At 41.7% G+C, this 72,089-nt stretch overlaps 3 protein-coding genes across 3 annotated transcripts; 2 read left to right on the top strand and 1 right to left on the bottom strand.

Moving 5' to 3' along the window:
• The first annotated feature begins 98 nt into the window (after positions 1-98).
• Positions 99-722, top strand: LOC147325830 (paraneoplastic antigen Ma1 homolog). Its single transcript, XM_086297760.1, has one exon. The coding sequence runs from the start codon at positions 99-101 to the stop codon at positions 720-722; it is 624 nt and encodes a 207-aa protein (XP_086153886.1).
• A 19,806-nt stretch (positions 723-20,528) lies between these two features.
• nnt (nicotinamide nucleotide transhydrogenase) lies at positions 20,529-56,755 on the bottom strand. The gene is made up of 22 exons (XM_086300554.1): positions 56,640-56,755; positions 54,483-54,702; positions 51,683-51,912; positions 50,571-50,788; positions 50,246-50,333; positions 50,006-50,094; positions 48,312-48,499; positions 47,810-47,943; positions 47,501-47,692; positions 46,355-46,508; positions 45,318-45,479; positions 41,193-41,303; positions 37,341-37,486; positions 36,871-37,066; positions 34,899-35,132; positions 32,758-32,918; positions 30,372-30,551; positions 29,977-30,136; positions 26,828-26,909; positions 25,088-25,206; positions 24,253-24,368; positions 20,529-22,869 (listed from the first exon to the last, which is right to left on the bottom strand). The coding sequence occupies exons 2-22, from the start codon at positions 54,634-54,636 to the stop codon at positions 22,726-22,728; spliced, it is 3,258 nt and encodes a 1,085-aa protein (XP_086156680.1). The 5' UTR covers positions 54,637-54,702; positions 56,640-56,755; the 3' UTR covers positions 20,529-22,725.
• A 3,480-nt stretch (positions 56,756-60,235) lies between these two features.
• On the top strand, positions 60,236-70,269 carry ccdc80l2 (coiled-coil domain containing 80 like 2). Its single transcript, XM_086300553.1, has 12 exons — positions 60,236-60,848; positions 60,920-61,008; positions 61,145-61,318; positions 61,474-61,625; positions 63,263-63,568; positions 63,753-63,993; positions 64,116-64,272; positions 66,938-67,074; positions 67,540-67,691; positions 68,141-68,244; positions 68,632-68,712; positions 69,740-70,269. Exons 1-12 carry the CDS (start codon positions 60,569-60,571, stop codon positions 70,072-70,074), a joined length of 2,208 nt encoding a protein of 735 aa, XP_086156679.1. The 5' UTR covers positions 60,236-60,568; the 3' UTR covers positions 70,075-70,269.
• The last annotated feature ends 1,820 nt before the right edge of the window (positions 70,270-72,089 follow it).

The following is a 72,089-nucleotide window of genomic DNA, read 5'->3' as shown; positions in this document are numbered from 1 at the left end:
CTACTGTCGGGTGCACAAAGACTAAGACTTATTTAGCTGACTTAAAACAAGTAGCAAAACTGTCTGGTCAGGATTTTGCTGAAGTTCTCCAAGAACTAATGACCCAAATAAATGGAGCTGTTTCAGAACTGCGCCCAGGAAAATCAGAAGGGCTCAAGCAGGAATGCACTGCCGCATCTGAACACAAAACGGCTGCCACTCTGGATCAACAAACCCACAACATGGCTATTCCTGTCACTTCTTCAGCTGCCCTACATCCTACAACAACAGAAGGACATTCTATCAGTATGTCTGCAGCTGAGTTGAATCCACCTGAATTACAGAAGTATGTTGTGGAGCATATAGTAAAGAGCAAAGATGTAAACACACGTTCATCCCATAGGCTGCGCATGTTTTCTGGGAGACTGCCACACCCACAGCATGAGGTGGACTATGATACATGGCGCTCTGGAGTGGATCTCATCTTAAAGGATCCAGCCATTTCAGAACTGCGAAGATCCAGACACATCCTTGATAGTCTTTTACCACCTGCAGCGGACATAATCAAGCACCTTAACCCCGACCTACCAGCAGAGACTTATATTCAACATCTTGATTCTGCTTATGGAATTGTACAGGACGGGGAAGAACTTTATGCGAAGTTCATGGACACACTGCAAGACTCGGGTGAGAAACCATCCGGCTACCTACAGCGACTTCAGGTGGCCCTGAGTTTGGGATAGTAACCTTATCTCTGAGCTCCAGCTGAAGCAGAGAAAATCCAACCCACCTTCTTTTGCAGAACTGTTACTCCTATTAAGAACTGAAGAAGACAGAGAAGCTAGCAAAACTCTGAGGATGAAGCAACATCTGGGAACACCAAGACACAGAGTTGCAGCTCAAGCTCAGTTCGCAGTAGAAGAAGAAAGGGGGGTCTGTGCTGCGTTGTCCACTCTCACCCAGCAGATGGCGGAGATACAAAAGCAACTTGCCGCCTTAACTGCTTCCCAGTCTCATCAGTCCTGTACTCCTGTTCCAAAGCAGCACCAGAAGCAAAGAGCGGATACACAGGGAACTATATCACCTAACCCCAAGCCTGGTTTCTGTTTCAGGTGTGGGGAAGATGGACACATTAGACCACAGTGTGAGAACAGACCCAATTCTGCATTGGTCAATGCAAAACGCAAACAGTTCAGTGAAAGGAAACCAAAATGGCAGAAGCGGAATTCATCAACTGGACATTTAAACTAGATACAGTTCCCGTAATGGGACGTACAGGAACTGTGCAGGACCCACATTGTCCCGCAAAGGAGGAAAGGAACAAGGAGGAAATTGTTCACTGTGTAGACCTACACACTTGTCCGAAGGCAACAACAATGTTACCTCATGGGTTAGTTGGGTCAAGATGCACAACAGAGGTGACCCTAGCAGGCCATCCACAGAAATGCCTGCTTGATACAGGATCACAGGTTACTACAATACCTGTATCCTTTTACAACAATCATCTTCATGAACAACAAATTCAACCACTCCATGATCTTCTCCAGGTGGAAGGTGCTGCGGGTCAAACCATTCCATATCTTGGATACATTGAGATTTCCGTCAAGTTCCCCAGAGATTTTGTTGGTGAAGAATATGAAGTAACAACATTGGCTCTAGTTGTTCCGGACGTACACCCTGACGTCCCCGCCACTGTGCTAATTGGGATGAACACCCTGGAACCCCTGTATGAACAGCATCTTAACCAGCATCCGAGCTATCAGCCTAGCACTCATGGGTACAGAGCGGTGTTGAAAACACTACAGCTGTCACACAAGCAGAAGGAGAATGGCAGCATTGGGAATGTGAGGCTACTAAGCAAAGCTCCAGTGCGTGTTCCGGCCGGCCGCACTATTGTCATCCAGGGCTCTGCCAAAGTTTCCACCCCATTGTTTAGCCAGAGTGTTCTCCTACAGCATCCTGCTTCCACCTTACCTGGGGGTTTGTGCGTCAGCAGTTGTCTCATCAACTTCCCAGTTCTTTCTCCATACAAGGTTCCTGTGGTTATTACGAATGAGTCGGAGCAAGATACCTTCATTCCACCTCACAGTGTCATTGCGGATTTGGAAACCTACCACTGCATCTTGTCTGAACATCGCGTGACCCATCTTCCAGTCAGGAACACTATCACCAGCCTGAATTTTGATTTTGGTGATTCCCCACTGTCACCTGAATGGAGGACGCGAGTCATAGGCAAGCTGAATGACATCTCGGAGGTCTTTTCGCATCATGACTTGGATTTTGGATGTACATCAGCTGTCAAACATCATATTCCACTCCATGACAATACACCGTTCAAGCAACGTGCCCGGCCAATCCATCCACAAGATTTCGAAGCTGTCCGCCGTCACCTGCGTGAGCTTCTGGAAGCCGGCATTATAAGGGAATCATCGTCTCCTTTTGCTTCGCCTATCGTGGTGGTCAGGAAGAAGAACGGTGAGGTCCGGCTTTGGATAGACTACCGGAAACTAAACCTTCAAACCATCAAGGATGCATACCCCTTACCTAATTTGGAGGAATCCTTTTCAGCACTCACTGGTTCTAAGTGGTTTTCAGTACTCGACCTGAAGTTACTACCAGATCCAGATGGAGGAGGAAGACAAGGCAAAGACTGCTTTTGTGACTCCTCTTGGGTTCTGGGAGTTTAACCAAATGCCTCAAGGTGTTACCAACGCCCCAAGCACCTTTCAGCGCTTGATGGAGCGATGCATGGGGGACCTTCACCTAAAGGAAGTGCTCGTTTTCCTGGATGACTTAATCATCTATTCGGACACTCTTGAGGAACACGAACGAAGGCTGCTGAGAGTCCTGAACCGGTTGAAGGAATATGGGCTGAAACTGGCACCGGAGAAATGTCGATTCTTCCAAAAGTCTGTAAAGTACTTGGGTCATTTTGTCTCTGAGGAAGGAGTTCAAACAGACCCCGAGCAGATAGAGACCATCAAGACATGGCCGGTTCCACAGACTTTGAAACAATTGAGGTCTTTTCTGGGTTTCGCTGGTTATTACCGCCGGTTTATAAAAGACTATTCCGTCATTGCCAAACCCCTCAATGACCTGACTCGTGGATATTCTCCATTTCAAAGATCAAAGACCCTGAAAGCTCGCAAGATACCCACCTACAGGCCAAACCAACTCTTCGGGGAGAGGTGGGATACCAACTGTCAAGTTGCATTTGAAACCCTGATTGAGAAGCTTACAACTGCCCCGGTTCTTGGGTTTGCAGACCTGTCTCGTTCATACATTCTGCACACCGATGCGAGTGTGACCGGACTTGGAGCTGTGTTGTATCAAGAGCAAGAGGAGAAACTCCGGGTCATAGCTTATGCTAGCCGCGGATTGTCGCAGAGTGAGAGCCGTTATGCAGCCCACAAGTTGGAATTCCTCGCCCTTAAGTGGAGTGTGACAGAGAAATTCCAAGATTACCTGTACGGGGCAGATTTTACAGTGGTGACGGACAGTAACCGGAGTGTGTCCGTGAAGGCATCGCGATGCGTCATGACGCACGCCACGCCGCGAGGCTGCACGTGCCTGTTGTGACCAATCCTATTCGCGAGGCACTATTATATGCCTTCCGGGTTGTCGCCTCGAAAAGGACGCGGGGGAGAGGCGTTAGCGGATGGAAGCAACAGTACTTTGATACCGCCGTGGGTAGATGCGTGGGGGCTCGTATGTGACATCGCACGTAGTGAATGTGCAGGCTAGTGGTGCCGTGGAGAGACCACAGCGACACCACTACTTTGGATGGCGAGCTAGGCCCAACGAGCCAGAACCCCAGCTACAACTTCCTGCGGTCTGGTAGGAGGCTGCTGCAGCCTACACTCTCCCCTCTTGGTTTTCAGTCCCCTAAATCTCACTTCCGAGATTTCAGTCTTGGAATCTTAGTGCTGATCATCATACTTCCAATTTCAACCTGTCTAGACTGTCATACGCGTTGGACTTATATCAATCATGAAATAAACTTTATGGACATTGTTTGCCAGAGGTTGGACGAGGTTGCTGCACCGCTGTGCAGCGGATATTTTACAAGCTTGAATTATGTTTTATCTTTTCCTGTCTGCAGATTTTGTAAATGTTGGTATTTGGTAATTGCACTTTATTTTCACTATAAATAATAACTGTAATCACAATATCTGTGGTTGTATGTTTATTGTACTTCACTCACCTCCTAGAGCCGAATCTGATATCTTCTGAATTAGCCCAACTACTCATAACCAACTTAAATTATTTTAGCTTATGTACTTGCTACACAAGCACTCAAAGGATGTTTTACTACTAGTATTAAGAGGCAAGCAACAGTTGATTATATATAATTTAAGTTATCTTACATTCACTAATTACAGTAGGCTAAATCATTCATGTCAACCCTGTGCTTAGTAACCTATGGATATGAAAAGCCCACAAGCACCACGAGTAACCTTTTAACCTTTAAACAACCTTCTCAGAAGAGTGGAAGCTGTTATAGCAGCAAAGGGTGTGCCGACATCATATTAAACCCTTTGCATGCATATGAACTCGAGTTCATATGTGCATGAGGGCAGATGAGCAAATACTTTTGGCAATATCGTGCATTTTAAAAGTTTAGTTGCTGGTTTCAGTACTTCCTATATTGTTCCCCTAGAGGCAGGCTGCTCATATGCTGCAATATCATTCAGCTGCCCAGCTTTCTTGTTTGATGGTCTTACCAACTCGATAATATAGAAATTGACCTCAAAAGGTGAGGTAACTGAACTGAAATGCAGTTCCGATGTCCACCATCTTTTGTCAGCAGTTCTGCCCTCAAGTGATAATACTGCAGTTTTCACCAGAAGTGCAGGAAAATCAGTGTCAATATGAAGCAATAATAGCTCAAAACTAGTCAGAATAAGGTTTTTGGCAGTTTCCCAAGCCACATACTCAACTCTGCTACTCAACCTACAAATGCATTTTCATTACAAATGTGGCAGCATGCAAGTGTAAAATTAGAAGGCTTATAGTATAAGAGTTTAAGATTACCAGGATTGCCAAGAAGCATTGCTCCAACAAAACAATAATCAGCCAAATACATATTGTCTTGCTTTTTGTGCTGAATATTTAACAGAAGTTTTATCTTAAGATGATTTGGTCAGATAAAAAGAGGATGTTGTTGCATTTTAGTTGCCATTATTTGAAATTATGTGTAACACCAATATGAGCTAAAAATACCAGCAAGCCAACACACGGGGTCTCTTCCTTGCTAACATAGAGGTTTCATCAGATATCCACTCAGACTGGGATGATCAAACATTTCATGTGAGCCACTGATCACTGAATAGACCACCATACAGCTGGAGAGCATTCAAAGAGAGTCTGGAAGGTAGGCAAGTAAAGTATGCTGGCTGCTTCTGTTTCTCTCTCACCCAACTAACTGAGCAGACATGCAAATAAACCACATAGGGGACTCAGGTGTTTTTGGCTTTGTAGTCTTAAAAAGGAGACAGAAAGTGACTGCGAAAAAAACGAGACGGGGAGGGAAAAGATACAATGTTTTCCTTTTTCTGCCTCGGCTGTGAAACCCCATCTAGCTTTCGTTCCCTCTTCCATTGTGTCAGTCTCTCTTGTGTGCATTGCTGATGAGGCCCTTTGACACTGAAGAGGTTACCCGACTCCCATTGAAGAGGTTTTTCCTCTCAAACATGTGCACACTTACATGCACACATCCACAGTGTTCTTTTCTTTAGTCTTCCTCCACACAAGCCTTTGTCTCAACTTATTCCTTTATTCTTTGTTCCAAGTCTTTTAGTCACCTCTTTGCACTCACCAACAAAGCTAAGCTGAAGCCGATACCAAGAAGAAGTGTCAGAAGACACATCACTGTCAAGAGGGGGTAAAGGTGAGGAAGTAGAGGGGGTGTACAGAGGAAGATATCCTCTTTTTAGGTCCCAGTTATCTGTTCTTTTTCTCCAGTCTTACTTGTTGTATCTATCTCTCTAACAAACCACCAATGAAAGCTTGAGACCTCCCAAACACTCAACTTATTTTTTTCTTTCATTTCTTGGAACATCTCATAATGAAAACTCTAAAATTCCCCTTCTGGTGAAAGCCATCTTAGATGACAGACACCTTTTTGGAAAAAAAACATTAGTGACATGTTAAATCAATAACCACAATATACAACAAGACATTTAAGTGCACATAAGAATAAGAATGATCATGATAGTAATTCATGCATACATGGAATTCCTTACAACAAAATGATAAAAATCTTGCTTCAATTATGCCAGAAAGTGGAAAACATGAAAACCATGTTGTAGAGTACACCCAGCACAGACACACGCACACACAGGCAGGTACAGCCAACTTCCTCGTTTATTGATATATTTGTATTTTGACAGCTGACTCAGTCGCACCGTCTGACAGCTCGAGCCCAGCTGATCTCCCTTGGCCGCTCCTCCTCGTCTCACTATAAACACAGCGGAGGAGACCATCATTAGTCCATAAACAATATCAGCTGTTCTTACCAGCCTCGCGGCGCCGCCCCGTTGAGCCTTCCGCTCCACTCCTCCCCTGCAGCTGCGCCCGGGGCCACGCCTCCGCCACACACCCCCACCGCCCGTTCGAGGCCGGGGAGCCGTCCGGCCGAGCCAACTCCCCCCCCCCGCGAGCGAGAGAGGAAATCGGCCACTGCCATCTGCGCCCCCGGCCTATGGATCACCTTGAACTTAAAGGGCTGCAACGCCAGATACCACCGGGTGATCCGGGCGTTGGCATCCTTCATGCGGTGGAGCCACTGCAGCGGGGCGTGGTCCGAACAGAGGGTGAATGAGCGTCCCAGGAGGTAATAGCGCAGGGAGCCGACCGCCCACCGGATGGCCAGGCACTCCTTCTCCACGGTGCTGTACCGGCGCTCGCGCTCTGCCAGCTTCCGGCTGATGTATAGGACAGGGCGGTCGGCCCCCCTTACCTGCTGGGACAAAACGGCTCCCAGCCCTCTGTCCGAGGCGTCAGTCTGCAGAACAAAAGGGAGGGAAAAGTTAGGAGTGTGAAGCAGCGGCTCCCCACAGAGAGCCTTTTTCGCCTGCACAAACGCCGCCTGGCACGGCCCCGTCCACTGGACCAGATCCGGGGCACCCTTTCGAGTGAGATCGGTCAGGGGGCTGGTTAGCTGCGCAAACCCCGGCACAAAGCGACGATAGTAACCCGCCAACCCCAAGAACCGTCTCACCTCCTTTTTCGTCCTGGGGCGCGGGCAGGATGCGATAGCCGCCGTCTTCTCCACCTGTGGACGCACCTGCCCGCCCCCCAGGTGGTACCCCAGATACTGCACCTCCCTCCGTCCAACCGCGCACTTCTTCGGATTGGCCGTGAGCCCCGCCCCCCTCAGGGACTCCAGGACCGCGGCCACCCGCAGCACATGCTCCGCCCAGGTGTCGCTGTGGATGATCACGTCATCCAGGTAGGCGGCAGCATACGCTGCGTGCGGACGCAGTACCCGGTCCATGAGACGCTGGAAAGTGGCCGGGGCCCCGAACAGGCCGAACGGAAGTGTCACGAACTGGTACAAACCGTACGGAGTGGAGAAGGCCGTTTTCTCCCTGGCCTCGGCAGACAAGGGAATCTGCCAATAGCCCTTGGTTAAGTCCAGTGTCGTGAAAAAGCGGGCCGTGCCTAACCGGTCCAGGAGCTCGTCGACCCGAGGCATGGGGTAGGCATCAAAGCGTGACACTTCGTTCACCCTGCGATAGTCGACACAGAACCGGATAGACCCATCCTTCTTCGCCACCAGAACGATGGGGCTACACCAGGCGCTGTGCGACTCTTCTATCACTCCCATCCTCAGCATTTCCGCCAATTCCCTCTGCACGATTTTTCGCTTGTGCTCCGGGAGCCTGTAGGGCCGTGAACGCACCGTCACGCCAGGCTGCGTCACGAAATGGTGCTCGATGAGGGACGTCCGGCCGGGCAGGGGGGAGAACACGTCCGCAAAACGCTGTTGCAACGCGACAACATCCGCTCTCTGGGCCTGTGTGAGATGGTCATCACAAGGGAGGGAGGCGGGAACGATAGAATTTGGCACCTCCGGCCCCAACTCATCTCTCTCCTTCACCAAGCTCACCAGAGAAGCGGTTTCAACCTCTCGCCACAGTTTGAGGAGATTGAGGTGATAAATCTGCGTGGCTCCTCCCCTGTCCGACCGAGCGACCTCATAGTCCACGTCCCCGACTCGCCGTGTGACCACAAAGGGTCCTTGCCACTTGGCGAGCAACTTCGAGCTGGAGGTAGGGAGTAACACAAGCACTTTATCTCCCGGTGAAAATTGCCTGAGCCTAGCCCCTCTGTCATACAGGCGTTGCTGACGCTGCTGAGCCTGGAGCAAATTCTCCCGTGACAACCTCCCCAAAGTGTGGAGTTTTGCTCTCAGGTCCAACACGTACTGAATCTCATTTTTGGCGGGGCTCGGACCGTCCTCCCAGCTTTCTTTAATCAGGTCGAGCACCCCACGTGGCCTCCTGCCGAACAGCAGTTCAAAGGGAGAAAATCCCGTGGAGGCCTGGGGCACCTCCCGCACTGCGAATAACAGAGGGTCTAGCCAGTGATCCCAATTGCGTTCATCCTCGTTAATGAACTTCCGAATCATGGACTTTAAAGTCTTATTCAGCCGCTCCACCAGCCCATCAGTCTGCGGGTGGTAGACGCTGGTCCGAATAGATTTAATGCCCAGTAATTCGTACAGTTCCCGCAGTGTACGAGACATAAACGACGTGCCCTGGTCAGTCAGTATCTCTTTCGGGATTCCGACTCGGGAGATGACCTGAAACAGTGCCTGCGCCACACTCTTTGCAGAGATGGTGCGCAGCGGAACTGCTTCCGGGTACCGCGTTGCGTAATCCACCAGGACTAACACAAAGCGGTAGCCGCGTGCACTCCGGTGAAACGGCCCGATGAGGTCCATGCCGATGCGCTCAAACGGGACCTCAATGAGGGGGAGAGGGCGCAGCGGCGCCTTCGGTATGGCCGGCTGGTTAACAAGTTGGCAGTCCGGGCAGGACGCGCACCAGCGGCGCACATCCGCTCGGATGCCCGGCCAATAAAATCGGGCCGTTATTCGCTCCAGAGTTTTCTCATAGCCCATATGCCCTGCCATGGGGTTATAGTGGGCCGCCTGGAAAAGCGTTTCCCGGCGGCCCTGCGGCACCAACAACTGGGTGTGTGTTTCCTCTGTCTGAGTGTCACGACTCACTCGATATAATCGGTCGTTTAATACGACGAAACGCGGGTAGGTCTGCGCGGCCTCAGGGCGCACCACGTGACCATCAATAGCCATCACTTGGTCAAAGGCTGAGCGTAGGGTGCCGTCACGAGACTGCTCCAGTGGGAAATCGCCCATGGGGGACACTTCCGGGGCCGGCGGGACGTCCCGTGAGGGACCCGCCAGCTCCTCCCCCCCGGAGTCGGTGTCGGACGACCCCGCGTCACCGCTGAATGCCGCGCACACGCTACACCCCGCTTCCGGTCGTGATCGCACCCCCGCGTACTGCCCCAGTAGCTGATGAAACCCCGGCCAATTGGTACCCAGAATCAGGGGGTGCGACAGGCGCGGGCTAACCGCCGCCGTTACTCTATGCGTTTTGCCCTTATACTTTAATAACAGCGGCACAATGGGATACCTGTGAACGTCACCATGCACACACCTCACCTCCACCCATTCTGCCTCCAGCAATGCCCCGGGGCGAACCAAGCTTTGGTGTACGAGGGTCTGCGTGCAGCCCGTGTCCACCAACGCCTGGCGTATACCCCCTCGAGTCCTTACCGGAATACTGTATGTCCCTCCTGGACCGGGGGAGGGTGCTGGGGCGCCAGCAACACGAAACACCTGCCCCACTTCCATAAGCGGACAATCCCTCCTCAGGTGCCCCGGCTGCCCGCACTTCCAGCACTCCGGCCCCGGCGTCTGTGCTGCTCTCCGTGGCTCAGGGGCGGCTACACTTGGCCCGGCTGCCCTGGACGGCACCAACGCCGCGAAAGGGTTAGTGGGGCTCAGCGCCGGCAGCCGCTCTGCCTGCCCTGGTGCCGGCACACGGCGTCTCGGGGCCGGCACTGGGGCCTGTTTGTTCGGCCTCCGTCCGGCGTCCCCGGGTTCCCCTGCTCCAGCGGCAAGGTGGTCTTCCGCTAGCGTCACCGCTACCTCCAGGCTTGCGGGCCGGTGGCACCGGACCCATCTCGCCGTCTCCGCTGGCAATCCCTCCGTGAACTGTTCCAGCACCACCTTGTCCACCAGCTTCGTCTCGCCCTCCGATGTTCCCGGTTGCAGCCAGCGAACCGCCGCGTCGCGCAGCTGCCGGGCCCAGGCGAATGGTCGGTCTGTTGTGGCCAGCCGACAGGCCCGGAACCGCCGGCGATGGTCTTCGGCGGTGAGCCCCAGCCTGTCCACCACCGCCCGGCTCACGTCCGGGAAGCTGCTCCTCGACGCCGGAGGCAGACTCAGGGCCGCTGTTTGTGCCTCCCCAGACAGCAGGGGGAGCAGCCGCGGAGCCCACTCCTCCCGCGGCCATTGGCAAGCCTCCGCCGTGGCCCGGAAGGTCTCCAAAAAAACTTGTGGGTCGTCCCCGTCCCCCATCCGGGGCACCGACACCGACAGCGGCAAGGGCTTCGGCGCGGCAGCGGCCCCGACCAGCCGTTCCAGAACTTGCGTCTGTCGGTCCGTCTGCTCCCGCAGCGCGGCCAGGTGGGCACGCTGGTCGGCCGCCTGATCCCGGCTCATCGTCGCCATCTCCGCCAGCATCTGCGCCAAGAATTGCAGAGGCTGGGCGGGTGGCGTGGCCTGTGGGTCGGACATGTCCCCACCGGCACTCTTCCTGGGTTTCGGCACCACTTGTAGAGTACACCCAGCACAGACACACGCACACACAGGCAGGTACAGCCAACTTCCTCGTTTATTGATATATTTGTATTTTGACAGCTGACTCAGTCGCACCGTCTGACAGCTCGAGCCCAGCTGATCTCCCTTGGCCGCTCCTCCTCGTCTCACTATAAACACAGCGGAGGAGACCATCATTAGTCCATAAACAATATCAGCTGTTCTTACCAGCCTCGCGGCGCCGCCCCGTTGAGCCTTCCGCTCCACTCCTCCCCTGCAGCTGCGCCCGGGGCCACGCCTCCGCCACACATGTTTTATATTATGAGATGGGACGGGATTGTTCAGAAACAGGCTTAAGGGCCTCATTATGACAGGAATTTCTGGAACAAGTATCTACAGAGGCTTTTAAGCCAATTACAGCTCAAACCTTGATTTGTATATTGTCTTTCTCCTGATGATTACACATCTGCCACTCTGATTTTTCTGCAGCTACAGCTACAACTGATTTTATTACCACTGTCTTATGACTCAGATCGCAGACAAACTGCTATACATCAAAGATGCATTAACAAAAGTGTTAGTAATAGAGCCAGTTTTAATAGTAGTACTACTAATTGTGGTAATAACCATTAACTTTCTGGAAGAACGATTCAAACAGTAACAATGGTTCAGACATTAATGATTGATTTTGTTTTAACAATTAAGCAATGCTTTATAATCAAGTTCTATGTTCGTTTCCAGAAAAGGTCTCAATTTTCATTGAAAATTGAGAAAGAGAGACTTAAAACCCCTTGAAAACTGAACTTCTGGGAACTATTTTACTTCAGGGTGCACTGTTCTGGATTGGTGAGGCAAATTTAAAAGATTTCTATTGCCAAATCCATGTACATTTGTATTATTGTAGTAAATAAAATTGAATAGATTAATAAAGCTGAAGATTTGAATTAATCAACAGGCAGCTAAAAGCCCCAAAATGACCTTGAAGCAGACATGAAGTAAACTGTCTTCTTCTTTGCCACACAGCGCAATGTGATAATGATGTCAAGTGTCAAAGAAAACATCTACAAGACACTTATATGTGAATAGTTTCTGTACACCTTCCTGTGCAGCTGGGGTGGGGAACTCTTGGCCTCGAGGGCCGGTGTCCTGCAGGTTTTAGATCTCACCCTGGGTCAACACACTTGAATCAAATGATTAGTTCATTAGCAGCCTCTGGAGAACTTCAAGACATGTTGAGGAGGTAATTTAGCCATTAAAATCAGCTGTGTTGGATCAAGGACACATCTAAAACCTGCAGGACACCGGCCCTCGAGGCCAAGAGTTCCCCACCCCAGCTGCACAGAAAGGTGTACAGAAACTATTCACATATAAGTGTCTTGTAGATGTCTTCTTTGACACTTTAAGAAGACAGTTTACTTCATGTCTGCTTCAAGGTCATTTTGGGGCTTTTTGCTGCCTGTAGATTAATCTGTAGATTACCCCTGCTGTACTGTCTGTTGCAAGATCAGAGGTGTATTGCAACTGATGGCTGGAACTCTAGTGTAAAGAAAATATTTTTATAAACAGGTATAAATCCTAGATCTGAGTGGTTGTGCTTTGCTTTGGTGTCAGATCAGTAAAAACTCAAAGACAGATGAGATGGGCTGTTTCAAAAATGAATAAAACAGAGAAGACTGACTAAAGCAGCATTCACTAAATCTCTCACACACAAGCCTCCACATACCTTCGCAGAGGCAGATCACCTCATTGCAATGCGATGTTTCCCCAGGACATCTTGGGTCCTAGCCTTGTTGTGGGCATCATCTTGACATGAACCACCCATGTGAATATTGCCACCAAGCAAGAGCAAGAGAGAGTTTGTGCTGGGTTGAGTCTTGTGTATGCAGAGTTGAAAAGAAAATTAAAAGTACCCCTATATTTTACGCTGTTGTGAAAACCTTCACATCACTCAAGCTTATCGTATTGAGTTAGCTAGCTAGCTAACCATGCAGTAAAGCCTGTGCAAAATTGTTGACTTGTTCTTCAACCCAAAATGTCAAATGACTGTGAGGCAGGATAGTTAAGTACAATAAATGCATAAGTAGATTTTAAAAATTGAAGAAAAGGAGGAATGTGCTAAATAAAATGTCGCTCAGCTAGGGCCTGTACTAGGATGCGTTTAGCATAAACATAACTTACTATTTTGCTCACGGTTTTTGCCAATCTAGCTTTGATCATATTTACATAAGTGGACATGGCAGCAGAGTGGTTGTCAGTATTTGTAGGACAAAAGGACCCAATTGAGGGGACACCAAAGCAGGCAAAATAACTCACAAGCTTGTTGGTAAAAAAAAAAAAAAAAAGGTTGAGTCCATGGGACACAACAACAAAGAAACGCCAACAATGACAAACGAGAGACAAAGGCAACCTGGGGCTCTATATACATACATGATGTAATCAAGGAAAATGGAAACATCAGTTTAACAAGATGCAGCTGAAACTAATTTAGACTAAAACAAAGGAAGTCGAACCAACAGCAAGACTCAAGAGACAAATTACAAACAAAATAAACAGGAAGTAACTAAATGGAGAATCAGTTAAAAAAGAATGGGGATGCAAGAATAAGCTGAAAATAATTAGTCAAATATTAAACCCCAACAACCGAATATAAAATCACAACTATATTTATTAGTACACTTTTTAGTAACAGTCTTATTATTCAGACAATGAAAAATATGACTTCAATCAATTATAAGTGCATTTTATTAACTTAGTGTGTTTCAGAGAGTCTATCATAATCCAGATGTTTTAGTCAAGCAAGAACTGTCACAACTGATAGCAACAAGTCATATTTGTTCCTGATGGGTGTTACACTCTGCCAGGGCTGCTCTTTGTCCCCAATTCTATTCATAATGTTTATGGACAGACTTTCTAGGTTCAGTCAAAACAATTAGTGTGTCAGTGATCTTAAGATTGTGTCTCTGCTTTTTGTAGTTTATGTGGCTTCATTTAACGATGACCTCCGGGTTACACTGGGACAGTTTGTAGCCAAGTGTGAAGTAGCTGGAATGAGAATTAGCACCTCGAAGTCTGAGGCCATGGCTCTCTGCTGGAAAAGGGTGGAGTGACCACTCTGGGTTGGGAATGTGTTGTTGTTCCAAGGGGAAAAGTTCAAGTATCTCAGGGTCTTGTTCACAAGCGAGGGGAGAAGAGAACACATGATTGGCACATAGAGTACTCCTGTCGATTTAGCGGCTGATCTTTCCACCCTGACTTATGCTCTGGGTAATGACCAAAAGAATGAGATCACAGACACAAACGCCAGAAAAAAGTTTTCTTTGAAGAGTGCCTGGGCTCTCCTTTAAAGATAGGTGAGGAGCTTGTAGCTTGGAGGGAATCAGAGTAGAGCCAGTACTTTTCCACATGAAAAGCAGACAATTGAGGTGGTTCAGAGATGTGATCAGGATGCCTTCTGGGTGAGGTGTTTCAGGCATGCTTAGAGAACAGGCCCCAAGGTAGACCCAGGACACATTGAAGAGATTATGTCTCTTGGTTGGTCTGCGAGCAGTTTAGTGTCCCCCCCGGAAGAACTGGAGTAGGTGGCAGAAGAGAGAAAAGTCTGCAGTAAAAAAAATGGATAGTTGGATAAATATCGTGGTGAAAAATACCAAAGTTGCATAGCAGACATACTTTCAAGGATTTCCAACTCAGTGAGGCTACCTCAGCAAAGCTTTTTTTTTCAGTAAATTCCTGCTTAATTTGCAAAGGTTGGGTTTCCTTCACCATTCACTGTAAATACAATTTGTTTCTTTTTGAATTTCTTTTTTGCTCCTGCAACTCTCCACTAGCCACAAGACCATAACAAACTGAAGCTAAGCGGTCTGGGAAGATGTTTCAATAAACAATTTGTTTCTCTGAACTCTGTGATGCTTTAATGGCTCATATGCACACACATACAGATGCACAGACACACACAAAGAGACACACACACACACCAATCTAAATGAATACTGTCGTACTTATGAGAAAATCCCCTCTTTCTTTGCCACTACAGTAACCAGTTCGAACCTCTTTTCACTCCCACCTTATTTTCCTCTTCTCTCATCCCTCCATCCCAACCTCTCAACAATTTACATCCAGAAGTTGAGAAGCAGCTGGACAATAAAAGCAGCTTAAAAGGACACACTCCCACAGTGTTTATGTTAACCAGCCCTGAACAGCAATCAAACTGAAGAGTAAAGAGGCCAGTTGTTTTGGTCGCTAGCCAGATTTGTGCGTGTAGATCCATCTCTGGCTGCCACAGTCAAAGCGACTTTAGGACATTCTGGGGCAGACACGGCGTATGTTTGTGTAAGTTCATGAGGCGATGTATCCAAGAGGCCTGGGTTTGGGGGCTTTTAAAACACAGCTCAATAGCGCAGTTTCTCCAAACAAGCTGTTAGGACGATCAGATTAGACATTAGAAGAGGGAACATGCCCAAGATCAAGGATGAAAGAGCTTCCTCTGGTACATCTTACCAGCAACTGATGACACGTTATCATTTCTATCTGTAAATATAAGAAGACTGGTGCTGCATAGTGTAGCATTGTGCACCTCCTTTTTGATTTAGCTTACAGCCTGTACTGGACAGATAGTGGCTTATCTCATTTGAAAATAAAAATAAAAGCTTCTGAAGAATGTATTTTATGAAACCTTTTTTTAATTCTACAAGGACACCTTAGCGAGAGAGGGCCACTTAAAGTGTAAGGCGTGCTAAGATGGTAGATAACTTTGTCTTTCATCTACTATATCTACTGTTTTTGTTTTGTTTTGTCTGTTTGAATTTACAAGCAACCATTCACTTCACAATGCCTTGTTTTTGCTCTAACACACACACACACACACACACACACACACACACACACACACACACACACACACACACACACACACACACACGCTTTCTTTGGCTGCAAACTCTTCTTAGACCATCAAGACGTGGCCAACCAAATGTGTCACACAGGTACATCTTAGGCCCCTGAAGGTTCTTATCTAAATCAGACATTATGGGGTCAGCATGCCTAGCAACCACCTAGCAACGTGCTAAAATAACCTGATTTTAGCCTTTATGCACCTAAAACATGACAGCATCCTATTGTTTTAATTTAATGAAAAAGAACATCACATTTACAGACACAAACATTTGAAATTACATAATTACATAATTACATAATTGGTGCATCATATCTTTATTCTCTTCCCCCTCCTGCCCCCCCCCCCCCCCCCCCCCCCTCTTTCTTAAATAGATAACTATCATATCTGATATCATATCTCACAGTACAATAATATTGAATGGGTTGCATTGTTGTATTTTGTCATGTTTCTCAGGTCTTTGTCTGAATTTCTACGAACATTATTGCTAAGGATTGTCTTATTGCATTGGAGTCACACTGGGTTAAATATGTACACTTGGGTTTTAAGGGGTATTTATTATTTTCTTCTTTTTTTTGGGGTTGTATGGAAGCCCCAAACGCAATTTCATTGTTCTTGACAATGACAATAAATAAATAAATACTAAATACTAATAAATACTAAATACTAAATCTAAAAGGACTTGAGCATGGACATGTATGAGTAGCTTTAATTTAATGTTGGATTTTTCCCATTGACATTTTTAATTAGTTTGCTCTATTTTTGGAGTTTCTTTTTCGGTACATTTATTGCGGTGCTGTTGGAGTTTATTCATCTATAGGATAACACTGGTAGAAACTACCACTTGAAGTGTTAATAAAAGCTTTAACACAATTAGCTTTGTGTCAAAGCTTTCAAAGGTAGTCGTATGTGAGCTCATTTTTTTCTCCTGTAGCAAAGCTGTAATATTAACGAGCCAGTTAGAACATATTGCTCTGATTTGGGATTCCAGTTAAAAATGTTTAATAATTCTGTCTGTGGTGAGCTTAGGGTGTGGACAAGTGACACATTTGTCCTTATTTGCACATCAGTAGATTACCACATTGCGAGACATGTCAAACACACTTTCTGGAAAGGTTTCATGACACAGCCCAACTTTATGCTGGAGGACCCATCCACATAACCCTTCAGTCACACAGTTACATTTACATGCCTTTCAACAAGATTGCCTCATTTACTCAAGAGAATATCTGTCTATTGCACAGAGGAAAGTAAACACACAGACACACACGCCAACTCAGATCTGTGTGCAGCATAAGCTTCCTTTTCACTGCGAGAACTTTTGTCGGGCATGAGGCAGTCTGCCTTTCGTTTCCATTGTGCAGTAAGATCAGCCAGATTCACCACGTGATATAATCAATTCACTTTGAATGTGATGCCAGAAGATTGTAAGTTATGTGACTATCGATATACCCCATGATTTAAATAAGTTTTTGAAATAAAAACTAGACTTTATAAAAATGAGAACTAACTGAAACCATATTTTCCAGCTAGTTCAAATAAAGATAAACACGGGAGATGTTGTTAGTCGTAGTTTTTGTCACTTGGGTCAAACAACCTGCCTCAAGAGACTTTTTTCATAATAACTCACACAGTTAAGAAATAAAGTAAAAACTAAAAAGAAAAACAGAAATAAAACAGTATTTGAACATTGCTGCTCACGAATAAGCACTTCTACACACGCATGGATATACTTATTTACAAGCATGTATACACAATCAGTCTAATCTATATGCATTCATAATTATATACAGACAATTCAGTACTTACACTACATTTGGCTCATGGAGCATCTTGTTTTCTTGAGACTCAGGATGTTTGACTGTGAGTCAGCCGCTTTCAAAAGTGCTATGTGATTGTGGTATCCATCTGAAATCATGCCTCTGATAAATATTCTTCATATTATAGCAATGAAAAAGGCTTAAACTGAAACTAATAAACATTAAACTGAAATACAAACAAAAGTACAAAGCTATAATTTTATTCATAAAATTGGGGGCAGAGGGGGCTGTGGCTCAGGAAGTAATCTCCAGTCTGCATGTTGAAGTATCCTTGGGCAACCCTGAGTTGCCCCTGATGTATCCATCAGAGTGTTAGATAAGGTGGAAACATGCGCTCGTATGAATACATATGTAATGAATGAGCGTTGGACTAAAAAAAACAAGATAAAACAATGAGTGTTGAGGGACAAGCTTTATGATGACTGCTTTTATCTAATTTTATTTTCATCTCAGCTGCATGCCATATTTTAAATGTTTTTGAGATTCACATTGTGATACTTCTACTTATCTGCGATTTCTCTCAGATAAAAGATTAAAAAGTATTCTCTCATCAAAACACACTCCTGTCATAAATAATTAAATACCTTCCACATCAAATCGCATGCAAGGCCAAGAAAAACAAATTAAGCAAATTGTCTGTGTGTGTGAGTGTTTTTTTCCAAGGAGGGCAGACTATCCCTGCTGGGAGGAAGGATGGAGGTTTATTGTGTCTGGAACACGCTGCGCTCTGAGTAAATACTGGCAGCGTGTCCCTACTTCAGCTGATGAGACTGTCACCTCTGCAGTGATCTTCCCTCTCTCACACACTCTCACACACGCACACCTTTACAATGACCTGAAGTCCTTCTGATGCGTGTTGCAGACATATGAAAAATACTTTCTATTTGCATTCAAGAAGAAAACAAACAAACAAACATAAACATGCAGGAATTCCCTGACAGTGATTTCCAAACCTGTTCTTTTATAATTATCACAGCAGTTAGCCTGTGCTCTGGGAGTGACAGCTCTCCTTAGATCTCCTCAAGCATGCAACCAGATAACAGCCTGTCTGAGTGGCACTTGTTACAGGATGAAACCACCCTCATCATGCACACATGCAATCCCCATGTCCATCTATCTACAGTTTAATCAACTCAATCTATGTGGGTACCACTCCCCTTCTAAGTGCCTCTAGTTTACTCTTTGCTGATGAATAGCAATCAAGTGCCGCTTGTAGGTGAAAATATCACACAGCCTGATATTTACATTTCAGTCATTGTAAAAACCCTCATCACAGACTCATGCAATCCCATTCTGCAAAAGAGGGACACCTTGAAGTTAGAGTTAAAGTGGCTTTCCTACCCATTGTGCTCATCTTCTACCCGCTGCCATTCAGAGAACCAGGACTATTCTTTGTTTATACCTTAATTTTTAAAGGAAAACAACAATTTGAATCATGTTTGTGGCCGGAGTTACGTCACTTCCCAGCTGTATTTCAGTGTCTTATTTTTATGGCTGTCTTCCTTTTAGTATCATCACGAAATGTATCATATCTTATCGTGAACTCTACCATCTTATCATCTGAAGCGATCAGTGCGCTGCCTTAAGCATGTATTTGTCTTTATAGTTTCCTTTCATGCTTTAAAAATCAAAGCAAAAATGCTGCTAAATTTTTCATGCTGTTTTTATTATCTATAACACAAAAATGTTAGTCATGTTTTTCAGCAATACTTTATAAATAAATGAATAAATACAAAGGAAACCCTTTCACTGCTTTGAGCTGTTTGCTAATGTGCAGCATTCAGATGTGTGTTAACACAATGCTAAGTTGGAAAGATATCTTCAGTGATCTTAGAGAAGAAAATGCTGCTGCCCATCAATCTGGGAAGGTTTATAAGGCCAATCCCAAACAATTTGACAGCCATCAGTCTACGATGAGAAATATTATCCACAAACATTCAAGACAGCTGCTGATCTTCCCAGGAGAAGACATCCGAACAGGATAAGACTTCTAAGTAAATGTCCAAACAAATTTGGACGGATGAGACCGAACTGAATACATTTAGTGAAAAACGAAGCATATCAGCACAAACATCTCATACAATCTGTGAAGCACAGGGGTGACGATTTGGGGACCCTGACACTTTGCTATCAATTGGGCAATTTGCAATTTGTTCATGCAGTCCTGCCACAGGATTCTAGAGTCAGATGTGAGGCCATCTGTCCAACAACCAAATCTTGGTCACACAGGGTCACACTACAGATTCCAAGCACAGCAGCAAATCTACAACAGAAAGGCTGAAAAACAAAAAAACAAGGTGTTACAAAAACCCAGTGAAGGTTGAAATGCTCTGATGGGGCCTTAAGAGAGTTGCACATTATTTAATGTTAATGCAAGAGTGATAAAAATCTCTCACATTGTTGATTACTTCAATTTTTATTCTAAAGGTGGTTCTAACAGCTACCGAATCATCACATGTACTTAGTTCTGCACAGGACTTTTATCTAGTCAAGAGAAAACAGATTAAAAAACAAAAAACAAGAGCATGCATTGATTAATATGTCACCCAACAGAAGTTTGAACTTTTCCAAGATGACATATTTGTTTACTCTAATTACACTCTGAGCTTCAAAATGCAGCGTTTCCTTGTTTTGTTCACAAATGGAATATCAAAGGCGATGTAATCTCATGAACATGTGCTGTAAGTGTAAAAGTGATAACAGCATGGTGAGCTGGAGTAACAGAATCTAAAACTAAATCTAAAACAATGGCTGTGTGTGGATAAAACTCCTTCCTCCAGCTTGTGATCCTTCATTTAGTTAATTGCTGCAAGTATTTTAGTTTTCAACTCTGCCATAGAAGATTGGGCTGGTACCATTAGCCTCACAGCTGTGGCGGACCTCAGGGAAATCCTTGCAGATCAGCATGTTTACTTTAAGGGAATTCAACTGCACCTTTCACCTTTAAGTGTACGTCAGGGAAGAAATTACGCTTTCAGGAAACTTGTGTAAATACAGATTTATTAGGGATGAAAATGTTCCATGACAAACAAAAGAGGGGAAAAAACAAGTTCACAGTACATTTCATCAGTTCGTCTCCATAACATGGTGCACTGAAACGTTGTACAACTTTAAAAGCTCATTGTTGCCCTGCCTCTTTACAAAAATACTTTCCTTAAAAAGAAGAAGAAACACAACAGGCATAAGGGGGGAGGGATACTAGCAGAATTATCAAGATTTTCCATCACTTTTAATTTGCTCGATATCAGACAAAGAATGCATTTCCTTGTGGAAGCTAAGACGTGAGAACGATAGGCCCTCATGAGCACTAGTGACATGTGCAGCTCTACACTTGCACAATGAAGCAAACATGCTGGCAGCAAACTGAGGTCAGGTGGTTAAAAAAAATGCAACATAAACACAAAACAGAAGGCTATTGGTCCTGTGTTTGGTTGGAATTTGTCTGTCCTGATCCTGTGCTTGATTATGTAATAGGTGACTGGTCAGGTGAAGGTCCCGTGGAAAGGTATTGGCCATTTCATGGAGAGGTAGGACAGTTGTCAACATATCAGGTCCCAGGATGATACTATAACAACTAATGCATACAGTACTTGTAGATTACAAAGTGATGAAGACTGCTCACATATTAGTTCAAATTACGCCACAATATACATTCTTGCCAATTGATCTGCTGCAGCAGTGCAACCGCAGCAGAAAATAAATGGAGCACATTCAAACGTGACTCAGTTGTGACACAATAGGTAGAAAGTGGAAGCTGCCATCTTTTTTCGGTCTGTGATCTACTCAAGTGTTTTTTCATAACGCAAATCTTTCCAAATTCGAGGGGCCATTTGGCACTTTTTTTGTGTTTTGGACTTTAATAAAAGAAAGGAAGAAATAAAGATTTTAGAAGTACTTCATGATAACGGACACCTCATATCTGCTGGATCGTGGCAACAATTTTAATTAAATAACTGCTTAGTTGCTTAGACTCGACGCAACAAGGCCGACTGACATATGGCCCTACTTTACAAACCTTCATTTCACCGCAGAGCAATAATGAGGGCACGCATTGGAGTGGATGAGCCACATTCACTTAAAAGGAGAAAAACTAAACCTTCTTTACCATTAAGGCCAGCAGGATAGCATTTAGTGTACTGTAATATCTGAACCACACAGAAAGAAGAAACACATCTGGCTCAAACACATCATAAAAATCCAGTCGGCTATCAGAGTGTTTGTAAGAGTGAGACGGGCTTCACTAGCGTTCTGCACAGCTGTGGTGGCACACATAACGTTCAGATCCTTTTGGTTTATTGCATTGCTCATCTGACGGAAGAAGTCTGAATGGATTTTTTCTCAGCTGTTTTCTTGATGGAAGGTCACGAGATACACTCAAGTGAAAAGAGAAAAAGCAAAACAGCACTAAATACAGACATTTTCTAAAATAATTATTAGACCAAATACAAAAAAAATCTCCCAATACAGTATAAAACTGGAACTGAAATGTTGCACTATTCTGCCTTTTTCCCTTTTACTTGTACAGGGGAGAAAAAGAGCAGATCTATCAAAGGGAACACATGACTAAAACAAAACCAAATTGGGGGGAAAAAGGGGCGAGGAATCTTTACAGGGTGGTAAAATGTTAGCGCTTAAGTCTGTCATACCTCCTCTTGTGATTCACCATCATATTTTTTAAATTCCAATCCAAGTCTAATATTTCTTTTAGCTATTGGCTATTTTCTAAAACACCTTAACAGTGAAATGCATCATCTCTAACATCTTATCTACATTTGTGGCTGTTTTACATTAATATACGTCTCTGTAATGAAGATGACTCGCTGTCAGCTGCTCCCCTTATTAAACAGAAGACATGCAGAAAGTTGACAAACCCTTTCTTTAAGATCTAGAAATAAAAGAGTTGTGCATTACCTCATTAGGAAATGATAAATCTACATCATCTGCATTATTCAGCTCTGATTGCAAAAGCAAATTTGCTTTTATTTATAGATCACAGAAAGGGTTTGCAGAAAAGCTTTTACCCTATTAATCATCTTTGTTCACTTGGCTGCGTTACAAATTGGACAAAGATGAACTGAATGCTGGAATACTTTTGGAAAAACTAAGCCTTATTGTTGTCGTCCTTTCTCTCTCCATGTGTGTGCTCTCAGCGGAGGTGCCTGGTTGAGGCAGGGGGCACATTACTGGGACTCGCGGACCTTGGCTTGTAGGGCATCGCAAGTCTTCTTAGCATCGCCTAACAACATTGCAGTGTTGGGTTTGTAGAAGATGGGGTTGTCAACAGCTGCGTAACCCACACCCAGGGAGCGTTTCATCACAATCACCTATGGAAGGAGACAAATTCACACAGGCTGGTAAGCTTCTGATTGGACAACAAACAGATGACAAAACAGAAGAAAAAGTTTATAAGGACCATCTGCAAAAAGTGTTTTCCTCATCTTCTCCATTCAATCCCTCCATTAACAATGGTTGAGGCACTGCCGCACGACTTATAGCGCATAAATCTGCACCATGCCACGTGCATGGATCAAAATGGTAAAGGTTCAACTTGAATTTCTTGGAACGTCACAGTGAATCAAATCTGGCAACTAGGGAAGGAGGATCAAAAAACTTCTCATCTAACCATTAGAGATTAAAGTTGCTTTCTGTGTGATGCAATCTTTTTCAGGGTAAATCTACGGCACTATGGCTCTGGACTCAAAGGATTGTAGCTCCAATTAACACAGAATTATGGATGCTTGAATCTCTGAAATATTTGAATCCCCAATCTCTGACAGCAGATTTGGACGTCTGCAGAAAGCAAACTTTTGCAGGCAGGGGGATGATATTTTATTTACAGCCTCTCATATACAAGGAACATAATATCGTTTAAAACAGTCCAAATTAGGAGAATGGTTTGACAGATATTCAAGCTTATGGAAACAAAACAACAAACAAAACACATTTTCATTCAACTTCACTCTCATATTTCTCAGGTGTCAAATCCAAAATAATCTAAGGAAACTGAAATTTCTGTTGATACTGATATTTAAAAGTGGTGATGGTGTTCTCTCTTATTTTCCGACCACTATGAATTTTATGACAAAGAAAAAAATTGGAGGACTAAGCTGAAGTAGTTGTCTAGACAATGAAATTTCAAAATGGTCCATTAAACGAAATGTTGGTTGAAAAACGCTAAAAACACTCCAACTTTTACCCTTAGTTTCTTAGTAGGCAATTCCTAGTAAGAATGAGTCTCTGAGTCAAAGCCAAAGATTATTTAAATTATAAAAGTGGTGTGTGATGAAAGTGTAATTGAGCACTTAAAAAATAGTGATTTAAAATCTGTATGTGTGTCGCTGCATGTGCGGTTAGGTAGAATGTCCTGTTTTATTTCCTGTGTGGAAACTAGTGGGAGCACTGTATAAATCACAGATCTCTGATCAGTGCCAGTGGGATGCTCCAAATGTTGATATTCCACACGGACACAGTCTCAGTAATGAGATCAGGATGGGACTGCACCTGGAACTGCAACAGTCTGTAAGAGCCTGGGTTTATATGTCTATACATGTGTGTTTTTGTCTTCTTTAGGTTTGTGTGCGTCTTTAAATGAAGCAGGTCTGCAGGTGCAGACAGTCGAACTGTTAACGCTTCCATTTGTTCCTCTTCGTGTTTTTGTGCTTCAGGATAAATCTTATTATCACTCATGCATGCGCCAGATTTCTCACCTGCTTCGCCTTCCAGACTTCCAGCACGGGCATACCAGCGATGATGGAGTTGGGGTCTTCTTGGGCCGCTGAGTTAACTGTGTCATTGGCGCCAATCACCAGGACCAGGTCAGTTTCTGATAGGATGTACGAACACATCTCCATTATTTCACATCAATTTATTTATTTTTAGGTAAAATACCAAACACTTTACCCACTCATTTTTGTTTGTTCATTTAATACTGAAACATGGGACTATTATGCTCTGGGGATGCTTTAATGTGCCTGGAACTGTGAATCTCATCAGTGTGGAAGGAATCTGTGGGATAAACTGGAGGTCAAGACCCATTCCTGAAGATCATCACGTTTAAAGGCGTTTGAGAGAGTCACTAAATAAAAATGGGCTGGAATTGCTCAGAAGACATTTGTGAGACTTGTTAAAAATGAAAACAAGCGATTGCAGGCTGTTACCAACCAAAAAGGACACACAGCTGACCAACAGCTACTTTTAGCCCTGGTAGTTTTTATGAAATAACTTTGTTTCTGTGTGCAAACTAAAACTAATGTAAGCATCCAAAATAAAACTGGGATGCTTAGAAAGCTGTGTTAAAAATTCCTTGATCTGTTGTAACAGCACGTGGGCAATACTTTTGGTTTTCATGAGAGGGCCAATAATTCTGTTCTCACCTATGTAAGGCCTTTGAAGGTTTTCCAATAGAAGTCAAACTATCCTTTTAACCCTACATTCGTAAATATAAATGGGTCTGATTGTAAACTCTGTAAAAAGGCAGCAGCATTTATGGATGAATTAATGACAATGTACAGATTTTAAATGACAGAAATAACTAGTTCTCACCAGGGAAATCCTCATTGATCTCCTCCATTTCCAGGACAATGTCATACGGGACACCAGCTTCAGCCAACAGCACATTTAGCTGACCAGGCATGCGGCCAGCAACCGGGTGAATACCAAACCTGAGGGTGAAAAAAAATGCATTAAAATGAATACTTCAAATCAGTCCCACCTACTACAAACTTAGTTCGTAGTTCTTCTTGACTGCCATCAACTTCCTTAAATCAAAGAGAATTGGACAAATGGAGTTGATGAGTGTGATTACAGTCTGGTTCCACACAAACACACCTACTGCACTCCCCCACCAGTGTTATTTGTTGAGTGTGTTTCTGGGCATACACAGCTCTCAAACTCAATTAGCCATGTAATGTAATCATGGTAGGAAATTAGCACCAGCCACTGAATACTGGTGGCTGGTTCTCCTTTTCTGAAACCTTCCAATCACTTTGGCCACTATTTGGAGGTTTGATCTTTTATTTTTGTTTGATGAGCTTCGGCGGATACAGACAGCAGATGGCCCGCTGATTCTGGGGTGAATTAGCAAGTCAGTTTATGCCTTTTGTGTATTTCGATACGGTCTGCATGCACAGGACGACAGTGGGGAACACAGTAGTTTTGGTCTGGATGAGCAGAAGTTGTGGCCAAGTGTTATATTGCTAGTACCCTGTAAAAAGGAGGAGGCTGGATGAAAAAGACAAGCGGAAGAGGTGACAAAAGCAGGTACAAAGAGTAAGAAAATAAGTGACAAAAAAAGAGTTTTAATAATACAGAACAAAGTTTAAAAAATGAAAGAAAGAGATCAGAGTGAAGGAGGTTTTTTTCTGTTTTTCTCTGACCACCCACTTTCCTCTAATCAAGTACAAATGCTCTAAGCAATAGCAGCTGCAAGAGCCACGATCAAACGACAGAGGCAGGACAATTACACATGCTTCCACTGTACCTTGTCCTTCGCATCCTCTCTTTCGCATTTCCTTTTTTACCACACACACATGCCCACTACGTCTTGTTGCCCTTGTCAGTCTCCGCTTGTTGGTCATGTCCTTCGTAGTATAACTTTTACATTATGTATCGATATACCCAAACAGCTTCCAGTGCAGCTACCATTTTTAGATGGCTCATTTGAAGTCCAAATCTGACCACTTACACTCACCACCACACACGCACGCACTGCCCGTTATGTGATATCACCACAGACCTTAAACTTGTGCACAGCGAACATCGGCTTTAGCTCGAAACGGACCCAAATTTCCCGTAGAGGATCATCACTGGGACTGAGCCTCCAGCAGCTTTCGGTTAAAATGTTCTTCGTTTCCAATGCCAAAGGCAGCACATCAGGTGAGGAGTTAGACCAGGTGGTGTCTGAAGAAACTGGACTGTGGTGTGTGTCATCATGTGGTGGCACAGAGTGCACTCAAAACAAAGGAGGGTTTTGCTACAAATATAATTTTCGCTCATTTGATTTGCCTCAATGGAACTTCCAAAAATGGAAATCACTTAGAAGGATGGGACATTTTGATTTTGATGCACTAAAGGAGGTTCGGTGCCTCTCACTGAGGCACAAGTGAAAAGTAGATCTAAAAGTAGCAGCCATGTTGAAAATGACCTAGAGATGCTCAAGATTTACAACCCATAAAAATCCTGTTCATAAACAAAATTGATGGTATATTTTGTTGTCGTTTGGCAGCAGTTTATTTTGACAAATTAAATCTACTTTTAAAAAAGTCAACTTTATCATTCCTTTACCTGACACTCTTGCCCGCCTCTTTGAGCATCTTCACCAAGTCCGCAATGGGGTACTGGGCCTTTGCAGCACAGAGACCGTAACCTGAAATAGATTTCAAAGCAGTAACAGACAACAAAAATTAGATGATTATATATACCCAGCACAAACAAACCCTTTACATTTAGCCAAAACATATTTGTGGTTACAGCTATATAGCTTACAGAAAGCACATGCAGGAAAGGAGCGTAGCTAGAGTGAGGCAGCCAACACAGCGCCTGAATGTTTATTTGTAAAATCCCTTTCATCTCACTCAGTCTCTGTGACTGAAACAATCTTCTAATCTTCAAATCTAATTTCTGCAGTCTAATTACGCTGCTTTAATGACTCACCAATAATATAAATATTTTGAAAATGAACTGAATGACCAAAGAGTAAAAACAGAGTATTTTTTAACCCACTTTATTTCCTTGTAATATCCTGCTTTTGTCATTTTAAGATTTCTTACATAAATTCATGTTGACATTTAATGTCAATGTAGCATAAAACTCAATACACAGAGTACTTCTGCCTCCCAGCCTTGGATTTATCTCATGTTTGATAATAATTCTGGAGTATGCTACTTGATTTTTTCTTTTCTTTTTCTTTTTTTAAACTCACGCTGTTGCTCACACACACAAACACATGTCAAACGGTCCGGTGATGTTTACTAACCTTGTCACAACAACCAGTCAAAAACTTTCATGTTACAGCACACCAATCAAAATGACAGTTCTACTGGAGACAAACAGAGACCCCACCCCCCAAAAAATCTCCAGAAAATTGGTTGACCCACTGCCACCCAGCTCAAAAATGAAAAATGTAGCGCTTTTCACTTCTCTGCCTCCCTCTGTCAAAATTACTGTATCCCTCTGCGCTTCCAAAATTCTCAGTGGAGCTTCTCGTATAAGAACAACAAGTGGACCCAGGCCATGAAGACACGAGCCGGATGAATGCCAAGAATGCACCGTGTTTATCGGGGCAGTGTCTTAATCATTTCCACAGATGTCAGGCAAACTGACTGTGACAGCTTCAATTTAGAGGGAATTGGTGAAATGAAAACAAGGGCACTGACTGAAAGAGAAACAACACCAAACTACTGCTGCCTCACACAGCTCAACAAACCATGCATTTGGCTGATGTGAGTTATGCAGGCATAGCCATAAAAAATATTACTTCTATACTCTGGCTATTGTCATGTTTTAGCAATTAAATTTCCGATTGTTCTGCACATTTTAATGTACTGGGTTCTGTACAGCGACATATGAAGCGTTGTCTCCAGTGGAAACAGTCTGGCTGTATAAGTTTTACATTTACCTGTCATCACAGGTGACAAATGGCACATGTGCAGTGAAAAGGCCTTAAAACTATAAAACTACAGAGTTGAAAACAAATCTAAGATTAAGAATGTTTGAATGTTTAACACTAAGTGGAATTTTAGAAGCTTGCTGACATCCAGACTTTGCAACAAAGTCTGGATAGCTGATTGATGTTGTTTAAAACGGCCAATTATTCAACAGATTGTTTTATAATTTGTTTTAATGGATTTCAGTTCCCAGGACTGGGATCTTATTCACAAGTGATAGGAACATGGAGCACATGGAGTTGGACCGGCAGATCGGCGACGGTTTTAGCAGTAATTTCGGAGATGTAACAGAGTGTCACAGTGAAGAGAGAGTCAAGCCAAAAGGCAAAGCTTTCATTTAACAACTGATCTACGTCCCAACCCTCACCCATGATCATGAGATCTTTGTAATGACCAGAACACAAGCAGCCGAAATGCATTTCCCCCACTGGGTGGTTAGAATCAGCCTTAAAGAGAGAGTAAGGAGCCAAGACATCTGGATGTCACAGTGCCTCCAATTGGAGATTTTCTGGGCATGACAAACTTGAAGAAGATCCCAAAGTAGTACCAGAATTCACTGGTGAGATTATATTATCATATGGCCTGAGTAGAGTTTGAGATGGAGAACTGTGAGAGGGAGAAGAACATCTGGAATACCCTTGACTCACCTCGCCTGCTTTCAAGGTGAGTCAACTTCAGATAAGCGAACGATAATGATTTTAATCATCGTATTTGCGCTGGAATCTTTTCAAGTAGACTGATTCCTAATTATTCCTGATTGCTACTTATTAAAAGCTCATATTGTCCAGCATGTGTCCCTACTAGCTGGAAGCTGCCCAAAATGCCTGGTTTCAGCCAGTTTTTTCTACTCTTGAGTCTGTATGATGTCAAAGAGAGGAGATATCCTCCATATGATAATTTCAAGCACACATCTCTGGCCATTAGCACAGAAGCCCCACCCACCTGTTGGGTGGGGCTTCTGGATGCCACTCTCTCCATGGATCACCTCTTTTTCACTTGACCACGTGACCACTTTAATTTGCAATTCTTGTAAATTGCAGCGGTTTCCTCTGAAGACTTCATTTTTGTATACAGGCACTCAGCGCTGTGACTGGAATCACCAGTTTGCAGATTAGATGCCTTTGGTCTGTGTTTACATGTACCCACGTGAGCGAAACAACCCTTTGGAACTGCGAATGGTTAACAACAGTCTAGACGAGGGGACCGAAATGTCAGTGGGCCACACAATAATGAGTTTAGAGCAGCAGCTCCAAGGACAATCGTTATAGTCCAGGTGGGAGGTTCAGGCACATATCTAGACAAATATTGAAAACACGTGAAACAAAGAAAATCATATAGCTGGAACAAAGACTGGAACCCACTCTTTAACCCTGAAAAAGGAACTAGAAGCCAATTTGGAGTGTGGTATTTGAATTGTCAACAAAAAAACCAACATAGCCTCATTCCATCTAATTTCCCCCTTTGACCTTGCATACATAAGCTGCACTGCAGAATGTCTATTTACGAGCACTGACGACCACACAGAAACCTAACAGCGGGTTTACGTGTGTGTGCATGTGCTTTTGTGTGTGTTCGTGCGCGTGCGCTCCACCAGGACTTGTCAATTAACCCAGCAAAATGATGTAACACGGGTTAACAAAAGGTTAAATAAACAGAACACACTGTGCTAATGATGGCAAAAAAGAGACTGGCAAAGTCAAAGTACTGTATTTTTCCACTCACATAAAATCCTCAGTGTGAGTATAGGGTTGTGTGTGTATGTCTTACCTGGAGTGATGATTATGTTTTGGGCCTCTTTAATCATCTCGACAGTCTGATCCACATTGACTTCTGTGTGTGTCCCTGTGATCTCCATGGGCTTTCCTGTGCCGGTGGAAGATGTGCCGTAGCCTCCCAAGATCACATTAGCCAGTGAGCGATTCATGGCCTAGAGGAGGGGGGGAAATTAAGATACTTTCTTTCATATTTACTTTACACTAAACGCTGTTGTCTAAAACAAAACATGGCAATGAATTTCACACATTTGTGACCGGAATATTTAGAAAAGCCACTCCACAGTCTTGCTATAATGGAAAAGTTAAGAGTCCCTCCTGGTGGACAGATAAGGAAAAACCACATTAAACTATCTGCTACATGAGATGCTGAGTCTGTGCTCCACTCACCACACACATAATATATGACAAAATGGCTCCAGATGACCCGATGAGAGCTCCGACGATGGTCAGCAGGTTGTTGTTGAGAAGGAAGCCCTCGGCACACAGGGCCCAGCCTGAGTAACTGTTGAGTACGGTGATTACCACCGGCATGTCAGCACCTCCAATAGCTGCTGTCAGTGTTACACCCTGGAAGAAAGGAGTAGGAAATGTGTGGTTAAACCCACTCCTGTGATCATCTTAAGTATTCGTTAGAGCAGCAAAATTGAGAGCAGCTATGAGCTCAACTGACAGACACGTTTGCTGACGTTGTCGAATGATATTGGCCGCGATTTTTGCATATATGTTGTCCAGTATGTGCCAATATTAGAACTTTGTGCTGCGAACATACAGCAGCGCAGCAGCGGAGTTCTTAAATCATCACTGCAAATTCCTCCAACACAATCAGGAGTTGAGTAGCTAAAACTGGCACAAAGGCCCCTGACGTTTCTTGTCTATATCAGATATTATGAAGCCAGTGCAGCAGCTCCATAATGTAGTGGTTTACACATTTACCTAACAAACAAAACATCTCGGGTTTGACTCTGGGAGGAGACACAAATCCCTTTGGGACTGCATTAAGAAGAGCATCTGGTATAAAAAACCAAAAATACCCCAGAACAGATATGGACCCACCCACCGAGGTGACAAAGTAGCAGCTGAAAGTAGCTTTAATGCGTTGCTCAGCAACCACATACCAACAGGCTACAATGACCCATTTGTGGTGTGTATACACCTGTAACACCTTGAAAAAAAGCATTGTGTCATTTTAATTCCAGGGCAATGATATCTAATTTCTAACCACAAAACTTTCATTATGCATGACATATTATGACATCATAAGCCGCCACCGAACAACAGACCAAACAATCCTGTAGCGTGTGTGAGTGCCAAAACTTGGGCTCTGTCGTGTCAACTCTACACTTAGTCCTCACTCTGAGTGTATAGAGCCGAGCCCTGCACATTCCTGCTCCGTGATACTGCACATGAACTTGGTGCTTTATTGAAACAGAGCAGAGCAGGATCCAGTGTGACTTTTACAGTTTATACAGAGATTGGTACACAATGAAAACATCTCTGTCCTTCCTCAGCAGTGTGCACACAGAGCAAGACTAATGTTTCTTTCTTTTACTTCCCTTGGTAGGTGCTAATCCATAAAATCCGACTGTCAAAATACAACTAATAATTTGTTAGGTTAATGTCTGAATGTTACAATGTTAGGATTAAGGTTAAGTAATGTAATATATGCAATAGTCGCACTCTAGTGTTGAGACACTCACATTCAAACAAAACCTTACAAACTTTTAAATATACTAGAATGAAACTCCTGTCCACTTAGTGTTTTGTAATAATTAAATAAACAACATTTTATTTTCAAAGGATAAAAACATCATCCTAGTTTTAGACATATTTTTCACAATCAAATTTTTCTTGTCCTCCATTCCCGCTATCATCTGAACAGCTTTCGTTTAATAAGAGCCAACTGTAGTTACGAAAGCCTCAGCAGGATCCAGAAGTGTTAAGAAACGCACACATGTACAGTAGATGATGCATTATACTGTATTTGAACGACTGATTAGAGGACAGAAATATAAAACAGACTGTGAAATGATATCCATCAACCTTCTCCAGGGACATGCTAATGTTTTTAGGGGGATTGGCACGTGTAAAAACTGAAACTCCAACACGCGGCTGTGCATAAAATTTCTTCCGTTTTTAACATGTACTGCCTGGCTTCACTTAATGTATAAAGTACTCAGCATCAGTAAATGAAACTTTGAAGGCCTAAAGACTCTCTAAAGAGAACAATTATCACTTTCCTTTATTATTTACACTGTAAAACGCTTCTCTATAGATCCTAAGTCTAACTTCATAGAATATAACTATTGCTAATTGTAAATCTAAAGACTGTCAGTAAAAAATAGATTTAAAAGTAGGTGGGGTTGTTGTTTATTGTTATTGTTCACTGTCACATGCTTAACATTTGACACTGCTATGGAGAAATGCCTGCATTGAAGATGTCTGTCTCTGATTTCTACAGAATTTCAAACGTTAAGCTTAACGACAGTGGAGAATATTAACCCAGCAGTTTGGCCACTGCCAACTCTCTGCTCCATTCTGAATTTCTGGGCAGCTACTGTTTCCTGTGCAAAAAGCCTCCTGACATTTATGAGCAAATCCCTTCGTTTTGTCTCTTTTCTACACCTCTCTGGCATCATTTCTCTTGACTTCTTTATGCCCTTTCACCACTCGTGAAAATTTTTACCATCATGTCCAGTCTGTCGGTATGAAATAACTTCTCAATCTGTGATTTTTAAGAGCGAAAAAACAGACTTCATACATAAACACAGCATACCATGACAGCAGAGAGAGCAGACACTGATCCGAGACAGGTGATGCCTGTGGTGTAACTTGGATCCAGCATGTAGGGAATCATCCCACCGACACTTGCTGCCATAAGAGTGGCATTCAGGGCGTGACGACCGGGGAGCATCAGAGGAGCGCTGTTCAACATACCTGCATGTGGAGAAAAGTGGTGAGAACAAAAAAAAAAAAATCTGTTAGGTGTACACTCAAACTCCTAGCAGTAGCTTTTTTTTGTATGTGTGACATTTATCATTTTAGATTTCTTCCTTCGCAACCACCACTTGAGACTTGTCATTAACTGAATGCCATGTAGATGCATAATTTGTCCTTATGAAACACTTTCAGTCAACATGGAAATTACAGTGTGATTACAAGGACTGGAGCCAGCACATGAACCTGATGAACTGGGCTTCTTTTTTAACGCTTCACAGCTAGCAGCGGTGACACGAAGCAGCAGACTTCCTTATGTGGATAAACACAGTATGATCAAGCTGGCAGCAAAGTGTGCATATGTGTGTCTGTGCATATAGTCGATGCAGGTTAGAGTTAAGTTTGTTAATCAATAAAGATAACATTTTTTTTCTTTGATCATTTTTCACCTCCAAATGTCAAAAAATAATTGCAGGTCAGTTAACTGGTCATGTTTAGGAAAAACAATCGCAAATAAAACTTTACCATACATATGAAATATAATAATAATAATAATAATAATAATAATAATAATAATAATAATGGATTGCATTTATATAGCACTTTTCGGGGCCCTCAAAGCGCTTTACAATTCCACTATTCATTCACTCTCACATTCACACACTGGTGGAGGCAGCTACAGTTGTAGCCACAGCTGCCCTGGGGCAGACTGACAGAAGCGAGGGAGGTAGGTGAAGTGTCTTGCCCAAGGACACAACGACCGAGACTGTCTGAGCCGGGGCTCAAACCGGCAACCTTCCGATTACAAGACGAACTGCCAACTCGATCGTGGCTCAATCATCTCAATTATAACAAAAACAAGAAGTGAGTTAAACGAATTGCAGTATTCAGACAGGAACTAGAAACTAAAGATGGATGGAGCTGCCGTGATGGCACCTGGTCTCAACAGTAACGCTTTGGACTTTTATAGTCAGAAGGTACCTGAAGAAAACAGTTCCAAGTTCTCTTATCTAGCAAGTATGGTTAGTAAGTTGCAATGCACACATGTCTGCTTATCTGAAACAACACAGCAATAACAAAATACAAGAATTCACTCACTGAAGCTAAAACACAAACTTCCTAGATGGTCTGTACCACACTGTAATCCACATCACTTGTTCCTACCAAACAGCAAAAGCATGGCTGAGAAGTCTAGTTCAGTAAATCTGAGTAGCAGGTGTGAAACCTAGCTTCAAGCTATCTGCATCTACACTCTGTGTTGGCACATCTGCCAAAGAAACCACATCCCTAACTTTTGGCCTTAACAGTATCTAAACGGATTCACTCAGTACAAAGTTGTTATGAAGCGGGAAACTATCCATAATGGACCAAACTGTTGTAAGCTGGGCATTTTAACATGGAAGTCTCTGGAGACTGAGGTGGTTTAGGAGCAGCCTCAAGTGGCCAGTAAGAGAACTGTACTTTTTGGCACTTCCATACCAGCTTCATTTTTCAGGCATTGAGGTTGCCACCCATAATTAAGACTTCTTATTAACTTAAACAAGGAGTTTACTTTTGCTTATATAGTGTTTATGCTAAGCAAAGCTCAATGACTCCCAGCTCCAGTTGAAGAATTAATGCAGAGACTCGAGATTGGCAGTGATCTTCTAATCTGGCTCTTGGAAAAAAAGTAAAGAAAGAGCACATCTGAGCTTAAAAAATATTTTTCTAAAAAGAGCTTTGCAAAATTAACATTAACTGTAGCTTTACAGATCACAGCTGACCCAGATCCATGGTTTTCCTAATATGTATCGTGCACCTAAAAGTAGCATCTCATGATGGACTGTATCTGCCTCCTCTCTGGCAACCAGGATGATCAAAAGTGTAATAAATATGCTTTATAATAACATGTCAGCATTATTCCAAAGTGTGCCTGTACATCAGCAAGTGTAAATGTTTCTTTTCCATTCAATATTTAGTATATGCAACTGCAGCTCTCACCTTGCAGTTTGCCATATGCTACCAAAGAGCCGCTAAAAGTGACTCCACCGATGTAGGCTCCAAGATACGCAACTATCTTGGTGAGGTTGGCTGCAGGGTCTGTGGCGAAGTGTGGGTACTCAATCATGTATTCAGCCACACAGGTGAGCACAGCAGCCAAGCCAACCAAACTGTGGAAAGCAGCCACCAGCTGGGGCAAGTCACTGATCTGGATCTTCTTAGCAATGGCCAGGCCTAGAGAGAAGGAGAGATAAGAAGTAAATAAAGTTTAGTGGCCCTGAAAGACCCACACACAAATAACATGCAAATCACAAGCACATGCACATGCACTCAGGACTGCTGGGAAGTGGGCTCATCTAAAGAGCCAGGTGTTGCTGATGAGGCTTGCTTGGGGAAATTCCGTGTGTGTGAGTTGGTCTACACTTTCTGTACATGTGCGTGTGTGAAATACATTCCCGTATCTGGGGTTAAAAAGAAAAACAGCATTATTGTCTGTGTGGATAGTTTAGTCTGGGTTTCGGCTTTGTGGCTGGAACAATTAGCATTTAAATGATCAAACAATCCTCAAAGAGAGAGAAAGTGAGTAATGTGTGATGCTGACCATTCTGACAGATCTGCTTTGTCTGGCAGAGATTTAGTCATGATGTAAATATCACTGCTCTTAACACACCTGCTAACCTAATGTAGCCAAGGCCAGAATACATGCAAACAATGCAAAAGCCGCATTCAATATATTGGAGTCAAGAGACATTCCTACTTCTGTGTAGGGGAGAAGGACAAGTCGATCTTTTAAAATCTATGCACAGCTGCAAGAAGGGAGTTTGTGAATCATTTGGAGTTACGATGATTTCAATCAACTTGAATACAACCTGACTAAGCTAATTAACACACAAATAGTTGTGCTTTTCATTGCTTAATTGAACACATTAAGTAGTTATGGTGGAAGCTGAAAAGAGTTAAACATTAACTCTTGAATTCAGTAACTTGTGGAACATCCTTTAACAATCGAGTATGTCCAGTAAGTGCTTTTGCAACATGCAGAATGCTGACGAGGAACAGTGGAGCCTTCCTTCATACAAAACTCCCGGGATGTCAAGATCAAAAAAATCCCTCTAAAGGTCATACCTCAGGATCTTAGCTGGATTAGAGTCAAACCTAATCAAAACCTGAATCTTGTTTCATTGTCTTCCAGCTCTTCTGGTGCTAATTAACTTGTGTGCTTGTTGCTTTGCATCAATACTGCTGCAACACCCAACCTCTCCCAATCTCAAGGTTATGGACTGCTGCCTTGACAAAGTTACTTCATACAATTTAGCTTCATTATTTCATTTAGATATATATCCATTATATTGTTGCAAGGTGTGTGTGTGTGTGTGTGTGTGTGTGTGTGTGTGTGTGTGTGTGTGTGTGTGTGTGTGTGTGTGTGTGTGTGTGTGTGTGAAGATGTCTGCAGGTGTTTTGCTGCTACCCTTGTGCTTACCTCTTTTTGCACTGAAACCTTGGGATGATCTTTGCAGTACGTCTAAAACAATTTGGCTCATTGTAGACTGATGAACATTCAGGTCCCTGTAGTTTTCTAGCCTTTCCCACTTCTTTTTACCTCAGTAATGCTTCTAAGATCTTGTGAAAGCTGTCGCAATCAAAGCATGTTAAATGCCAAGCAGGTTTTCCTTAAGAGGAGCAGACTTTGCATGCCTTTATTTACAGGAATGGCACCTCCTGCAGCCCACGCATCAAATCTCATGTCTTAAATCTGAACACCAGACATTAGTAGGTTTTAAGCTTGCAGTGTAATTTATTACTCACCATGTTAAATAAAGACAAATGTCTCTGTGTCATTGCTTTACTCAGACTGTTTTTATCTCCATTTGTGACTTAGATGAATATCAGACTGCATGTCATCAGTAATCAGTACTGAGATCCTGGTAATTTTAAAGTTTTTATTTGCAACTCTAAATGCAAACAGACTCACCAGCAGTGCCACCCACAGCCATGGCTGCACTCATTTGTGCCAGGAGCTCAGGACTTGGTTTGAGGGCACCCAGAGTGGCTGCAATCCCGCCTGCGACTCCCATCATACCTAAAGTGTTACCCAGACGGGCTGTGGTCTGGTTAGAAAGGCCAGCCAGGGCACCAACGCAGCACAAGCCTGAGCCTAAGTACATCATCTGGTCAGGGAAAGAGCGAGAATGGAAAAGAAGGGTGGACAAGGATTAAGGAACCACAGGATGAATAAGAAAAAAAAAAGAAAAGTCCAAGTGATTTTACTTAGAGTTCCTGCACAACATCTGTGGAATCAAAGAATACATTTTGGAGGTCTCAAGGACTTTTATATAGTCATGAGCTGTTTTGCATCAATGCACATGGATAAAGAAAATAGCTTCAGTGAGAAAACATGAAAACACTTTAACTAACGGACACAACTTAAATGTCCTCTTTCACCTGTTCAATGTTATATCCAGACTGCAGGGCAGCAGCGTAGCCTCCGACGAAGACACCACCAGGTAGCAAATAGAGGTAGTTGTACTCTGGGGGATCAGTGGGACGTTTGAACATGTCCAACATCTTCTTAGTCACCAGAAAACCACCTGATGAGGAAATGAAGACACTTATATTGACAACTGCTAAGTCAATTAAAATTAACAAAATAATCATTTATACAGAAAAACACAAAAAACTTTAACTAAAAACAAGAAGAAGAAGAAAAAGAGTAAAAATAGTTGACGCACCTGAAAAACAGTTTCTACATTTTTAGACTAACAGGTGTTTTATAGGCCATAGCTAAAATTTGTTGCCAAGCCCAATAACCAATGTTAGGAATTTAATGAGTCTACTTTATGTTAGGGTAAATATTTCAAGTAGAAAACCTCAAAAGTGTCAAACCGGGAGCAGACAGTGTCTTACTGCTTTACAGGACAAGATCACATTACTGCATGTATGCCTCCCTTTTCCCCTCTGGCATGGCTGTAGCCACGTGCATGCACATGCACTAATACACAGAGGGGTGAATCGGAGGTTAGCATCTCTTTCTGTCCCGTACATGTAATTTTAGTCACATAATGTCCCATTTAAAACATGTACTAATAATCGACTATTATTCCAGACCAGACTGGGTCAATACAGTTACATATTTGGACAGAGACAACTTTCTTTTTTCTAATTTTGGGTTCTGTACGTTACCACAATGAATTTTAAATGAAACAACTCAGATGCAGTTTGAGTGTAGACTTTAAGCTTGAATTCAGTGGGTTGAACAAAAAGATTGCATAAAATGTGAGGAACTGAAGTATTTTTTAAGCCTAATCCCTTCATTTTAGGCGCTCAAATGCAACTGGACAAATTAAATAACTGAAAATAAAACGTTCGTTTCTAATACTTGGTTGAAAACCTTTTGCTGGCAATAACAGTCTGAAGTCTTGAACTCATGGACGTTTAGTCTTCAACAAGTGAAATGCACGCTCAACTGGGTTAAGATCACGTGACTGACTTGGTCAATCAAAAATATTCCACTTCTTGCTCAAATAAACTCTTGGATTGCTTTGGCTGTATGTTTTGGTCACTGTCCATCTGTATTATGGAACGCTGTTCAATCAATTTTAGTGCATTTAGCGGGATTTGAGCAGACAGTATGTCTCTGAACGCCTCAGAATTCATTCGGCTGCGTCTGTCCTGTGTCACATCATCACTAAACACTAGTGTCCCAGTGCCACTGGCAGCCATGCACGCCCAAGCCATCACACTGCCTCTGCTGTGTTTTACAGACGATGTGGTTGCTTTGGATCATGAGCTGTTCCACGCCTTCTCCATACTTTCTTCTTGCCATTGTTCTGGTAGAGGTTGATCTTTGTTTCATCCTTCCAAAGAATGTTTTTCCAGAACTGCTGGGGATTTTTTTGTTTTGATTTTTTGCATCATCCAGTCAAACTTCTCTATTCTTGAGACTTGTGAGTGGCTTGCACCTTGCAGTGAACCCTCTGTATTTACTTTCATGCAGTCTTCTCTTTATTGTAGACTTAGATATCGATACGCCTACCTCCTGGAGAGTGTCGTTCATTTTTTGTCCTACACCTCTTGAACGTAGACACCCTCAAATGAAAACTGAGTGTACACATCATATCCATGTCCATTATATAACTATAATTGGAATATGTTTCAGTAAACAGGTTTTTAAAAAAAACAAAAACAAAAAACAACTTGTTTCAGTGCCCAAATATATATGGATCTAACTGTATATTAATATGGAGGAACGTCTGTGTATGGGCTGAGCCAGTATTGGTCTCTTTTTGGGGGTAATTCTTAACCAAAAATGGGGCTAGTGGCACTATATTTGGAAAGCTTGCAAGAAAAACAGCCTATAAACAAGATTAAGAGTTTACACTCATGCTGGAAGAGTTGTGCTTGAACTCATTCAGACAGCATAATATTGATTTACTGTGTCAGATTAAGCAATAACAGAGTTATGAAATTCTGATAAACACTGCTTATCTTACTTCATTTAGCACCTCACCATGATAACATCTGCTAAATACTGTGCTGGGAATGCTGCCGGTAACCAAAGAATGTACATACAACATTTTTAGCCTGTTATTTTCAGTAAAAGATGAGGTATTTCACAAGACCAGTAAAAACTTTGACCCGTTAATAAAGTTAAGAAAAAGGCAACTAGCTGTTAAAAAAGCTCATCGTGCTATCATGTGATAGCAAACAAATTAAATACTCAAAATGTTAAAACATCAATTATACAATCTTTAAAATGTCAAAATGCTTTTGCTTCGCTTACATGACTACATTTAATGGCCACTTTGTTAGGTACATCTTGCTAATACTTGGTTGGTCCTTAATTCCTTGGTCCACAGATTCAACAAGGTGCTGGAAAGATTCCTCAGAGATTCTAGTCCATGTTGACATGACATCATCACACAGTTGCTCACTATGGAGTACAGTGAACCAATTTTCTTGTTCAAGACACCAGTTTGAGCTTTTTTATACTCACTAGACCAGGCAACGTTTTTCCAATTGTCAGTTGTTCAATTTTGATTAGCCTGTGTTAAGTGTGGCCTCAGCTTCCTGTTTCTTAGCTGACAGGAGTGACACCTGGTATGATCTTCTGCAGCTAAAGCCCATATGTTTCAAGATATGACGTGCTGTTCATTCTTGATACTTTTCTGCGTACTTTGGTTGTAACAAGTAGTTATTTACTACTAATACTTACTTGCTACTTGCTTCTATTACTGTAATTTGCTTTTAGTGAGCAGTAAAACAGGTATACGTAATAAACTGGCCAATTAGTTGATATTAGCTTTAAAGAGGCATTTGAATATTTGACTTATCAGCAAGAAAGTGCCTGTTGAACATGCAGATATCAGAATCCCAGTTTTGCATGTTTTTGGTTTTATTTTTTCAGTTCGGTAGCTTAGAAAAACGTAGCTCTGGGTTTTTTACCCTTCTTGCAGTGCAACCACCACACTGGAGCTTTCAGGCATTTTTCAGATTTTTGCTAACAGATGGAATTGATAAGGCAGCATGTTCACATTTTACATAGACCTAATTGCGCTCTGTCTTTATTGTGTTTGTCCGTTTCCATGGCGTGTTAAGTTTGTTCCGATGGGGTTATGGTAATGTGGTATACTGCTATGAAATATGTCTGAGGAACCCAACTCAAAGGGAACATTAAAAAAATAACTGGTAGGTATGTCAATGAAGGCTGTGGTATTTCAGAAGAAAGAGCAAAGTTAAGTGAAAGCGCTAAAAAGTTGTTTGTACAGTGATGCATTTGAAAGCAATGATTGATCTGTGGTAAGATTCCACTTAATGCCCTCTGCATCTCTAACACTCAACTGACGCATCAGTATATTTTAACAAACAAACCAAATGTATCTGTTATGCAAGTCAACTGTTTATTTGCTTGCATCAAAGTCTGTCCTGGTGTCTAGCAGTGAGCTAATAGGAGAAATTAAAACTAAATCATGGCTCAGCCCTGGAGGAACACTCTGTTTTTCCCAGGACTATTACAGAGCGATGAGTATTATAATGACTCCAGGAACAGTTTGTCATTATAATGGAAATTATTGAGGCTAATAGCAGGAATGGACGTGTGTGGTCCGAGCGAGAGCCACCGACTCTGGGCTGAGCAGGTGGGCAGAGAGGGCAGCTGCAAAACTTGGGTTTGAAATGATGTTATTGCACAATCAATATTAAACACCTCAATCTTCAGCCCAAGATGATATATTATTGGCTCTGGGTTGCTGTAACTGGCAGGGGTTACCGTGAGGTGTCTGTGTTAGGGTGACTCACCAGCAATGTTGACCGAAGAGATGAAGGCAGCGAGCACAGCCAGTGTCTCAGCAGTCGAAGTTGGGACGTAGCCCCCTCCCATCAGGGACAGACCACCCACAGCCGTCAGACCTGTAGACCACAGACATTTCAGTATTCATGAACCTACGCTTTCATAATACACATAATACAGTGGGGGGGGGGGGTTGGGGGGGGGGGGGGGGGGGTGTTCAAAAATTTGGTGAAGATGTCACAAAAACAGCACAGAACTTCAAAACATGAATTCAGTTGTCGACAAAATAAAAAGTTAATCTTGACACTTATTAGATTTGGTTTAATCAGACAGTTTCCTCGGAATACTGTTTGTTTTCCAGATAGGAAAAAGATACGGAGATAAAAAAATGGATGGAAAGGAAAAGAGTGTGTGCGTTTTTACCAAAAGAGACTCAGGAAACCTCGATAACATCAGTCCTGTAATGATTTACAGGCAGTAGGATGCAATGCACAACTACCATTGGAGCCTGCATTCACATGGGCTTGTGACTGTGTGCTATTTTGGTTGACTAACAGGTAGTGTGTGTGTTTGTGTGTTTGAAGTCAACAGTGTTAGATTGGACTTTCAAATGAGGAAAAAAGGAAGTCTGACCTCCTTTTTTCTCAGACAAAATGCAGCTTTATAAACACGCCTGTATGTCGGCTTCAACTTTTAAAGCTGCCAAACACTCTTTCGCCACTTGTATTTATGTAAATACAACCTCATTTTAAATTAGCTGTCGCAAATAGAAACCACTGTTGCAGGATAACCTGGAGCATTAATACTTTAAAGTTGGTTTTTAATCACCCCACAGAAACCAGCAAAAAATGAGTCAGGGTGCCACTAATCAATCTTCTTTTAATAATGATTAATGTTACACTCTCATGAACAAAGTGACCGTATGCACTCTGTATACATCTCACACAAACTGAATCCATGTTCTGTATTTACGTATGTAACCTAGTGATGATCCCTGTAACTGTCCACATTTTCCAACCACGCTGATCCAGTCAGTTTTCCATTAATTTGCTTACTACAGCATTCTGCAAACAGCCAGCCTCGACACTGGTCGTTGATAACAATCATCTGTCAAGTCAGCGGTCTTCTGCATGAATGTGGTTGCGTGTGCTGAACTAGACCGACAGATACTAATACAATGTAAGCAAGTCAAATTTGAATACTGAGGTTTTAACAAGCAACAGTTACATAATACATTGAAGTTGGTACTATTTAAATTTAACAACCAAATAGTTTTAAACTTTTTTATACCACATGCAAATTTCTTGAGATGCAAGTATATACGTCCAGTAGGTGTGTTACATTTTTCTTTGGCTTTCACCTCTTTTAACTAACAGCCTTTTTTAACTGTATTTTCTTTTTTTTAATATCTAAAAATGTCCTTAGAATTCCAACTTTGCTTTAAATTTGATAACAAACAAACTTTTAGCTTTTAAGTTGCAGCGTATTAAGCATGGCCTTGATTATTTCAAGCTTATTCTTCAAGTTTCCTTCCCTCTTTCTACTTTTTTTTTTTAGGTCACATACTCATTTTAATGTTTATTGTCCTTTTGTTTGCCATATAGATGGGTATCTGTTATGGTTAAATGGTTAAATAAAATTACCAGGTGGGCCCACTTCCTAAACGTAATCTGAATGGGATTTTTTTTGCATTTTCTCAGGGGAGGTTTTTTGTGTGTGTTGTTTTTGTTTTACCTACAGCTAATGTCAACATATATATGTTGATGTTAGAAGCCTTGACGACTCAACAAAGAGTTACATTAGGGCACTACGGTCTTTACTTCTTTCTGCTCCTGATCAATGAATAATGTGTGCAAATGCAACCTGACTGAAAAAACCAAAACAAAAAAACAAACAAAAGCAATGTTGCCACTTGTCAACAGGAACTGAGCTGCACAATAAAAAAAAAAGTCCATGCTGTAATTAGTCATGGCAAGAATGTGCCCCTCCTTAAGACTCCAGTATACCCGCCATGTTGGTCGCCTTGTGTGCCACTGTTATGATAAAACCGACGTCTTTTTATGCTCGCCAATGACACACAAGCCGCTGCTGCAGTATTCACAGGAGAAACAAACAAGATGGGGTTAACAGCGAGGATAAAAGTGCCATTAGGCCTGTTTTGGTTGGAGATTTCCTATTAAAAGGGAGTTCTTCATTCCCACCATCTCCAAGGGCTTGTGCATGTGACTGCTGGGGTTTTCTCTCTAATATAGAAAGCACCTTGAGCTAATTGTTCTGAAATACTTCTAAATAAATAAAACTAAACTGGACCTACAGAATAAACTGATCAGTCACTAGGAGGACAGCAAATAACTAGTTAACTCCTTGCAACTAGTCACTAACAATGGAAAAAGGGGGGAAAATGAGAATTTGATTTTTTCTTTTTTAAAGAAAAGAAAACAGATGCAGTTACATCTTGTAGGTGGAGATCAAAGACATTCCTGTCCAACTTAATGAACGGATAAGCCCAAAAGCAAGCCAATAGGCATCAGTGGACACATGCAAACTGTAAGGTATCAACAGATGTCTGCACTGGGTGGCCTAACGCCCTGTGTGTGTGTCTATGTATCAAACATTAGGTTTCAGGCAGTAAATCAGGGCTCTCAAGTAGATTAAAGCCTTATTATAAGTCACCAGATATGAAGATACATTTCAATGAGCCACTGGATGTGAAACCAGTATCTGAAGAATCTAAGATGACCCACCAGTCGGAGTCACTACTGGCTGTAACACAATAATGTCCTGAAAAGAATAAAACTGTCCCTCATTGCAACCCTAAATTCCAACATGATTCCCTAATGTCTGTAAGTTATTGTGTGTGTGTGTCTTTATGATGCCTGGCACAACAACAACAATTTTGCAGGTTTCACTGTTTCCATAACCACAGTCAGTGACAGAGGTTTTTAAAAAAGCCAGTGAGTCCCTGCCAAATATGAGAGGAAAAAAATACCTGGACAAAGAGGAAGGTGAGAGGGGAAAGGAGGTGAAGGGAGCAGACAAGATGGAAAGAAAAACAAAAAACAAAAAAACGTTTCGGGAAATCTATCAAGTTCTACCAATATTAAGCGACGAACCCCATGAACCCCATGTGCCTTTTCGAGCCATCTCATTTAAGACAGCACTGGACAAACTTCACAGAAGGGTAAATGATATATAGGTGTCGCTAATAAAATTTCAAAGAAAGTGAAAACTATCTCTTAGATATTACACTGCTTGGCTCTGCAGGCGAGCTCTGATGTCCGGCTGTGCACACGAGTAAACGAGCAAAAGACTTCCCTGACCCTCAGAGATCACCAACGGCGTGTTACTTCCTACCTCCTTCCTACCTCAGTGTGTAGCTGTGGAGTGATCAAAGCTGTGAGAACACACACGTACCATTTACCTCTCTAACCTCTTAACCCTTCTGTGTTAAGCAGCAGCCGCAATAAGAACTCGATCCTGAAAGTTTTAGAACGAAGGGCAAAAAGGCAACAGCAGGGTTACAGCAGCCAGCTGGGTGTGATCGATCAAAGATTAATGCTTTTTTATATATATATATATATATATATATATATATATATATATACACATATATACACACATATTATTATTATTATTTTTTTTTTTTTTTTTAATTAATGTATTGCTATTCTATATCTATATACCACGAGGTAGAGGATGTTGTGTTTCAGTAAATTCTACTCTGCTGGACAGTAAAGATGTACGGGTGTCAGTGGGGATTAATGACACTTGTGAGTACACATGATTAATAATTTTGGTTAAACAGCTTAAAGTCAAACTTTCAAAAAAGTTCTTTTTTTATTAGTTAAAACATCCAGCGTCCAGTCAAGAAGTGCATAAAATTACCGGTTCGTGTGATTCAGACTGAATAAGGAAACATCAATATTCATGTCTGTAATTACAATTATTCTTAGAAATGTAAACGTGATAAATGTGTATCACGCGGCTATAAATCAGGCACTGTGTGGATCTGTGATTTGTGCTTACACAGATGGGGAGAAACGATGACTTCATTCATACTAGACAGAAAAATGACTTCCGTTATGGGAAGTTTAACTCACAAACTGTAATGAGACACATTGCAAATAACTGACCTGAGATGGCGTTGGTGACAGACATGAGAGGAGAGTGCAAAGCAGGAGTGACTCCCCACACTGTGTGGTATCCCACGATGCCAGCCAGACCAAAGGTGGTGACGATCTGAGTGAAGGCAGCGTTGGGAGCTGACAGGCCCAGACCAAGCAGGGTGGCGATGCCTGGCACAGAGAGAAGAGAAGTTAAGGAAATAAAAGAAGTAGAGTAGCTCTGACTACACAGCTGAAGGACACATTAAGAGTGAAATGCAAAATGTATGCCTACTGAGAAGCTCCTATTTATTATTCACAGAATTAGGTGGAGAAAGTGTTTTAAATGTGCTGGCTCTTTTTCCTGGAATATTCTATAGAAGGAGCTGAAACTGTCAGGACTGGTTTATGTTGGAGCTGAAGTCTAAGAAAACAGTTCTGTCTTCATTTTAATCTCAAATATACGTAACTGGAAAAATAAAGGGCGCATATGTGGTGGGCACTTGACCACCCATGTTGTCCTAATTCCCTTCACTTTAGCAGACAAGTTTATTTTATTACTTTGGCGACTATTCTTTTACACACTGAATGCACATCCATGATGATCTAAATGGCTGCAGATAAATGGGTATTTACAGGCAGTCCACACTGATTAAGAGGAGCTAACATCAGTAGTTGTGTGTTGGTGTTAAGTAGGAAACTACTCAAGCACCTAAACAATGTGTGAACCGCATCCACTACATGTGCTGCACTGACACAGAGGCACCATAGGAACACCACAGCTCTACTTCAAACCAACACTCAGCGTGATGCTGTTTTTACAATGCACACTTCCTGACACTAACAGGGTGCCGGTGTGTGCATCTGTAACCTGCCTCTGTCACTTCTCGCCTCCTGTACACATTCCAACTGTTAACAAAAAGCTGAAAGACCTCGACCTCCCCTAAGACCCTTTGATGACAGTTAAAATATATGAGAGTAAACTGTGTTAAAGAACACTTTAGTTGAATTACTCCACCCTAAATCTAAATTTAATGGTACACCCACAGTTATCTGCAACAACCAACCTCCAGTGTAAGCCCCAGCGCTGGTGAGTGTGGCCCTGAAAGGGGAAATCTGTGCAGCCTTCTCTGCCTCCAGTTCCTGGACGCTCTTCGTTTTAGGAGGCGCTGCGACGGGCACGTTGAGAGGCTGAGGAGCGGGGAACAGGTTCTTTCCTTTCTGGAGGTGACAAATAGAGAAACAAAAAGAGCAAACCATTTTTATGGCTCAGCTGGTGATGATCTTTGTCTGATTTAAAAAAAAAAAAAAAAAACGGTGCAAAGTTATGAATTTAATATATGACACTTATCATGAAAGCAGTCCAAGCAAAGACCTCACTGATGGTGATAACAGGAGGCATCCCAGTAAGATGCCCAAGGCCAGCTTAACTGACTCCTTTCGATGTGGAGGGATAGCAGCTCTACCCTGACCCCCCTCACAAATGGTCAATCTTTACCCTTTTAACTGTTCAGATCAATGAGGCAAGCTAATGGACAGGTACAATAAAAAATTGCTGTGTTTCAGCAGCATTTGTAAGACCATTACTATATGAGTTAATTCATCTCTGAAATCTGCTCTTTTGAAGAAGTGAATAAGATTACAGACTAATATAAGCAAAATAATCTCTTATCTCTCTTTTCCTGTGCTAAAAAACATGGATTGAAGAAATCTGCAGCAGCTGTAGTGTGGTTTGCATACGGACATCCATATTGTAGTCAATATTTCAGCTGATTATTGCATTAACTTTGCTTAACCTAAAATTCTTAGAAGAATTCCATAAACTTGATGGTAGCGTTGCTTGTAAATCATTAGACAAAGCAAAAATGAGAACCTCTGACTGCAATATTTAAATAACATAGAAATTAGAGTATATCATGTGGCATAAAGATTTAATTTGCCTTGGGGTTTGGTGTAATGAGAGGACACTGCTTCATTTGCAGCTCTATAGAGACTATGATGCAAGAAGAATGCATGCTAAGAGTGACATCTAGTGACTGAGACATGATCCTACAACATGTGCAGATGGATGGATGGATGGAAAGGACCAGTAAAGAACAGCTAGAAAATATTAGGTAAGGACAGCCAGAGAAAAGGCAGAAAATGTCCACCCAGCCAAAGATCACATTGGCGATACCAGCACGTTTGGCTTTGGACTGCACAAGACCTCATACCTCCATGACAACAGATCCTCTGACAACGTGATCCATGGTCCCATAGTCGAACTCGTCCTTGACATTAAAGTAAAAGTTCTCCTTGTCAGGGCTGATCGCCCGGATCAACTTGGTGATGTTGTTGGAATACAAAGTGCTGGACTGAGTTGGTAAACGGCTGGGTAGGTCTGTGTAGCCAACATGGGTCACGCCCTGTAACAAAAAAATTAATATTTAAAAAAATTAAACTAAGCCAATCAATTAAAGAAAACCAAACAAAAACTTCCTTTTGTTTAAGTGTGAGAACGTCTGAAGAGTGTATGCACTGACCTTGTATACAGACAGCTCTCCAGGTTCTGTGGTTTCAATGTTTCCACCTGCCTCAGCAGCCAGGTCCACCACCACCGAGCCATCTTTCATACTTTCTACCATTGGCTTGGTGATTAGGATGGGTGCCCGCCTACCTGCATTGTTAAAACAGAAAGACTAGGCTATTAATGCATCACTGGAAAGATGATTAAAATGTGCCCACATTTACAAAGTATCATATCACATCAGCCTCAATGGAACCTCAATCTCAAAGTATAACCCAGCAAGTAACTCATAGTCACTGCAGTTAAGCTTACTGTGCCCACACTACATTTAAAAATTGTTAAAACCAAAAGATTATTGGAGCTAATGGGCACTTTTCTAAGAGTTGAGACGAGAATACACATCTCAAATCCTATTTCAAATGGAGAGAAATCTCTTTATGCAACCTTGATGCTGAGGACAGGGCTCGTGGCCACAGCCAACATTCTTATTCTGCCTGACACTGCGCTTCTCTGCATACCAGGGATAAGAGCAGTGCTGATGACAATGTCCACGTCCTGACACTGCTTAGCAAACAGCTTCATCTCTGCCTCTATAAACTCCTTAGACATTTCCTTGGCGTAGCCTCCCTGGCCTTCTCCTGACTCCTTAATGTCCACCTCCAGTGGTTCTGCACCCAGAGATTTAAACTGCTCCAAAGCTGCAGCTCTAGGAGAGAGGAAAATGAGAGGTTACTAGTAATTTCGAAATCTCAGATGAGAGCACATTACACGTGTGATAAAAACTGCAAAGATTAATATATTATTTAATGGAAAACTATTTGGTAACCATTTACTGAAGGAAATACCATCCTTCCTGTGCTCTGTTAAAGGAAAAAGTCCCAAACATTTAGCAGTTCTGCCTTCTGAAATCAGAGAACTTTATTTTCCACTTTGTGCATGAAAATAAAGTAACTGTCACCCAAATCAAGATATCAAGTTGGGATATGAGAGATAACAAGCACTACATTCAATAAAGAAAAACAATAATCATGAAAATATCAGAAGAATAATCACTTCTAAAAATGATTATGTGGTACAATATGAGAAACACTGTATGTCCATAAAACTTGAAGAGAAACACACTGTGAATACTGTGTTACAGCAATAACATGTGTTAATGTCTCAGTCACACTAGAGTAAAAATAGGAAGCCAACCTTGTGACTAGGAAAAACAAAATTGGTGGTTGTCTAGTGATTGCACTGAATTTTGTGCAGTAGCTGTGGCGACAAGCTGGTCAACCAGACGTTAAGCATACAACACCCTTAATGAGCACAACTCAGCCATTCTCAGATGCAATCGTTGGCATGTTTTTGCAGTAGGGAACGTGACTCAGATGGTTACCAACTGCACCAACTACGTCCCCATTATTGATGAGGTTGTGACTGAATTTATCACAGCTAATCACTATATTATCACAAACAGAGTATGCCAGCTGGACCCCAATCAATCGCAGACAGATTGCAGACTGAATCTGGCTTAATAGTGGCTTTAATTTTGACTTTATCTGTTAGGTCTACAAAGTCTGCAAATAGTCAGAGATCTGTCTGTGATTGTTTTCAGTCATCCAGGTCATCGTAGTCTAAGGAGCTTGGAATGAAAAGCGTCTGGACTTCTTTCTCTTCAAGCAACTCAAAGAAGTCCAGACGCTTTTCTTTCCAAGCTCCTTAGACAAGTCCGAGATCTGGTTGCTGACTTTAACTGCTGTAAAATAAAATCTATAGGACAGCAAGTTCACTGCACACAGAAAATTAGCATGACTGTAGAATTAACTTTATAAAACTGAACGGTATAGTATATGAAGGGATGAAGGCCCTTACATTTACAAAGCCCTTGTTTTCTTTGAATTTTCCATGTATAGCAGGTATAAGGAACTCAAAGGAAAGAAGGCATGCGTCATAATTTTATCCCATTTTTTACATCATTACTGCACATTTCCTTCACTTTTCTCTTAGCTTTTTACTGCTGCTGCTTCAAAGTGTTCAACTGCCAAAGACAGCTTTTATTGTGAAAAAGCCAAAGGAGACACAACGCCTTTGTCGCTGTGATTAACTGCGATATTAGATGTTGCCATTGTAGCCGCTAGTTCTACACTAAATTAATAATACTGACTATATTAGCTGGTGAACAAAAAACAATAACAAATAATATTTTACAGTCAATAACTTTTCTAACCTCGTATCAAATCCTCTGACAATGGCTCCCATGGCTCTGGCGGTGCCCGCTGCTGCCAACCCAGCCACGCCACCTCCAATGATGAGCACCTATTAAAGAAGGCGTACAAATACTAGTTAAGGATGACCAGAGTTATGGCCCATGCTTAAAGTTAAAACTGGCAGAGTCACATTCACAGACGCATACCTTCTAAATAAAAGAAATGCTACCTCCAAAAGTACACGGACTCAGACTACACACCTTTGCAGGAGGCACTTTCCCGGCTGCTGTAATTTGTCCAGTGAAAAACCGTCCAAAGCTGTTAGCTGCCAGCACCACTGCCTTGTACCTGAAAAGACAGGGAATTCATAACAAAGAAAACAATGAATATAGATGTGCTACATGCAAAAAAGAAAGAAAAATTGAGCAGTTGCTAAAACATCTGAAGAAATGTTTTCCTTTTTCTGGTCTGGGTCTGTAATTCAACATTTTGTTTATAAGACAAGAGTACAGGAAGACAGGAGCAGATCATTCAACTGGACGCAAGCAGTCAACAATACATGCCTTGAAGGCACTGTGAACATACCCTGCGATGTTTGCCATGGAGCTCAGTGCATCGTAACCCTGGGCAATGGTGACTCTGGGCACCTGGTCCATAGCCAGGACAGTTGCTTTCTTCTTGGACAGCATGTCCATCAGCTCAGGGTTCTGAGCTGGATAGATGAAGCTGATCAAAGTAGATGCATCCTTCATCATATCCACCTCATGCACACCCAGAGCAGGGTTGAAAATAGGAGCACGGACCTGGAAGCAGACAAAGCTCACATAGTTCAAAACGAACGTAGTGTGACCAGAAATAACTGATCAGATCTTATCGAGATCAGTTTATCCCAGAGTATATATCAAAGCTACTATAGAGTACTGCAAGTGTTTCCTATATTTTTATAGATATGTATATTTCTACCTTTTCTTCGACATCAGCCAACTACAGTGCAGTGTTTTAGTTTTAGTGTTTTTTAGTTCTGACTTTTTTTATGCTATGAAGTTAACACCATCAGTTCCAGTCCAGACTCACCCACTGGTTTCATCAGTAGTATATTACAGTTACCAAGGCTCTTTCATGAGTGACCAATGTACTAAAACTCAGGTCCATACTGGTACGTATAGTATCCAAGGAAGTAAGGATCCAGTAGGTTGTGTTTAAAGTAAGTCATCCACAGCAACCTTCACTTCTCTCTGACATTTTTCCACTTTCATATTAGTTTAGATTATAAAATAACAAACCTTTAATTATAAATGATTATCAAATAAGAACCTGTAAAAGCATGAAGCTGCTTCTCATTTTCTTAGAATCGCTGCCTTTTTCTCATCCTCAACCACCATGTCTGACGTGAAGACAGACAGTTTAATTGTTTTGGGATAGTGACATGTTTTTTTTCCCTGCATTCACATACTCTGTCATCCCTCCACATCCTCCTACACTTACACCACAAGACACACATCACGCCAAAAGCTGCTGTCATCATCAAAACTATGACTTCCTTCCTTTCCCCCACTTCCTTCTATTATCCTTCATTACCTCTTCTTAACCAGTCAGTCAGATAGTGATACATTTCTGGCACAGGTTTCATTCAACCGCCTTTTGTGGCCTCCTCTTCCCTCTCTACACAACACACCCTCTCTTTATTTAAGACTTACCTTAACCACCACATCAGAGGCTAAGACATCTTTGAGGTCTTTAATTGTTGCTCCAGCCTGGGCGTACTGTTCATCACCGAACTTGGAAGACTCTCCAGCTCCGGACTCCACAACAACATTGAAACCCTGTTTAATGAGTGCCTGGACGCCGGCAGGCGATAGCGCCACTCTGCGTTCATTCTGGAAAATTTCTTTGGGAACGCCGACTGTGAGTTGTTTGTATGGAATACCTAGAGAGGGGAAAATGATCTGGTGAAACTCACAAACTGAAGGAAATTTTTTAATGAGCTACAAAAGCTAAGGTGAAATAAATAAATATTGAATCCTTAATGAAGAAAGATGGTAGAAATGTGCAGTGTGTTTCTGGGTTTGTACGACTGAAGATGCCATGTTCCAAAACAGCAGAAAGATATAGTGACAATAAACAAGCCACAACATTTTGCTTATGCTATGGATCTTTGCTACTACTACATGAAAGGACAACTTAGCTGAGTTTACCATAAACATATAAATAACGGCCTTTGTTTGCATTCCTGATAAGATTTTTCTCTTCATGTGACATTTGCAAATTAGCAGTAAACACAAACTACAGCTTGGACTGCTGGTAAATTCATCAGTTTTGCAGGTATTTTGAGTCTCTCATTTACTAATCAAATCATTTACTGATTCAAATGGTGACATAAAAAGGGGAGTATGATATGAGAGAATAACAAGGGATAAATTAGTAGCAAAAGAGAAACTGAAAAGAAAACAACAGAAAGAACAAACTGAAAACGTCAGAGTCTTTTTATAATACTTTCTTTTTCAAGTGACAGGCAGGCACATGCTTTATTGGCTCCTATGGGAAATTCCACTGCAGTTCCTTCCTGCTGCCTCCTCAACCCATACACATGAACCTTTACTCTTTTTTGCTCCTGCTGCTGCAGTGACCCATCCTATGGCCACTTTTACAGGAAGCGTTGCAGCACAAGACGGCTCAGAATTTATTTTTCTGAGCCAACCATGTGAATATGGTCTATAAATCAAAGGTCAGTACTGATATAAGAACCCTATCTACCAAAATAAAATGCTCTGAATAAGCACGCTGAGTAGACAAAAGCAGATAAATCCATTCACTAAAAGCAGTGACCAAGGGCTGTTGATTACCTTTTTTTGCTAAAGACCTAATCAATTACCGCATATGTAACGTGACATTTTCAACAAACTAAACTAATGTAGTCCGATTGCAAACATACGGATAGATCGATGATGATGATCAAAGTGATCCGTGTTAATCCCTTCACATATCAACAACACTTGCAACATAGACGTGCTCAGAAGACCCGGTGCAGACACAAGAGACAAGACAAGTGAAGATAGTCTTATGAGTTGAAGATAACTTATTACGTTACTGTGAGAGCAATGAAAGCTTCCACGACTGAAACCCTGAGCCTGCAGCCTCGACACCTTCCCCTATGAATGAAACATTGAAAAGGGCAGACCCTCAGAGGCACGTGATTGTTGTTTTTAAATAAACATGTTTACACTGTGCCGATTTTCTTGGAAATGAGGACAAGAGGAAATGCTGAGAGGCTGACAGACCTGGGTTGTTTCAAAGGAGGGGATGCTTAGACGTACGGCAAACCAGCCTTTTATTATACAGGGACATTATAATCATTGATTGGGCTGAGATAAAAACTTACAAATAAGATTACGGTGATTTTTATTTTTTTAGATTAGTGCTGAAGCAGTTCTCTGACAATTTTACAAAAGAAGTCAGAAGCATCATGCTGTGCTCATTTGCTAACTCTAATCCCACAGTCAGTTATGTCTGTAAGCTTGCTTGCAAGTTATGCCAACACCATACACAACATGCAGCAAAGTCTGATCTTGTCCACTTTAAAGAACAAAACCCGTCTCACGTAAACACATGCTTTCAGGTTATGCTGTGAGTATATAGGTTCTCTGGAGGTCAAAGCATAATCACACGTAAGCATGTGTGCCCCTCCTACATGAGATCATAATCTGACACTTGTGTGTCCAGAATAAACGCTGCCAGCTGTTACTGGACCGAGCTGAACTGTAGAAAATCAACCCATGTCACCATGAAGCAAAGGAAACCAGCACACGCAGACATAAAGCTCCTCTAACCAGCTGGTACTGGCTTCACAGTCATCACACCTGCTTCCTCAGAGCCTTCAAACTGAGAATGTCCCTGAAACTGGGTTATGCACTATATGATATTTAAACAGTATGCAACACCGACTCTAAAGCAAAACTCCAAACTGAAAAACTGCTGGATGAGACTGAAGTTTGTCCTCTGGATTAACTATTTCATAACACTGACCTTCAAAACAAGCATGCAAGAATGAATGAATAGAATGCTGCAACAGTGATTAAGGTGAACTGAATAACCCTCTATCTGTTTTATATAATGCGTAGCAGACACCTGTAACACTCATGCTGTACACCTGACACTGAGAAAAGACATGGATGCTACAGGTGGTGTTGCTCCTGTGGCTATCAGCGGTTAAATATCTACCTATATCTCAAAGACATGTCTCAATGAAACAGCAGAAAAACCCAGCCTGCTATTAAAGAATGACCAATCATACATAATTGTGAATTTCATGGCATTATTCTTATATAGGAACACTAGGTCACAAAAGCTTACACCTAGCAATAAAACACTGTTCCAGGCCTGGGTCACCTTGCCCATTTTATGGATTACGAAGACAGTCAATAAAACAAAGAGTCACACCACACTGATTATAGCATTAATGATTCTTTAACTTACGCTCCTCACTGTGCAGTGCCTTACCTGGACTAGCACATCGCCCGAGGGCTTGATGGGTCCTAAAAAAACGCAGACATGTTGACTTGATGGTACGGCCACTCTGCAGCTTTACAGCAGAAACCCCGCTGAACACAGGCGCTGAGCAGCTGGCTGCCACAACTCGGAGGAGGCTAGCCATGGTGCACGCACACACACCTGACACTCACACTGCAGGAGGAGCTATAGAGGACAGACAACAGCCCTCCTGGGAGGAGACATGAAAAGAGAGAGAGGGGAGGGTGGTTAGAGGTTAAGAAGAACTGCAGGATGAAACTATGTTGAAGTGAGAGGAATAAATAAGCATGTTGAATATTTTTCTCGATCCCAGAACTAGAATCCAACTACACACATGCCAAATCCTTTCACAGAAAACTGTCCTTCCCTTGCACATCAAGGACATGCAAGTGACCACTGTTTATGCAACAGGTCACATAGCTGCACTAAAATTCAGCACCTTATTATGAGTGCGTTGTTTGATCGCATATCAACCTAACTGTGCACTAATAAAGCCACAGAGAACTACAATCACTTATTTTAATTGCAACAAACCAAATGATTCAAAGGCAGTAAACAGCATATGTGGCGTAGTATGTTTGCTTTAAAAGAAGATAATATGACTGGGATAAACTAGGAGAGGAGGCTGGTGCAGAAGGGTTCAAACTAGACCGCACTGGCTACAAGCTCTACTGTGCCACTTTTTATGTCTTGAGTAAAGGTTAAAAACATGCACCAATCATTAGTGCAGAGAGTGGCGTTCAAGGGACTCAATGAACTGAGGAATCCTCAATATTTCAAGTAATTTGTCAAGCAAAAAAATCATATTATTTGCTGCTACACCTTTGTGAGTGGAAAATATAGTTACTGTGTAAACTGCAATCAATGCTATTAATTGAGCTGTTCGTAATTTTTTTGTAAAAAGTTTAAAGAGCTAATAACAATGTCTTAGTACACAAAAAACACAAGTGATAAATTATAAACAGCAATCAATACATCATTAAATCTAAATACAGTCATACAATCATAGCGTAGGCACATTAATGAATATGCCTGCAAACATTTTAAATTAAGTTATTTATTGTTATTTCATTATTGAATTAAGCTCTCAATCTAGAGTTAAACAGTAGTGAAAATGTAACAGGCCACATATGACCAACAATATTCAAAAACTACCCAAGAAAACCAAACTGTACAACTTCATAAACAAAAAAACAGTCATTTGATGTTTACTGATAATTAAGAAGCTCATTAACAATGGGATCTCTCAGTGTACAGCCTTGGATGTGCATACACTGTTTGGATATTCATGCTAGACATTTTTAGTAGTATTATTATCATCATTATTATTGATTTTTCAGGCATTCAGTTGGAGCACAAAAGCTGAGCAGTCCTCAGTAAACCAAGGCTGAAGTTAAACAGGCCTGAATGAAACGTGGCAACATAAACGCAAACTGAACTACGTGTATGAATTAATAAATAAATAACAACACGAATAAAGGTCGATAAAAGTTAATTGTGGATCATTTAAAGGCAGTAGTTGAGGGTTTGTTTGTTTTTTTTAACCTGTAACTACCACGTCATTGAGTTTCAGCTAACAGTTAGCTAAAGATACATAAAAATAACCACCAACATCATCATCAAGCTGCTTGGGTCTGCTGCTTTGTGTTCTATGCTTAACCCGCTCTGAGCACCGTTAACCTTTCCACCACCTCGTGAGTCACCAGTAAAACAAAACCACATATCAATGGCTTCCTTACAATAACAACAACACAGCGGTGTCATTCAAAGAATCTGGAGCATAAAAGCTGGTGCATTAAACGCATTTCAGGCGGGCCAGCTCTCACACAGCTTCCCCTGCGACTCAAGAGACAACACGCTCACAATCCAGGCGGGCTGCTCGCTTCTTTTTGTCTATACCCGTGACAAAATATATAACGGGGGGGGGGGGGGGGGGGGGGTAAGGAAGCTAACCCGAGCTAACATAAAGCGCGCTAGCTTGCATACAAAGTCATATGGTTCTGATTCATACATGTAGGCGACGTGTGAGTCAAAAAGGCCCCTCGCACACTCGCAGAAATGCAAACCGAAACAAATGTATGGTGGAAAGCGAGAGTGGAGAGGTTAACGATTGATAACTCGACTGACCTTTGAAGACAGTCCCCGGCTCTGTGCAGCACAGGCGAACTTTGCGACGACCCGGAAGGAGTGAGGAGAAGCGGCCGGCACAGAGACGTGATTGGACCACGGGAGATGCGTCAGAGGATATCAGGCGGCGCATGTTGCGCTGTTACTGTCAGTGCCGTTTCTCTGTCTTGTCAACGTTTCCTTTTATGCTTTATGATAACTTTTCCACATATTATATGTCATCAGATTTACAGCCTTAAATCAGACGAAAAGTTATGGTGAAGCCTTTCCATGTGCTGGAAAAGACTAATGAGCACATTTCTGTAATGTACCTGAAAAATGCATAAAAAAACGTTGAAGGTGCAACTCTGCATGGCCCCACTGAGGCGCGCTCTACTACAGTTTACTAAATATGAGGCTCCGCTTGATTCATAGAGTTTACTGTACAGTTTTTGTGTTGCTATTCGCATTTGCTTTCATTTCGTGGATAAAGCAGCCCGCAGCCAATACTCTCATTCTTTTTGTTCCTGCACAGAGGAATTCTTGGTCTCCCCAAAGTAGCACTGAGCCAAAAAAATAGGCTATTGCCAGCTGTGTTTCATTAATGCATGCTCAGTGCTGTGAAAAAGTATATACCCCTTCCTTTCTGCAAATAAAAAGCAGGAAGAGGTCGGATATTTTTTCAAAGCACTGAAAAATGCAATGTATGAGGACCCACATGTGCTTATATCTCAGGTTACCCCAGAAAGATTCATTCTGAGCTATGAGAAGCCCCATCTACATTTGGAGTAAACATTACAAAATTCACTTTTGCATGGGTCTACAGATGCTTACTTGGGGACCTGGATTAAAAAAAATATACTTAGGGCCAACTTTCAGGGCTGAGACTTGCACTGAGGTTGATTTAATTGTGTGCGATTCATGTGCATTAATTTGTGCACATGTAACAGTCTCACATAGTCACAAAGTCAGCTGTGCACTTTGCATACTTGGCATGCCCACTGTTAATAACTAGGATGTCCTTGCTTTAAGGTGACCCTCTCTGTGGCTCTACTAGGCATCATATAAGCAAAACAAAAAATTCATGATGTCACAAAGGTAGACACAGAGGTCCAATTCATAGGATTTGGTCAATATTAGTGAGGGGCTTTTTTTAAGGTGTTTACCTTGAGTTGTTTATCTTTTCAGTAAACCTAGCTGACAATGTTTTTCACAATCCAGACTCCAAAATACTCTTCTATTCAGATTAGAACAAGTTTTTTGTGGTCACCAGAAGGTTGGGGGTCCCTGGAGTTTTTTTGTTCATCGTGGCAGGTCAGTTATCTCAATTTACTATGCATACAAATATATTTGTACAAATTTAAATCTTTTGTCTGTGTTTATGATTTGGAGACTGATGTTATACGTGTCCTCCCCCTTGTGATGTCATCATGTGCGACCTCATACTGACCTGAGGCTGTTGTGCATTTGATTATGTTAGCATGTCATTGTAATCTTACATATAAAACACTAAACTCAACACCTGGGCTTCATTTGGTATGTTGGAGACTGCACAGCTGTATGAAATTCAGCGTTCTCGTGCAAAGTGTAATATGAATGGTGCTGTGAAGTCAGTGGAAGGAGGCTTTCACTCTGTTATTCTTGGTCTTAACCCAAAGATCTCTCATCATGGTAAATGTAAGCTGGTACACTGTCTGAAATGAAATCTGACATCATGATTGTCTCTTAAATGATGTATTTGCTATGAAAAATCACATTGTTGTGCTAACGGGGAGGTGAATTCTTACTGTTTTTACCTTTTAACTGTGTATCATTATTACAAAAACTGATACACGACCTGTTTTGACACTTAAACAACAAGATAGCAGCTTCTTTATGTGTCTTTGTTTATGCTATTCTTAGCTTCTTTTCTCTCACATTCATTCACTTAAAGCACAGCACATGTAAACAGAACAAATCCTCTATTTCTCATACACAGTGATCATCTGGTTCTCTTTATCAGGACCACAGAGCGGGATGCATTGTGGCTGCACCTGGTTCTCATTGTATTTCATTTCACCCTACAGACAGCTCTTCTAATTGCACTGACAGCCTGCATTCTTCCATTGTCTTTATTTTGTCCCTATTCTCACTAAATTCCATTTTTGAGGCAAAGAAACTTGTGCAAGAATATTTAAAAAGTCATAACTCTTCAAAGCATGTGTTTTTCAGTCCATCTGACAAAAAATTCTACCTGTTGCACTTCCTCGCTATGTGCAGTAGATCCACTAATGATTTGTTACAAATGAAATTACATATAAAATACTAACAATGTGCAGTTTTCATACTTATGTGGATACTTTATTTATATAATATAAAAAATTGCATTTGATTTATCATACAAAACATGAAATATTTGCTTGTTTTATAGAATAAGGGCAATAATTCTATAAAATAATTTATAGTCACTTTTATTAGGGAAACCTGTTCAACCTCTTTTAATGCAAATATCTAATCAGCCAGTCACATCACATGGTTATCACTGTATTTAGGCAACAGAAGACTGGAAAGACTACCTGTTCTGATGAGGCTCCATTTCTACTGGAACATTCATATGGTAGGATCTGAATCTGGCATAAACAGCCTGAAAAGCATGGATCCACCCTGTCAGTTTAAGCTGTTGGCCATGTAATAGCATGCCAGTCATGTCAATGTGGACCAAAAAAACTCCAACGCCTTGTTGAATCTACACCACAAAGAATTAAAAGGTGTTCAACCCAGTAGTAGCAATGTTTACCTAATAAAAACTGCCCAGTTAGTGAACATAACAATAATTACTAAGATCACTACTAAGAATGCTCTAAATATTCTGCAAAACAGAATTTCTGTCACCATTTCAGTGATTATGTTTGCATTTGAAGAGATCTGGGGGTTTATAGGTTCAAATTGCAGCTATTTCAAGTCAGATTTGGAGGTTTTAATGAGAGGAAGGTGGTTGTAAGCTATCTAGCTTTGTTGTTTTTAAGCTTTGTGAGGTTGGAGAAAGATGAGTGCCTTTACCTGACAGAAGGCTCTTGCCCTGTGAGGACATTTGTCTCAGATTGACAATTTTGAACTGGTGTGACCTTTTCTAGACATCGGCATCTGCAGTGTGGTCTTGGTTATTTATGGTAATTGCCATTTCCCATCACTTAAAAGCTTTGACTCTCCTGAACAAATGGCTTTGGTCTGAACTGCCTGAACTTCCCAAAGTTTATGACCCTCACTGTCTTTGCCCTTTTCCTGGGAAAACCCCAGGAAATCACCTCTCACAAATCATGTGTGCGGTAACAAAGTTTGTGATTAAAGTTCATCCTTTTGTCTGACAGATAGTGACATATGTGTAAATCAAACATGCTGAATACAATGAAATTTCATCTGGTGAAGAGATTCAAACCAAAGACAATGTGTGGCGCCAATTATGCAACAATGACTATTTTTTGTGGTGTGTGTGTGTAATAGTATGGTAGTGTGTGGGACAGAGAGGGAGAGAGAGTTTTCTGGGAGAAAATGCTTTGAAGTTGCAGAAAATTCCAGGAGTTTCCTGTTAAAGGGTCTGGGGTTTAATTCGATCCAGGAGTGTGTGTCTGTGTGTAAGGAGAGGAGTGTCTCTCGAGTCAGTTTCTCTGCTGCAGAGAGACGTTAACACCACGATAGTCTTTGCTTTTCCCTTTCCTTTACAGATTCCAGGTTGGATCCACCTGTTTTTCACCATAAAGCCTTCAGTGGAGCGTTGAACTGGGATTCAGGCTATTGTTTTATTAACTGGATACTTTTTTTTCCCCTTTTTTAAAATAACTGCACATCACTTCTAAACAAGCGGTGGTGAAAGCAACACTGCACATATGTATTTTTACTTCAGATGAGGATTTATGAGCTGCTAAGCAGTTCCAGCTGATCGCCAGACCAATTTATTTGCAACATCAGTGAAGATGCCTCAGTTTTTTACCTCACACTATCTGTTGCTGATTGCAGCTTTGTGGAGCCTCAACAACCTGGGTTTGCTGGCTGCATGGCAGGGCTTCGGTGACGGTAAGCCAAAGGAACTGTTGGACCCAAATGTACGAGACTGGGGAGACTACTCAGACCTTCCTCCTGGAATTGAACATGGATTAGGGCTGGAAGAAAGCAGAGAAGATGGATATAACAGAAAAGTTGGAGAGTCATCATCAAGCTTGGCTCCAGAGATGGATTTCCTGGCTGACTTTGCAGGTAAGAGGAATTAATTGACCAGCAGATGTTCCTGTTCTTATGTCCCTACAGTCACCGATTTTCCCTTGCAGGTAAAAAGCGTCTGTGGGTGATAACAGCTCCATCCCACAGTGACCAATATCTTCGTATGATGGAGAAACAGCTAGAAGAAATGGAGCAAGTACTTCTCTGCAATTTATTCTGATACATACACATTATTTACTCTTTTTTCAGATTTAAAAAAAAATTTAAACTAGCTGCTTATCCATCAATTTTTACTTGTTTTATTTGATTGTTTCTTTCTCTGCCTTACTCAGAAAGGCCTGAACTGCCATTTAGCAGAAAGAGATACGTACATTGTAACTATCATTCAGAATGCTATGATGGAGGGACGGATCCAGAAAACAACTTTTCAAGGAGATGCCACAGTCGAGAACCTGGACCCCGACACGGTTACCAAACTGCTGCACTACCTGGAGCTTACCAGCCAAGTAACCAGTGTGCCATAAACTGTGTGATTCATTTCAAACTCTTGGCAACATATAAAAAAGTTATTGCGTTTTTAATTCTTTTTTAAACTGAAATGCTTCTTGGTGGTTTACTAGTTGATGTGTTTCTGATTTGTGTTGAACACCAATCATGTCAGGAGCAAAAGTTCACCATGCTGGTTATAAAGAAGAACCTACGGGTCAGCGAGCGCTTCCCTTATCCGGTGCGTGTCGAGGCCGTTTTGGAGGTCATCGATCAGTTCCCCATGAGGAAGCTGGAGAAGATGACCAGAAAAGGATCTCACCTCAGGTTTCACTACCTTACTTTTATTTTTATGTGATGACTAATTTTAAAGGTCCTATATATGATGATCATGCTTCCTTTTCAGCTGTACACCGTGAAATGTTTGTCCTGTTTAGCATCAATAATTCATTTTCTTCCACTTACACAGTTCAGGGTCATAGAGGTCTGGAGCCTATCCCAGCGGTCATGGAGTGACAGCCAGGATATACCCTGGACATGTTGCCAGTATATTACAGGGCTAGCAGAGAGAGTCAGACAACAATTTACTCTGACATGCACATCTATGGTCAAGTCAACATCACAAATTAAATTAATGTAATATTTCTGAGCTTTGAGAGGAACGTGTCAGGAAGTTTGCCAAACAGTCCTAGACAGGCTCCTGCAGTGAATTCAGAAACAATAAGTACAGAAGAGTCACAAAATGTGCAAGGATATTTGTACCCAGTGCAAAACAATTATATACAAGAGTTTCAGAGATCTTTAGACCATTATATGGCGTACGCACACAAATAAGACTAGCAGTTACAGAGACTGAGTAACGGTTGTCCTCCTTCCACCTGGAGGCTGCTGAGTAGTTGATGCAGGTAAAGAAAAGTCTCATTAGTTTATCCGGTCACTTAAGTGTATGACCGCCTTGCTTTCACTGTCTGATGATGAAATTGACGTCACTCAGATCAGAGTAGTCTCTCTAGCAGACTCAAGAACACAGAAACTATAACTCACCTATAAGCAGTTGGGCACTAGCTTAAGTCAAACTCACTTCTGAGAGACTGAATTAACTACCAATGGGAAAGAAGGATACTATGGACTAATAAGGTTGGAAAATATGCAAGACTAATCTACACAACCAGAATATTGAATATCAAATGCAGCAACTGACAAAGCGATGGGGAACAAGTGAAGCGATTCATTGGTGAACTGTCACGGTCCGGGTCAGCGGCCGTGTGAAGAGTGGAAGGAGGACTCAAACGCAGCACTATTTCAGACGTGAAGGGTGATTTATTGACAATACCAAACATAAAAGGGAGATGGCAAAACTGAACTAAGGACGAACTAAACTGGGAGAAACTACACAAAGGAGTGGCAAACCTGAACATGAAGGGAGAACAGCAGGGAGAGCACGCAGAGGATTTCACAGGGTATGAACACAGACGACGCGACGAGGAGCAGAGGAAAACACACACTATAAGTACACAGAGAGACACTGGGAAATCACACACAGGTGGGGGGAAACAGCTGGACCTGATTAACCTGACGAGACAGGGGAACACTAACACCAGGGACCAATAGAGGGAGCACAAACCCAGAACCCAGTATCTAAAATCCCAAAACACAAACCATCCCAAAACAGCCCAAGAATAATAAAGAGAATAATAACAATAAAGAACACAAACACAAAGTCACTGAGTCATGGTCTCAGGACCATGACATGAACAGGACGTTATTCCATGGGCAGTATCTGCTCACCAGACTTCCTGCTAAACAACTCCCCCTCATTTTATTTTATTGTATTTTTTTTTTTACAATCCCTGACACTTACGTTCATCAGTTTAAAAAAAATGATGATTAAAAACAGATAAAGATTTCATAGTTTTCCAAGTGAACACACATGTGAATTTTTTGTTTTCTATGCCATGTTTTAGATGTAAAACCACCAAAAAGAAGATTGTGAAAAAAAGAAAAAAGATGACACTTAGTCCTCAGAGGAGAGGAAATGTGACTTCTGTGGTGCCATTACAAAGAAGACCACCTTTGGACAAAAAAGCTGCTCTGAGGAGTAAGATCCAGGATATACTGAGTGGTCGGTCGAGGTTTGTAATTCGTAAGCCGTCTACAATGAGAAAGCCTTCGAGCAACAATGATCCCATCAATTCTAAAGTACAGAAGAAAACAAGGGTGAGCAGTCTTCCATCTGTTTCACGGAGCAATGAGGAAGTAAAGAAAAACAGGTAATGTCTTTTTAAGTTAGTATGTTTTGTTAGACTTTGAAACAGAGTGAAGAGTATGCCTTTGAATGTTTTGATTTGTGTTCACATCTGGTATTTCTTGCCTCCTCTTCTGCTTACAGCACATAAATACTGTTTTTAGTGCTGGATGGACATCAAAGTGACTTTTTTATATATTGTATTGCAGCACTCATCCATCTGTGGAAGAAGGAAAGAAAAGAAATGTAGAGAAAAATAATGGAAATAAAACTGGTCAGAGTGGAAAGGGGAACAAAAAGGAAAAACAGAGGTCTAAGAAAATAGGCAAAGGGAAAAAAGGAAAGAAAAGAAAAGGAAGGGGGGAAAAGTCCAACAGAGAGGCAAGTGAGAAGGATAAAACAGCGCTGAAGGAGTTTTTGGACAGTTTAAAGGGGACAAGAAGGTTGATGGTAAGACCTTTTGTCTAATCGTTGCACTTCTCTTTGCCTCCAGATTGTTAATGAATTTAAATCATGTGTTTTCACGGCTGTACCTGAACCAATTTTCATGTTTTTGTTTTGCCTCATACAAGGTGATCTCAACACCCAACAGAGAGGCAACACTGTATATCCAGCAGACTGAGGAGAATGAGAAGTATCGCTGTGAACTCGCTATAAGGAAGATCACAGTGGCAACCATTACTGGACAGGGAAGTGATGGCACACTTATAATTCAGCACTACCACCTAGGTAGGAAGGGTTTTTACCTTTTGTTGCCAGTTATGTATTTGCATTTCAACATTTGTTTAGGTTCTCTTCATGAATGCTTTTAAAACTACAAATCCTCTCAGGGTTCACTGAACCAACACGTATTTGGTTTTGTTTTGTTTTTTACTAACATGCAACCAAAGGCAAATATAGTGCTTCCTAGAAACTGAACAGTAACAAAATTGTCCGTGGGTGTTGACCTATTGCCAGCTATTTTAGCATGCTAACAATAGCTAACGGTAAAATACACAGACTGTTTATAAGCCTTAAGGTTGTTAGTAAAGAGATAGCCATCTTGGTATACGCCTTATGCGTGTACAGACATGGATTATTAATAAATTAATTTTAACCTTTGGTCTGAAGTCTGTTTTTAGACACACTAACCCTGCGCATGAATGTCATAGTCATTCTGATATTTCAGTTTTTTGTTTTTTTGTTTTTGTTTTCTATGGGGCTTGCTCTTCAAACAGCACAGCACAGACACTCATGAGTACAAAGTGAGGAATGGCCTGGAATAACCTACAAAACTCACAGGAGGTTGTTGGTGTTGGTCTGCTTCTTTCTGGTTTGTCTCGTCCCCATTTCTCAACGTGGATTACGTGTAAATAAAAACATTTATCATGTGATAAAGGCAGCACGGTGGCACGGTGGTTAGCACTGTTGCCGCACAGCAAGAAGGTCCTGAGTTCAATTCCACCATCAGGCCGGGGTCTTTCTGTGTGGAGTTTGCATGTTCTCCCCGTGTTTGCGTGGGTTCTCTCCGGGTACTCCGGCTTCCTCCCACCGTCCAAAGACATGCAGCTTGTGGGGATAGGTTAATTGGATAATCCAAATTGCCATTGTGTGAATGTGCGAGTGAATGTGAGTGCGAATGGTTGTCTGTCCCTATGTGTTGGCCCTGCGACAGACTGGCGACCTGTCCAGGATGTACCCTGCCTCTCGCCCTATGACAGCTGGGATAGGCTCCAGCGCCCCCCGCGACCCTGAAAAGGATAAGCGGAAGCGAATGGATGGATGGATGTTTTCAGTTATTGAGGGTGACAGTTTGGGTCTTCTTCCACATAGTGATGGCACATACTTACAGTCATTTAAGTTAATTATCTTGGAATCTGCAGTTGTTTAGAAATGGCTTCAAAAGGTTTTAATTTAAGTCTCCTATTGTCTTTCTTTAATCTTGACTGAGTTCGTTGGACTTTCTCATTGTTCTGAATATTGGTCAATCCAATTAATGGCATCAAACAAATTCTTTTTATTCTGGAAAAGAGAAACTACTAGTTGTAGTCAATCAAGAACCTAATAGGTCTTGGCCTTGTCAAGTTAAGACAATGTAGAACCTTCAGCACCAGTTACGCTGAAAAGCCCTCAACTGCCATGACATTCATGGCCATGATGAATGTATGTAAACTTTTGAACACAATTGTTTGTGGACTTGTTTTTGAAGAACTGTTGTTTTGAGCCTTCGATTAATATTTTAGCCTAACTCCCATATGTCACCATATCAGTATATCATTTATTAATAACATATGGTTGAAGGTAAAGTAAGGCAGTTCAACTTCAGAGGGACATAAATTATCCCTCAGTCACATAGGCCTAGAGACGTGGCATAGCAACCTCCCGTCCTCCGGGAAAAATGTGTATTCCATGATTGGGTTGAGAGTGGTTGCTAGAAGTTGTACAGAAGGTGCTGAAACTAAAACCTCCTTGTGATCACTGTGGTTGGTAGTAGAGTTGCTGCAATGACAACATCTTCAATGCAAACTGTTATCAACCAAAGAAATCATAAGGAGAGTTTTGGTGCAGCACCATATTCCTCTTTGCCACCAACGTCACCAAGCGATTGCAACCACTTGCCAACCAGTCAGGGAATATATATTTTCCCCAGGAAAAATATATATGCCAGAGGGTCACCGTCAATCTATAGACCTGCAGGACTGAATATTTAAACATGCATTAAGTGATTAGAGAATGCACATTTTTATCTGGAGGCTGATCTGTAGACCTGTGTGAGCGGGCGCCTTACTGAACCAAATTTAATGCTAGCCTAATCCAGTCAATGTGCGTTGAGACATTTAACTCAAAACTACAAAGTTCAGCCTCAGTATGACGCTGAATACAAAATCAAGAGCACAACAAAGTCAGTGGAATTCATCATCAGGGAACTAACCCATACAATACACAGTTCCCATCAGCCATAAAAAAGCAGATAGTATCTAATAAAGCATATAGCAATACACAATAATAAAGTGAAGTGGTTTAGTCAGAATAACATAAACAGCTCAGGTTTACTGCTAAGCAAAATGTAATAGTTCTCTGAACTTGTGTACCAGGAAGTAACAGTTTAATTTTGCACTGCGGAATGTAGTAAATGTTTAGTTTAACCTTTACACTGTGATACTTCAGTAGTTACATTTTAACAGTTAACACAGTAGTCCCTTTCCACAAGAGGACTTGGTGAATATACACAGCCAAACAAAAGCCCTGTGTACTCACTGTCTTCAAGTTCACACATCGTTCAGAGACACTGATTTGGGATATAGTGGTTATAATTGCTGTTTTTGTTGCATGCACTGTAACGTGTACTTGGTATTTTCTCTAACATCTGTGTGTGCACACATTGATTTATATCCTTTGTATGTGTGTTCTCCAGATTCAGAGCCTCCACTCAGTGGCCAAGCAGAGCACTTCTTGGATTTAGGGGCCATCTCTCTGCTGAGGGCAGAGCTCGGCCTGTCGTCGCCCGACCTCTTTTCAATGACTGTCACAGATTATGACATCAAGGCCAGTGTAAGAAAATCTCACCTGAGCTTTCCAAGTTTGGCCTTTTCTTGCTTATTTGGCTTTCTGATAGCAGATAAGTTTAGCGATTAAAAGGACAACACACTCATATTTCAAAACCATTGCAATATTTGAACTTAAAGTAACCCATCGAGGAACCCATTATTTAACCAGGTAAAGATGGGACTTTGATGTTCATAGCAACAAATATTTCTGGCACAACTTCACCTACTTCCAGGGTGCATGGAGAAGACAAAGTTCTGATGACTCCAGCAACACTTAAAGTAATCGGGAACAACTTTATTATGTGACCAAGTGTTGGTCACTTAATAACTTTGACATTCACCAAAAAAGAAAATTTTTTTAAATAATACAGTTGTATCGCAATACATTTTCCTTGTTGTTTAGTTGCTTATGTATGCCCATAAAGACTAAAGATCTAATCCCTCACCTGCTCTTATCCTTCCCCCCCAGAGAGTCTTTGAGGCTCCACCATCAAGCCAGGCTTTGTTTGACTACATTGACAACTTTCCCTCGAGGAACCGAGAAAAAGAGAAGGAAAGAAAGAATCCACCAGCGTGCTCTAAAGACATGGGACAGCCTGTAGTAGAAAACCCACTGCTCAGGTAATATAACTAATCTGTTTTTATTGCAGTGAGCACCATCCACTAAGAACAAAACAAGCTCAAAATAAATTTGAAGATTGCTGTAAACAGGGTCAGCATATTTTAATCTCTCCGTCACCTTAAATTATCAACAGTGAAAAAACCCATGTGGTTAATGCAACCTTTTTTTAGTGGAGCGTGGATCTCTGAAGCTTTCACAGTCCAATCTCCTATCTTTATCTTAAATCGTGCAATTATTCTTCATATTCGTCTTTATTGATTCCTGTGTAAGTTTATGTTTGTTTCTATTTTATTAACACAAATCATGATATAAAGTGTAGCATAATTCAAATTTGAAAACTGAGTAAAAGTATGATTGAATCTATGGTCTTCCATTTTATAGAAGGTGGTCTAATGACTGAATGAAACTGACAGGTATCCAAGTTTAAATCTATATTTTTCATTTCTAGGTTCATTTCTAAAAGGAGACTGCTGCTCATCTCTGCTCCCTCTGAGGATGACTATTTGTTTCAGCAGCAGCTCTCTGCTGTCAGAGGACAGGAATGTCCCCTGGGTACGTGTTTTAAAAGACCCGCGGTAACAAGGAAGTGTTACAAGGAAGCCAGAAGTCAGACATGGGTAGATTTGTCATGGTTGTGAAATTCGGACCTGAAAAAGCATACCATTAAACAAAACTGTACGGATCATGACAGAATCAAACAATGAATATTATAATATGAATATTAGTGTATTAAAAATGTTATGCATTTATAAAATTGTGTGGTACAAGAGCCATATTATTTGAAATATATAACCATAGCTAGACAGGCACTTAGCTAAATAGGTTCATCGACACAAAAATCATTTCTTTGTCTTTATAAAAAGGGATCGTTTTGATTATCTGTGCTGAATGTGTCCCTTTTAATGAGTCTAAATGTACCTTCTCTTGTGTTTTTCTCAGGTATTCGTCACTTTGCCATGCTAAAGCTGATAGGAACAGAAGAAAAAGCATCAGGAACTGTTGAGTTATTTCCCTTAAATGGTACGTCATGGTAATGTGGGGCATTCCAGGTGTATGAGACGTAATGGAGCATACACGTTTGAAATCATTAGTAATATTGTATATTTTAAGGTAGGTAGTTTAATAAACATTTTGGTTTAAGAGCATTCTTTGTTTAAAAAAAAAAGAAAAAAGATTGATGTGGCTTGCATGATCTCACAGGTTTTGTGGACTGCAAAAGGCTACATCTGTCAACCAAAGGAAGCCTGTAGCTGAGGAAGACACACTCAGTATTTATATTCTATCATGCTGTCACTACTGCTAACCTTTTGCCACATGTAGATATGTGGTTTGGCCTGCACAGAGATGGAGATGCAGTTGGCAGGTGTAGTCTACATCAGTGGTAGGGAACTCTAGGCCTGAAGTGCCAGTGTCCTGCAGGTTTTAGATCTCACCCTGGGTCAACACACTTGAATCAAATGATTGGTTAGTTACCAGGCCTCTGGAGAACTTCAAGCCATGTTAAGGAAGAAATTTAGCCATTTTAATCAGCTGTGTTGGATCAAGGACACATCTAAAACCTGCAGGACACCGGCCCTTGATGCCTGGAGTTCCCCCTTCATTATAGCAAAGAGATCTATACAGCTGACCAAAAATGATCCCAATGGATAAATAGCAATACATGCTGCACAAAAACAAAAACGCGCTTTTGATTAATTTTTTGACTCCTTTTTGTATGTTTCCTTTAAAAATGCAAAAATAAAATCAATGTCAGCACAGATGACACAAAGGGGAAATTTAGCTGCAGAGGACGAAAAAGTTTCTGTTCCAGGTAGTAAAAGTTTATTTTTGCTGTAAAGTCGAGCATTTCAACATAGAAGTATATGGGACTCTCTCCCTTTTGGAGCCTAGAGGAAATGCTTTCGAAAGTTTTGTTTTGACTGTGGTTTTAAGGTTGAGCTGTCATAATATTTTATCTAATCTGAAAGTATCTGGGTTATCCTAGTTTTCGTTTCTTTCGCTTTTCACTGTTTTGTGTAATTTAAATGACTTCCATTCCTTCCCCCAGGTCGCAGTCAGACTGAGGTTGAGTCATTGACGCCTGACTTGGTCAACAATATGAGGGAACAGCTAAAGATCGATAAGGACTATTTCAGCATGGTGGTTGTGGGGAAGGATGGTGACCCCAAAACATGGTTTCCATCACCTATGTGGTCCCTGGATAACATCTACGACCTGGTGGACTCTATGGAGCTCCGCCTCCAGGAGGCGAAGCTGCAGAAGAGGCTGGGGATTCACTGCCAGGAGGACAGAGGAAGAGGAGGCAATGAGCAGGAACACTCCCACGGATACAATGAAGAGAGGGCAGAGATGATGCACTTCTACAGCCAATCCGAGGAATAATGACAAAAAGAGGAAGAAGCGATTATCTACCTAAATTTTTTAATATGAAACAAAAAGTATCAACATGTGGATTTGACTTGAGCCAATGAGACCTCAAAACTGGACTCATAAGAATCGATAAAGTCGATGTATAGATGATGATCTGCTGGATCGTACAATAATAAGCTGGATATTTTACAAGAAATAAATACATTTGAAAAGATAAGCAGACGACAATGGCGTGGTCTTATTCAAGCATTTCAACTGCCCTTTAAAAAAGCAATTTTCTCTTTGACTTCATATGTAAAAAGGGAAGAAAGTAATTTCAAGACAGAGCAGACGGTGCTTTTTACTAATATGTCTGTGTAGACCTTTCAAACACATCCACTGTGCAAGTACAAAAAAGGAAAGGTTCTCTACTGAAATATGCTGATACTAAAACGAACAAAGTATTGAAATAGAAGAGAAGTTCTTTTATTTAAGCCATGACTTTTTAAAGAGCCGCATAAACCTCGTGGTCAGTAATACAGATGTTAACAAAAGTTTTACATGAGTTCTTCACTTGCCTGCATGGACTGATTTCTTGAATTCAGAAGTCCTAACACTGAAAGTTTAACATCGAGTTGTGACCAGAACATGATATGACTCATTCATCCAAATACTAACAAACAAAGCCATCGGTCTTAACCAAACCGGGATCCAGCAAGGGGAATAGCAAATGTTTACAATGAAACTCATGTCAGATATATCCTGAAGCAATGTTTAGTAAAATCAACACAAGAAGAAGATATGCAGGCTTAGCTCAGAGCAAATGCAAGTGTCCAAAATAGCAAACACCTCACATGCAATAATATGGCTCTGCAATATTGACTCTGCAAGTGCAAAAAGAGTGAATTAAACCTTTAACATAGAGGTTATACATCACAAAAGAAAATAGAAAAGAAAGTAAAAGCATTTTTACTTTAAAAATGAGGGTTGATGCTAAAGGTAGTCCCACATAATATAACAGATGTGAAGAATAGTTGTAACATAACTATGATGTGTAACAGAAAGTGAATGTACAATAAGTTGAACAATAAGTCTAATCAAAACATGGTACAATATAACAAAGCAAAAAAAGTGAAAAGAAAAACACATCCATCACACAACTGGCTCTAAATTCAGCTCTGGCCTTCACCTCAAAATGTGAATTATAAGTAAGAAGAAGAAGAATGAAGGTTGAAGTAAGACAGAAAGTCACTTTAAACTGTCTCTGTGTCAAATTTGCATGCTGACATTATGTGCCTCACAAATTCCAAGGAAAAGGAAGCCAGGTCGATTAGAGACCTTGGAGAGAAATCCAAATAGTCCCTTTGAGCTTCCACTGACAGTGGCGTAACAGACTTTTACTAGGAGTGACCCCTCCTGACCCCACTGACCACCAACCGGACTAGTTGGTGCGAAAAGAAACAACAGACAAACACAGCAGGTTGGTCAGGCCTGTAACCACAAATACAGAGAATGTCAAACACAATGGAGGAAGGGGGACAGATAAGAAAAGGAACAAGCAAATTACAAAACATGAAAGGATGCAACAAGATATGTGTAGCCATCATTAAAAATACTGTCTGTCCAGATTTTACAGCTTGTTCTGATTCCGGGTACAAATTCTATGTTGCATGAATTTTTTTTAATTGTTACTACAAAATAAGATAGAAAATGCCATACTGGTGTCCACTAGGGGGCTGCTTAGCTCTCTTTAGGGTTAATGAGCCTCAACTGGTGGAGTTACTCAACTTTCACATAGAAAGCCTGTGTTGACACTTGTATTTTCTGCTCTTTATACAGAGTGTGTTCTCAGTTCTAAATTGAGCTTATTAGCTGTTAGCATGCTGAAACTGAAACTTCTCTACAAATTTTACTTATCACTACATCTTCTCATTAAATTTCGGTCCACCCAGCTGTAGCTGTCGCCTGCAGTTACATATGAGACACTGGATATGCAGAGTAATAACCTAGCTAATAAAGACTGGCAAAAAAAGAAGAATGCTAATGCT

Source organism: Aulonocara sp. 'chitande type north' Nkhata Bay, linkage group LG7 (assembly GCF_057382095.1).
Source record: "Aulonocara sp. 'chitande type north' Nkhata Bay isolate Kocher_YH1m ecotype deep benthic linkage group LG7, A_spYH_male_GT1.1, whole genome shotgun sequence".
Classification (NCBI taxonomy): Eukaryota; Metazoa; Chordata; class Actinopteri; order Cichliformes; family Cichlidae; genus Aulonocara; species Aulonocara sp. 'chitande type north' Nkhata Bay.
Note: the sequence above shows the minus strand (reverse complement) of the source record. Positions and strands in the feature narration are given on the sequence as shown.

Bases quoted from the DNA above. Each gene is read 5' to 3' on its own strand.
- LOC147325830 (XM_086297760.1), top strand. From the start codon at position 99: ATGACCCAAATAAATGGAGCTGTTTCAGAACTGCGCCCAGGAAAATCA.
- nnt (XM_086300554.1), bottom strand. From the start codon at position 54,636: ATGGCTAGCCTCCTCCGAGTTGTGGCAGCCAGCTGCTCAGCGCCTGTG. The intron at 47,693-47,809 runs GTCAGTGCATAC...TTTTTGTTACAG, and splicing joins GAGAGCTGTCTGTATACAAG to GGCGTGACCCATGTTGGCTA. The intron at 30,137-30,371 runs GTGAGTGGAGCA...CCCCTCCTCTAG, and splicing joins TGTCATATATTATGTGTGTG to GCCATGAATCGCTCACTGGC.
- ccdc80l2 (XM_086300553.1), top strand. From the start codon at position 60,569: ATGCCTCAGTTTTTTACCTCACACTATCTGTTGCTGATTGCAGCTTTG. The intron at 67,075-67,539 runs GTAAGAAAATCT...CTTCCCCCCCAG, and splicing joins ATTATGACATCAAGGCCAGT to AGAGTCTTTGAGGCTCCACC. The intron at 68,713-69,739 runs GTACGTCATGGT...TCCTTCCCCCAG, and splicing joins TGAGTTATTTCCCTTAAATG to GTCGCAGTCAGACTGAGGTT.